Source organism: Gigantopelta aegis, chromosome 1 (genome assembly GCF_016097555.1).
Source record: "Gigantopelta aegis isolate Gae_Host chromosome 1, Gae_host_genome, whole genome shotgun sequence".
Classification (NCBI taxonomy): domain Eukaryota; kingdom Metazoa; phylum Mollusca; class Gastropoda; order Neomphalida; family Peltospiridae; genus Gigantopelta; species Gigantopelta aegis.
The window spans coordinates 9883094-9955182 of record NC_054699.1 but is presented as its reverse complement, the minus strand read 5'-3'; the positions used below and the strand labels follow the sequence as shown (position 1 = coordinate 9955182).

Here is a 72089-nt window from a genome sequence, read left to right as displayed (position 1 = left end):
CAGGTATACCGGTACGACTAGGTGTAAGGGACGGGTTGTAGCCCAGTGGTAAGGAGTAATACATTTGTGTGCCATGTAAACAGAGTGACATTCAGGTACCGGTACGACTAGGTGTAAGGGACGGGTTGTAGCCCAGTGGTAAGGAGTAATACATTTGTGTGCCATGTAAACAGAGTGACATTCAGGTACCAGTATGACTAGGTGTAAGGGACGGGTTGTAGCCCAGTGGTAAGGAGTAATACATTTGTGTGCCATGTAAACAGAGTGACATTCAGGTATACCGGTACGACTAGGTGTAAGGGACGGGTTGTAGCCCAGTGGTAAAGAGTAATACATTTGTGTGCCATGTAAACAGAGTGACATTCAGGTACCGGTATGACTAGGTGTAAGGGACGGGTTGTAGCCCAGTGGTAAAGAGTAATACATTTGTGTGCCATGTAAACAGAGTGACATTCAGGTATACCGGTACGACTAGGTGTAAGGGACGGGTTGTAGCCCAGCGGTAACGAGTAATACATTTGTGTGCCATGTAAACAGAGTGACATTCAGGTACCGGTACGACTAGGTGTAAGGGACGGGTTGTAGCCCAGTGGTAAAGAGTAATACATTTGTGTGCCATGTAAACAGAGTGACATTCAGGTATACCGGTATGACTAGGTGTAAGGGACGGGTTGTAGCCCAGTGGTAAAGAGTAATACATTTGTGTGCCATGTAAACAGAGTGACATTCAGGTACCGGTACGACTAGGTGTAAGGGACGGGTTGTAGCCCAGTGGTAAAGAGTAATACATTTGTGTGCCATGTAAACAGAGTGACATTCAGGTATACCGGTACGACTAGGTGTAAGGGACGGTTGTAGCCCAGTGGTAAAGAGTAATATATTTGTGTGCCATGTAAACAGAGTGACATTCAGGTATACCGGTACGACTAGGTGTAAGGGACGGGTTGTAGCCCAGTGGTAAAGAGTAATATATTTGTGTGCCATGTAAACAGAGTGACATTCAGGTACCGGTACGACTAGGTGTAAGGGACGGGTTGTAGCCCAGTGGTAAGGAGTAATACATTTGTGTGCCATGTAAACAGAGTGACATTCAGGTACCGGTATGACTAGGTGTAAGGGACGGGTTGTAGCCCAGTGGTAAAGAGTAATACATTTGTGTGCCATGTAAACAGTGACATTCAGGTATACCGGTATGACTAGGTGCAAGGGACAGATTGTAGCCCAGTGGTAAAGAGTAATACATTTGTGTGCCATGTAAACAGAGTGACATTCAGGTACCGGTACGACTAGGTGTAAGGGACGGGTTGTAGCCCAGTGGTAAGGAGTAATACATTTGTGTGCCATGTAAACATAGTGACATTCAGGTACCGGTATGACTAGGTGTAAGGGACGGGTTGTAGCCCAGTGGTAAGGAGTAATACATTTGTGTGCCATGTAAACAGAGTGACATTCAGGTATACCGGTACGACTAGGTGTAAGGGACGGGTTGTAGCCCAGTGGTAAAGAGTAATATATTTGTGTGCCATGTAAACAGAGTGACATTCAGGTACCGGTATGACTAGGTGTAAGGGACGGGTTGTAGCCCAGTGGTAAGGAGTAATACATTTGTGTGCCATGTAAACAGAGTGACATTCAGGTATACCGGTACGACTAGGTGTAAGGGACGGGTTGTAGCCCAGTGGTAAGGAGTAATACGTTTGTGTGCCATGTAAACAGAGTGACATTCAGGTACCGGTACGACTAGGTGTAAGGGACGGGTTGTAGCCCAGTGGTAAGGAGTAATACATTTGTGTGCCATGTAAACAGAGTGACATTCAGGTACCGGTATGACTAGGGTCCGGTCTTTAAATTAAACACCTTATAAGACTCATAATGCAAATCTTTTCACAAGTTTATGATTTTTATCATCACTATGAAAAATTTTTTAATTCTGGATATATCTGGATACACTGAAAAATAACTTGGAAAGCAAAACAGCTTGTAAAACTGATTATAATCTGGAAGCATGTTGTGCATTTTGAGCAACATTTTTTTTATGTAGTTAACATACACTTACCCATTCTTCCGAAGCCTAAAACTGCAATTCCTTGTTTGTGAGACATTCTGTTAATCTATTATTAAGTAAGCAAAAATCTTCCGTATCTGAAAATAAGATGATTTATTTCAGCTTTTAAAAATGACAAAGATTTATATTTTATTGAAAATTTAAAAAAAATGGTTGAAAATAACAAGAATCATTTCAGTCTGAAATTAAGAGATTCTTTCTGCAACTGAAAATAACAGTATTTAATATAGTAAATGTATTTAAATATAAAAAGATTGCAGTATGTAGGGGAAAAAAAATCATTATTTAAAAACAAGCATTCTGAGAGTATTGCTAAAAGCAAATTTTCCCCTGCCAGGCCCAACATACTTTTCATATCTTCTAAGTTCAAGGGCCATAACTCTGTCAAAAATGGGATAATCTTCATCAAGGAGGGCCCATCATTAAAGACCACACAGATACTGAGAGAGGAAACCCACGGTCGCCACTTCATGGGCTACTCTTTTCAATTAGCAGCAAGGGATCTTTTATATGCACCATCCCATAGACAGGATAGCACATACCACAGCCTTTGATATACCAGAAATAGCATAATGGGACAACTGACGGGGATCGATCCCAAACTGACTGTGCATCAAGCGAACACTTTACCACTGGGCTATGCCTCGCCATATGATAATACCAAAAACTAAATCAGCTCAACATCTTCTGGCATTAAAAAAACTAAATCAGCTCAACATCTTCCGGCATTACAAAAACTAAATCAGCTCAACATCTTCCGGCATTACAAAAACTAAATCAGCTCAACATCTTCTGGCATTACAAAAACTAAATCAGCTCAACATCTTCCGGCATTACAAAAACTAAATCAGCTCAACATCTTCTGGCAATACAAAAACTAAATCAGCTCAACATCTTCCGGCATTACAAAAACTAAATCAGCTCAACATCTTCTGGCATTACAAAAACTAAATCAGCTCAACATCTTCTGGCATTAAAAAAACTAAATCAGCTCAACATCTTCTGGCATTAAAAAAACTAAATCAGCTCAACATCTTCCGGCATTACAAAAACTAAATCAGCTCAACATCTTCTGGCATTAAAAAAACTAAATCAGCTCAACATCTTCTGGCATTACAAAAGGTCCAGAAAACAATAAGTGTCACAGACAGTTTTCAAAGCTTTTGTTTTGTTTAACGACACCACTAGAGCACACTGATTTATTAATCATCGGCTATTGGAATGTCAAACATTTGATAATTCTGACATAGTCTTAGAGAGGAAACCTGGTATATTTTTCCATTAGTAGCAAAGGATCTTTTATATGCGCCATCCCACAGACAGAATAGCACATACTACAGTCTTTGATATACCAGTCGTGGTGCACTGGCTGAAATGAGAAATAGCCCAATGGGTCCACCGAAGGGAATTGATCCTAGATCGACCGAACATCAAGCGTTTTACCACTGGGCTACATCCCGCCTGGGACTGACTGAGACAAAACCTATAGTTCTCTCTGGTTGGACCAGTAGGGAACTAAGAAGACTATCCATACAGAATTAGGGTCTCCACGAGTACTCGAGTACTCGGGCACGGGTTGAGTCTAGTAAGACTCAGTTCTGTTCACAGGACTCAAGTACTCATACAAGGTGCAATACAAAGATCAACTATAATACAATGGACAATGTAGACCAATCATTTCACCAGTAGATAATCAACAACATAAGTTACATAATAATTATATGATCATGTGCTAGTTTCTCTTTTAATTTGGCCGTCCATCTGTCACAACACTGAACATAATCCACTGGTTTCTGAATGCAATACGATGGCATGATTTGGCATCCATGTTCAGCACTGGAATTAGGATGCACAATACTATTTCACTTTATTCCTTAGTCTCATTATCATCTATCGGGTACTCGGGTCCGGTTTGACCCTTGAGTACTCGAGTCCAATATTTTAGACTCGTGGAGGCCCTATGTAGAATACTTATTGTGGCATCTGCAATCAAAGTTTACTTTATTTTTATTTTATACAAGGGTCCATTCAACATTTACAAAATACAAAATCTACCATATCTTACACTTGTAAAATCTGTCATTTATTCCAGTTTAGGTTGACATAAAAAAAGAAAGGAAATGGTTATATTTTTTTACACTCAATTTGATAAAAATATAAATAAATGAAACTAAGTAATACTCACACATTGTGAAGTGTTTGCTTTTTATCCAGGGGCAAAGACTGGGGAGGTACAGAGTTTAGACACACACACACACACCATGCACGCGCACACACACACACAACATAAAAGCACACACAAGTGCACACACATACAGCATAAAAGCACACACAAGTGCACACACACAGCATAAAAGCACACACATACAGACACACACAGCACAAAAGCACACACACAGCACAAAAGCACACACATTAAACCAATTCCAGGGGCACATCATATTCTGAACCTCGGAGGGGGGGGGGGGGGGGGGGGGGGAGAGAGACATATACCAAACCCTTCTGTCTACATTTTTTCTGGACACCTATATTGCACAAAAACATTTTAACGTCGGTGTGTGTGAATCACACCAGCCTATGCCCCTAATATCAAAGGCAATGATATGTGCTGCCCTACTTCGTTCCAACCAATGCACTACAACTGGTCAAATGCTGTGGTATGTGCTATCCTATCTGTGGGAACGTGCATACAAAAGATCCCTTGCTGCTAATGAGAAAATGTAGCAGGTTTCCTCTTAGACTATGTGTCACAATTATCAAATGTCCGACTTCCAACAGCCGATGATTAATAAATCAATGTGCTGTAGTGGTGTTGTTAAACAAAACAAACTAACTTTTAACCACTTTCATTAACCCATAACAATTAACCATTAACCTCCATCTTGGACAGACAGCCCAGACACATATAGCTCTGGGGCCTGTTCCACAAAACGATCTTAGTACTACGATCACCGTAAGTACATAAGGTAGTTATGCACTTAAGGTGATCTTAGGGCTAAGATCATTTCGTGGAACGGGGCTCTGGTGTGTGCCCAGGACATTGTCTTGGAATAGTAATAAGAATAAGAATCAAATAAAATAAAAATACTATTTCATGCATCAGTCTTTGAAAACAATTTTAAGACAATACAAAAAAACAAAACAGAAGAAAAAACAAAAGAAAAATCTTAAAATCTACTCCCACAATAAATAAATAAATGCATAGTACCTGTTTTACGAGAAATGTATCCCAACATACAACCTATATATTATTTTTTTGCCCAGTCAGCATTTACACATGCTTTAGAAAAAGAGGGTGAAAGTCAGAGTGACATACATGTACTTTAGCTGCTAACACATACATTAATAATGCAGCAGTCCGTGCCCGACTATAGGATCAATGTGGATGCACTCATGCAAAACAGGTATAACACATCATTGTATAGAAGTAGAAATATTTCCACTGGCCTTGGAGACTAGTAAAGAAAAATTTACTTTTCTCAATTAAAAAATAGTGGTCAGTCCAGGATTGATCTCCATCGGTGGGCCCATTGGGCTATTTCTCATCCTGTATGTGCTATCCTGTCTGTGGAATGGTGTATATACATGTAAAAGATCCAGGGCGGGACATAGCACAGTGGTAAAGCGCTCGCTCGATGCGTGGTCAGTCTGGGATCGATCCCCGTCGGTGGGCCCATTGGGCTATTTCTCATTCCAGCCAGTGCATCACGACCGGTACATCAAAGGCCAAGGTATGTACTATCCTGTCTGTGGGATGGTGCATATAAAACATCCCTTGCTGCTAATCGAAAAGAGTAGCCCATGAAGTGGCAACAGTGGGTTTCCTCTCAATGTGTGTGGTCCATAACCATATGTCCGACGCCATATAACCGTAAATAAAATGTGTTGAGTGCGTCGTTAAATAAACCATTTCCTTCTTTCTTTGTAAAAGATCCCTTGCTACTAATGGAAAAAAACAAACATTCGCTTCACAACTTACCATACTGCTATTCATGTTCATTCACTAATACTTTAAATTCAATTAAGGTTCAAGTACACTGTCCTGGGCACACCTCAACCATCTATCACTGGGCTACGTCCCGCGCCCCCCCCCCCCCCCCCACCTACCCATTGAGTCATTAAACTTTCTCTGTGTGTGGAAGGAGGTATTGGGGTGTGAACCCAGCATCTACCAGCCTATGTCCATGCTTAACCACTGCACCACTGAGGCCGGTAGGTTGCTCATGTGAAGCAGTTCATGCTACAAGTAGAGAATCAATGTGTGCACCGATGCATGTCAACCTTCTGTTCTGGATTGGAATATATGCCAATGCTGCATATAGATCTAAGATGTCGCTTCATATATACATATATACCACAAAAAAACCCACTACCACTAGATCACACTGATTTATGAATCATTGGCTACTGAATATGAAACATTTGATAATTCTGACATACAGTCTTAGAGGAAACCTGCTAAAAAATTTCCCATTAGTAGCATGTGGTCTCTTATATGCACCATCCCACAGACAGGATAACACATACCACGGCCTATGATATTCCAGTCATGGTGCACTGGCAAGGGACGAGAAATAGCCCAATGGGCCACCGACAGGGATTGATCCCAAACCGACCGTGCATCAGGCGAGCCTTTTACCACTGGGCTACGTCCCGCCCTACAAAATATACAGTGCAGGGATGGGAACTAGGCAAGTAAAAACTGCTGAGAATGAGCACATGTTAAAATATACAGTGCAGGGATGGGAACTAGGCAAGTAAAAACTGCTGAGAATGAGCACATGTTAAATATACAGTGCAGAGATGGGAACTAGACAAGTAAAAACTGCTGAGAATGAGCACATGTTAAATATACAGTGCAGAGATGGGAACTAGGCAAGTAAAAACTGCTGAGAATGAGCACATGTTAAATATACAGTGCAGAGATGGGAACTAGGCAAGTAAAAACTGCTGAGAATGAGCACACGTTAAAATATACAGTGCAGAGATGGGAACTAGGCAAGTAAAAACTGCTGAGAATGAGCACATGTTAAATATACAGTGCAGAGATGGGAACTAGGCAAGTAAAAACTGCTGAGAATGAGCACATGTTAAATATACAGTGCAGAGATGGGAACTAGACAAGTAAAAACTGCTGAGAATGAGCACATGTTGAAATATACAGTGCAGAGATGGGAACTAGGCAAGTAAAAACTGCTGAGAATGAGCACATGTTAACATATACAGTGCAGAGATGGGAACTAGGCAAGTAAAAACTGCTGAGAATGAGCACATGTTAAATATACAGTGCAGGGATGGGAACTAGGCAAGTAAAAACTGCTGAGAATGAGCACATGTTAAATATACAGTGCAGAGATGGGAACTAGGCAAGTAAAAACTGCTGAGAATGAGCACGTTAAAATATACAGTGCAGAGATGGGAACTAGGCAAGTAAAAACTGCTGAGAATGAGCACGTTAAAATATACAGTGCAGGGTTGGGAACTAGGCAAGTAAAAACTGCTGAGAATGAGCACATGTTAAATATACAGTGCAGAGATGGGAACTAGGCAAGTAAAAACTGCTGAGAATGAGCACATGTTAAATATACAGTGCAGAGATGGGAACTAGACAAGTAAAAACTGCTGAGAATGAGCACATGTTAAATATACAGTGCAGGGATGGGAAGGCAAGTAGGAGAATGAGCACAGTTAAAAACAGTGCTGAGAATAAAAACTGCTGAGAATGAGCACATGTTAAATATACAGTGCAGAGATGGGAACTAGACAAGTAAAAACTGCTGAGAATGAGCACATGTTAAATATACAGTGCAGAGATGGGAACTAGGCAAGTAAAAACTGCTGAGAATGAGCACGTTAAAATATACAGTGCAGGGTTGGGAACTAGGCAAGTAAAAACTGCTGAGAATGAGCACATGTTAAATATACAGTGCAGAGATGGGAACTAGGCAAGTAAAAACTGCTGAGAATGAGCACATGTTAAATATACAGTGCAGAGATGGGAACTAGGCAAGTAAAAACTGCTGAGAATGAGCACATGTTAACATATACAGTGCAGGGATGGGAACTAGGCAAGTAAAAACTGCTGAGAATGAGCACATGTTAAATATACAGTGCAGAGATGGGAACTAGACAAGTAAAAACTGCTGAGAATGAGCACATGTTGAAATATACAGTGCAGAGATGGGAACTAGGCAAGTAAAAACTGCTGAGAATGAGCACATGTTAACATATACAGTGCAGGGATGGGAACTAGGCAAGTAAAAACTGCTGAGAATGAGCACATGTTGAAATATACAGTGCAGGGATGGGAACTAGGCAAGTAAAAACTGCTGAGAATGAGCACATGTTAAATGCTGCTACAGTTCTAGTCCCACTGGGGTGATCATAGTTTAAACTCATTGTAGGATTTTTATGGTTGGCAGATCCATTATCCATGTCAATAAAGAAAGGCCTGCAATTTGTTTACTTGGATACGAACAAATTTTACATATCTGTCAGTTAAAGGGTTCCAGCCAATGGTGGCAAAGTGGGTGGGACTAATGTTTTCTTTTCATGGAGACTAGTAACTTTCCAAGGCTACTAGTCTACCAGGCCATTGGAAAATTTTCTCAAATTAGACCCCTACACAGTTGAATATTATCGTGACATTTGTTATCTTCTAAACCTAGGATACCTGGAGGCTGCAAAATAATCTCATTGCTAACATTTTATGAAAAACTATTAATGTCTTTATCTGAAAACAATAATCTCTCTATTTATCATTCCAACCTGTGCACCTCGACTGGTATATCAAAGGTTGTGGTATGTGCTATCCTGTCTGTGGGTTTCTTGCTACTAATGGAAAAATGTAGTAGGTTTCCAAAGACTAATTTGACATTCAATAGCAGATTAATAAATCAATGAGCTCTAGTGGTGTCGTTAAACAAAACATGGCTATTAAACGTTTGTTAACACCGAGGCCCACTTTCCATCGTGTGGGTGCTTTTCCATAACTGCATTTTCGCAATTAGATTATTAGGCCTGTACAAAATTTAAAGCTGAAATGTACTTTTCAGCTGAAAATAAATGCTTTATGTTACGTTTTTCAGTGCGCTGGGAATTCCGTATATGGAAAAGTCCTATATGAATACTGTATGTGCGGGAACATGTGTGCAGGCCTAACAGTAACATATAAGACATTTTGACAAACACTTTCTCACAGACAGGACAGCCAGGGTTTTTACCAGATGGTAAAACAGGTATGGCGCCATACCCAAATATTTTTGCAGAGTTTATATTTTTAAGTTAAACGTTTAACAAAATTAATGACTCTTATATCATTACTGTATGATTTTCCTAACCCTAACCCTAAACTTAACCCATTTCCTTTGACTGTTTTTGCATTCAATTCCAAAGTGCCATACCCAAAAATTGATACTTTGATACCATTGTGGCACTAATTAAGAAGGGGGAAAATCTAATGGGTCCCCTGACAGAGTTTGATCCTAATACCTACAAGCACCTGAGACGAGTGGTTAATCAACTGAGGTACATGTAGATGCAACCCCCTGTATCCCATCTGAAGATAAAAACGGACGCGGCTGGAAGAACACAATCACATGAGTCCCTTAAAAAATTTAATCTATATACAGTTAGTTGCATAATAAATTAATTTAAATTTCAATGAATGTAAAGAGCTCCGTTTATAAACTGTGGAAGACATTTTTCACAAACTGAAAGCTTTTCATCAACTTTTTCACACATAATACAATGTAAGCAGTACTACTTCTCTTCGATGAACTGCCCCGAACTGAGATGTAGTGCATGTTTATAAACTGTGGAAGACATTTTGTCCGAACTCTGAAAGCTTTTCATCAAGTTTGTCACACACAATACAATGTATGCAGTAATATTTCTCTTCAATGAACTGCCCCGAGGTGGTGCATGTGTCGAGGTGCGTCCAGTGAGGGCAACTCTCACAGTGCACCCAGTCCACGACCGCTACATCGCCGACGGCCGCACCATCCGCAGAATCTACCCTGTGACAAGCACAACACTTCTGTTCGTTTTCAATCCACACACTTCCGTCAATGTTTTCAATTTCCAGATCCACGTTTTCGTTCACTTCGATATTTGTCGTGAGCTCCACAGCATCACTTTCATCGGGAACAATGTTGAAGTTGCTGACATCATCGATGTACCCCGAGACAACCCGATTCTGACTGTCACTGTTATAATCAATGTCATCATCATCACCATGGTCATCATCATCATCATCGTCATCATCTTTTTCTTCATCTTCTTCTTCAGATGAAGAAAATTTCCTTTTCTTACGTTTTCGTTTAGATTTGCGCACACCCAACTGATCACTAATTCTAACTAATTCTCCATTAGAAGCGACACTCGCTTTTCGTTTTCTCTGTCGCATTTCATTCTCATAAATATCTGAATCAGACTCATCATTTTCCGATTCAGAATCGTCCATTTCTGGGCGTTTCTTCTTTTTCTTGGCTCGCTGAGACTCTGTCCATCTTGCCTGTTTGACTTTGGTGTTAACGATTGGCCGGTTCAAGGCAAAGGCATTGTACGGGATGATTCCCAGCCCAGAGAAGACCAATGGAAGACTTGACTTGTCTGTGACCTTGTTGTATACATTTAGCGAAACTTCGGACACAAAACTTGGTAGAGAGGTTCTTGACACGTCTCCTTTGACTACACTCATCTGCTTGTTGTATAGATCCTCAAATCCTGTGAGAACCGACAATGTTTTTGTATGCTGGTACAAGCTGATATGTGGAGGAAGGGGAAACAGAACAATATTTCTTTCCAGCAACCACTCAACAACCCCAGGGCATGTGATGAATTTGTGGGCGTCGTACAAGACCAAGAGGTGACGTTTACTTTTCCTAACTCTGTCTCGAGCACATGGAATAAATGTGTTGAAGAAGTAATGTTTCAAGACATCCCCACCCAACCAGCTCTTCTCGGTTACGGAGAAATGCACAGGAGCTGATTTGGAATCGAATGTTGTGTTGTCAGTGAAAACCAAGTACCCAGGGATCTGTACACCTTTGTAATTTCCTGCTCCGATGAATATCACAGAGGTTGATTTGGATCCCGTCACAGACGAGGAATCAACTGACCCTTGTTTAATTGTCACATTCAGTTTAGTATTGAACTCAAAGTCGACTTTGTCCATGATAAAAATTGTCTCTGGTCGTAACTGAAACCTGTGTTCCTCCATCAGTGCCTCAAGGTCATTGTAGTATTTCACTATCACCTCCCGCGTCACACACAAATGTTTACTAAATGGACGGACAGAAATGACATCGGGATATTTTTTCAGGAAATTGTAATACCATATTTTCCCAATCTTACCCTGACCTTTCAAATTATGTTTTCCAAGATGGAGAGCATACTCGGTGGCCATCTGTAAGAAATCTGCTTTTGCGAAGCCGTAGCCGATGCTGAAGAGATATTTGACGTGTTCGGCAAATTTTATCTCATTTTCCTCTGGCAAAAGTGATTTGCGACCCAGTTTTGTATAGAGAGGCCGTTTGCCGTGGATTTTATCGGATAGGGTCATGTACGGGATCTTAAATTCTTTGGCAGCCTGGTACACCGTCATCTTGTGCAAAACGACGGCATTGTAGGCATCTTCAACAGCCTGCCTAGAGTACTGCTGATACTTGCTGCTGCCATCTTTCCTGGGTTTCTGAAAAATTAATTTAAAAACACAAAAACTTCATTAATCTAGATGATTCAAAATTCTACTTGAAGAATAGACATTTGAGAGAGAGAGAGAGAGAGAGAGAGAGAGAGAGAGAGAGAGAGAGAGAGAGAGAGAGAGAGAGAGAGAGAGAGAGAGAGAGAGAGAGAGAGAGAGAGAGAGAGATTTTATGAATGAATGTTGAATGATTAACATAACTGTTACAACTCCTTAATAACAGAATATCTAATCCTAATTCTGTTCAATTTTCACAAACACCTTTCGTGATACATTTTATTCTTGGTATGAACGAAGTCCATGGTTCTTTTCAGTGCATTTCGGTTTTTTAGCAGAGCCGAGTTATTGAAAATAAACTAAGTAAAAATATGAATTTACCTTTCTCTTCCTCATATTGCCTGGTAAAAATAAGAACCACAGCTTCTGTTCAGGTTCCTCACGTGATGAAAACAGGTCAGGAGTCCGTATCACGAATTAAAATGCATCACGAAAAAATAAGACACACGAGCGTACATCGATACGAGGTCGCACTAAAAAAGTAAAAGGACCGCACAACACATTAATCATCGGCCAACATTTGGCAATTTACACATACATTCTAAGACCGGAAAACTGCTATATTTTTCCATTAGAAGCAAAGGATCTTTTATACGCATATCATCCCACAGACAGGATAGCACAAACCAAGGTATTTAATTGACCAGTCGTGATGCATTGGCTGAAATGACAAATAGCCCAATGGGCCCGCTAATGGCGATAGATCCTAAAACCGACCTCGCATCAAGCGAGCGCTCTACGACTGGACTATGTCGTGTCAACGGAACTAATGAGCTAAGTTTCGCTTATGTTCTCATTGCTAATATATTTGATGAGTTCGTAAAATGTCCCTACGTTGATAATTATTATGAAGTTGATATGAAGTGAGCGCTGCGTTATATCGTATCTAGCTAGGTTATTTCGGAACAACCCCGGATCGAACAAGCTCTCTAGCGTTCGCCGATGTTCAACAGAGCGAAACTTTGTTCAAGGTTTGACGCATTTCGGAATACTAGATGCATGCAAAGTGTATGACCTACATCTGTAATAATTTATACTGCTGTGCACATTGGCGTAGCCGGGATGTTATAGGGGGGGGGGGGGGACAGGGGGGAGACCACATGAGTCGTTATGGTGCGATGAGCAAATAAAAGAAAAACCAAAAATAAAAGGATGCCTCTCCAACCCTATTTACACCAGTCGCCGACTAAAGTTTTGCAATATACACACACACACACACACACACACACACACATATCATCCATTAAAGGCTTTTGTAAGAGGTATCGCTGGCACTATAATTTGCGATATCTCTTGATTGGTCAAATTTTAATCACAAGACAATGTTTTGTTATGTCAGTTTGTTTCAGCACTAAACCCAGGGACATAGCGTGAGCTGGACCTGGGGGTGGTGGTGGTAGTGGTGGTGGTGGTTGCATCACCAGAAACTCCATATGTTTTAGTTCTGAAAGCGGACCATTTGCTTCAGCGGGGGGTCGTCTGAACCCCCCAGCCTACGCCCTTGAAACCTACCATTAGTGACGTCACGCCACTACCGTTCTGCTAGTTAATGAAAGTAAAGAAAGAAATGTTTTATTTAACGACGCACTCAACACATTTTATTTACGGTTATACGGCGTCAGACATATGGTTAAGGACCACACAGATTTTGAGAGGAAACTCACAGACAGGACAGCAAACACCGCTGCCTTTGAAAGACCATTCGTGGTGCTCTGGCTGGAACAAAAACTTACCCAATGGGCCCACCGACAGGGATCGATCCCTGGACGACCACGTTTCAGGCGAACGCTTTACCTCTGTATGGGGGCCACGCTTCCCCAGTGACACCTGACCGGCCCTCTCCCTTTTTATATTGGTCTTGTCATCTCGCAAGACGAACCAGTGTGGGTGCGCCCCCCCCCCCCCCCCCCCCCCCCACACACACACAACTACCCAAGTATAAAATTTGGCCACTCCATGCAATGAGTTCAACTAGTCCAAAGAAATAGAATCATGCAATTTCTTTACCATCGACTTTTGATAGCAAACAGTTGCGCTGGGTGCATCAGGCCTACTAGAACCGCTTCGCCCGTTACATTTAGTTTTGGCGATTATCGCAGAACCATAATTTCATTCTAACAGCACGAAGTAAGAGAGATAATTTTCGCACCCTCGTGGGATTAATATCTGGCTGAGAAGCACCAAACAACCAGAAGAGTTTCAACACAATACCTGTCACAAAGATTCGTATAATATAGATAATTCTACACCAGTGACCGTTGGATACCATAATTTTTACTTTGCCAGTCAATTTTGATCGTTTTCTTCTTCTTCATTGGATGATATGGTTTATGCTTTGCTCATTTGCCGGGGAAGGGGGGGGGGGGGGGAGAGGGCGGGAGAGAGAGAGAGAGAGAGAGAGAGAGAGAGAAGCAGAGACGGGGACAGGAGATAAAACAGGCAGAGAAAGACGGAGAGAGAGAGAGAGAGAGAGAGAGAGAGAGAGAGAGAGAGAGAGAGAGAGAGAGCGTGCGCATAATTATTTTGTCTTATGTCACACAGTAGTGTTGTGAAAACCTATGTCTCCATGACCTACTTTTACAAATTACTGCACATTAAAGGAAATCTATGTCTGGGCTGTATCTTCCTTATCAATTGAATTTTGCATACAAGTACTACTTGGAATGGCCACAATGACCTACGTTTCATGGATTACTACTCCTTAACAGAAGTAATTACTGCACACCCCCCCCCCCCCCTACCCCAACCCCCACTGTTGGTGACATCTTACATTAAACATATGTCTATAACATAATAAATGCACTGGAGCATTTTTGTAACAAACATCAACTGCAGTTTATAAAAATATTATCACACCCACACCCACCACCCACAACAAGAACAAAAATTGCCTTGGTCATCTTTGAAATTGTTTATTTACAATGTATAGTCTGATGTAAAAACTATGAAGATGAATGACACGATACATATAAGAAATGGATAATGAATGACCTCGTATTTACAATGTAAAATACTCACTGATATATGATATATACAATATTTTACACTTCAGCATGTAATACAGAGATTATATTACAGGAACACATTGGATACAGGATCGGTACGATGACAATGGGTTAGTTACGGAAAAACAACAACACTAATGAATAGTTACAAAACCTAACAAAAAAAAAAAACAATGCTGCCATCATCTACTCTATAAATGTTACAGCAGTATGAAAAAACATACCCACCAATATATGGAGGTAAAGAAAACATTAATACACATGTAAATACATAAACCAGTTGACTTGATGTTTTCTACACATAAACACAATACTGGTACTTGGAGTGTCAATAAAGCACAAAATATAATTAACAATGATCCACTTTTAATACACGCGAAGAATAATTAAAGGGACTGTACAGAATTTACAGCCATTGTAAGATAATTCTGACTAACATGATGGTTTTGGGCGACTAAAATTACATAATTAAATAAATTTTCTTATTCAGAATACCAGCGTCTGTAAATCCAATGTGATTGTAGTGTGTGCTGTTTTTTAGCTATCATTTTTCATTTTAATTTGTAATATATATTTTTGAATATGTACGAAATTATTAGGAGGTAAAATCTAGTTTGGGATACTTAAACATTAGGATCAGTGCAAACACCTTTTTAAACAGACACTGATATTGCAAACAATTGCTCCGTTAGTCGAAAACATCTTACACTAGAAGAAAACTCAGGACTGTCCCTGTAACATTTTCCACATCAACCAAAGAAAAAAGAAGACCCTGGTTTTGTTTAACGACACCACTAGAGCACATTGATTTATTAATCATCCCAACCAATGAAACCTGGCTACATAATCGGACTAGTACATGTAGTACATGTGTTATCATTAGAGTTGGGAATTGAGTGACATTTTGTTAGCGATTCTCAGATTGTAAAGTTTGTTTTGTTTAACGACACTACTGGAGCACACTGATTAATTAAACGTTGGCTGTTGGATGTCAAACATTTGGTAATTCTGACTCGTAGTCATCAGAGGAAACCCGCTACATTTTTCCTAATGCAGCAAGGGATCTTTTATATGCATTTTCCCACAGACAGGAAAGCACATACCACAGCCTTTGTCCAGTTGTGGTGCACTGGTGGTTGGAACGAGAAAAACAATGGTGAGTGATAAATTATTAATGCAACTTCTTACTTTAGGGATACTAAGACCTCTACTTCACACCAAACAGGCTGGAGGTGTAAGTTTAATATTGACTTATTTCCAGTAGTATGTTTCAACTCTTTCTATATTAAGGTAACAAGGATTATGGATCTATTGGGGAAATAAACCAACATTGTACTTTGTGGAACTCCATCATCAAACTTGTTCTTAAATAACGGGTCAAATGTTTCAAGAAAGCAGCAATTATTGACAGAACCTGATTAATCAGAACATTGCTACTTTAAGTACTGTATATGATATTTTCAAAGATGTAGTTAAAATGCGTGACGTCAAACTAATTTTTGCTAATCGTGATAACGTCATCTTACCGATGGCGGTGACTTTAGTTAAATTAAAATGTTATTTTAGAAGTGTTATAGGATAAATAGAATTCGCTACTCATGTTTTTTAATATGTAAAATATCAACCTGGTCTAGTTAATAGCCATTTGTCTTGGTAGAGCCTCGACAAATACTGATTAATATAGACTCGGTTGATATTTTCCATATTAAAAAATATTCGTGACGAATCGTCTATATATATCACACTGGTTATTTTTCAAGTTTAGCAAAATTCATTGGCCAATAAAGGAATTTTGAAAAGAGTGGGATGAATGCAGAAAATAAATTGTCATATTAATGGATGCGGAGCATGCACACTGTTGTACTTGTTGGAAGAAAGCATTGAAATTATGATTCTGGGAAGGTGCTGATCAACAAAGAAAAATAATGGCACTGGTTTTGTTGGAAAACAATGTGAAATACTTACAAAACAAATTGGACAGGGGCGAGTCCGGAGCCCTTGACATGGCATGGTTAGTAATGTGGACACACCCATTCTTGTTATTTCTGAAGTCAAGCAATGCTCACTGGGTGTTGTTAGTACTTGGATGGGTGGCCTAAGGCTAATTGTTATTTATTATGAAACTTTAAAGATAACAAATCACTCGGTTAAAATGAAATAAACAAAATTTGAGTAATTTAATGATCTATTATCTTATTCAGTGGTTCTCATTTCATTCCATTTGAAGAAAAAAAAGTGAACTGAATATGTTCAACAAATATTAGCACAGATATAATCAACAGTCGACTAAAAAAAAAACTAAGAAAGAAAGAAAAAGAAAACCTTGGAAGTCATTAAAATTAAATCTTTCTTTGACATAACTTAACAATGAAGACAACAATCAATGAAAAATTAAATATGGGTCCCAGCTACATGTACACACATGTATATTTTACACATTACACACCAACTATAAGCCACCAATATAAGACATTTCCAAGTCTTAACTAATATTACCGAATAACATTACTCTGAAAACATACCCCCCCCCATCTCCTCCCAGTGCTTGGAAGGAGCTGATGCACTATACTGTAACAATTGAACATCACATGAATTTCATGCACTTTTAAAGTAACAAACAGTTAGGCTTTACTGTAAAGTCGTCCAATGACAGGACTGGAACTTAACGACAGCACCGACGGCAATCGACATAATATATCAACTGCCGTAGGTAGAGAGCATCACCGACGGCACAGTGTCATTAGTAAAGCTCCTCAACAATGGCAAAATGTATACACCTGGTGTACATTACCAGTATCTGACAAAATTTAACATTTGCACATCTGAAATATGTCTACATACGGCAAGATAAAAAAACAATTGCCACAGGCAGGATCAAAATTGCCATCGGTGGGCTGTTTCTTCCATGGTAATTCTTTTAAAAATTGCCGTGGGAGACAACAAATTGTTATGTTCGAGCCCTGCAAAGAAGCACGTCTCCCTGAAACAACAAACTGACACAAAATGCCCTGAGGTACAGCATCGTCTCAACAATCATAAAGACAACAGCAGCAGCACTCAAGTTACACCGACCTCTGTGGTGTAGTGGTTACGTCATTGACCTATAAGGCTGGTAGGTACTGGGTTCGAACGGCAGTACTGCCTCCCACCCAGAGCGAGTTTTTAAAAACCTAATTGGAAGGTGTAAGGCTACTACAACAATGTCTCTCTCACAAACAAATGACAATTTACCCACTGTCCTGGACAGCCGTGGTTTGTGTGCCCAGGACAGCATGCTTGAACCTTTAAATGAATACAAGCATGAAAATAAGTTAAAATGAATTAATGAATGAACACAAGTTACATAATACATGTAAATCATCAAACAAACAAAATATTCGTTTCACAACTAAGACTGTTTGGCAGTGGTGTCCCCATAGCTCAAAGTAATAAAAGAAATAAGTTTTTAAAATTTTCTGGTGAATGGTTAAAGTGCCCCTAAAAGTGTTTAGTCCACCATGCCTGCCCAATTTCTAAGGAGACACTAACATAGAAGGGTTAAACACAACCGTATATGGAGAGATCAACACCAAACATTTAGTTTTTGCACTAGATATGGTAGCCACAGTGCAATTATATATCAGGTACACATCTCCTGTGTGGTGGGGTTTTTTTTTTTGGTTTTGGTTAATTTGTAAAGGCAGAAATCTGGACAAATGTGTCCTCGGTGGCGTAATAGTTAAGATATCTGTCTTAAAGGGACATACCCTAGTTTTTAAACACTAAGACATATTTTGGACTATTAGAGTTGTTTTTGATAACAGAAATCATACTTTACTTAAGATTTTATGGTTTAGATTATTCATTTCCGTACATTCGAAGTGTTTTGGTCATTCTGTTGTTTCTAATATTACAAAATGCATTTCTCATATTTTTTAAAAACGCATGTGTGTCTGAGAGATAACAGTTATGGAGTCAAGTTTTAGTCTATTTTTAGAGGGTATTTCACCATTTCAAAAGTCACAGACTCTTGTTTCACTCAATTGTAACTTTATCCAAATGTGTTACAGGTTTGTAGATTAACTAAACATACATGTAGTGTTAATTTTCATGGGCTGAAACTAGGGTCTGTCCCTTTAAGACAGGTCAATACTGGGTGCACATTCCTGTACTGGCTGCAAGTCAGGGGCCTAATTCACTAAACTAGGGTCTGTCCCTTTAAGACAGGTCAATACTGGGTGCACATTCCTGTACTGGCTGCAAGTCAGGGGCCTAATTCACTAAACTAGGGTCTGTCCCTTTAAGATAGGTCAATACTGGGTGCACATTCCTGTACTGGCTGCAAGTCAGGGGCCTAATTCACTAAACTCTCGCAACTTTGCAATCTCGCAGTGCAGTGCTAAAAGACTTGCAAAGAGGATGCTTTGTTGTCTAGCAGAGCCTTAGAGATCTTTGTGAATTAGGTCTCAGATCAAGTTTTAATGGTGCAGACGGGAGGCAGGGCTAGCTCTAGCACTCGCCAAATTCACCAAATGCGAATTTTAAACACAACTGGTAAATTTTATTTTAATTTGGCAAATACATTTTATGCAATAAATGTTATTTTATTAGAAAATAACTGTGTTTTTGCAATTTTTGAAATTTAAGATGATGATTTGGCGAATTTGTCTGATCACCGAGAGCCAGCCCTGGGAGGTATACGGCCTTTACACCAACTGGGAGCCCAAAACCAGCAGTACAATTTGTATACACACACAGATTTTGTTTTATTATGAAATTTTAAAACAAATATTGCTGAGGTAGGCGCCCAGAACAGACAGTTCAGAGATAGCTGAAGCATACGCCCACAACAGCCTTCTTGAACTATAAGTGAATACAATCCCAAAATAAATTAAGACGAACAAAAAACATAATTTGTCTACAGTACAGTATTCTCAAGCAGTTGTTTACTGTTAAAAATATTCAAATCTGTCACACTAAGGCCACTCAAAAAGCACTAAAATATGGTCTTTATAAGCAGGTAGCCTTTATAATGTAGGTAGCAAAGACATACCCGAACTGCCCTGTATACACTGGTGGTTATTCCCACAAATTATTTTCTCTAGCATAAAATCCTCTGTCCCCCCCCCCCCCCCCCCCCCCCCCCCCCCCCCCAAAAAAAAAACCCCCACCCCAACAACAACAAACAAACAAAACCCCAATAGTCAGTCTCTGGTCAGACCAAAGTTCCAGAATTGATGCAGCGATGCAGCTTTTGTTTTCTTTCGTCTTTTTTTTTAAAAGCTTGGATTGCACAGAAAAGGTGGCTATATTTGATACCGAAATAAGGGTCATATTTAAATTGAAATCAGAATTCACGTCCTAGTTCATGTGCGATGACTTTTTGGCTCCAAATGTGGTTTTACATCATAGCATTTTTGATGTGCGAGGGTCAAAATCGCTGCACAAGCTGACCAGAGACCAGAATTCTTTTGGCCTTAGTGTTAACCAACCATGTGAGCAGGCCATTTTGAAAGTCACTGACATGGTTAATCAACACTAGCTGACCTGCTACACTTTAATGAACTATTTTCATAAACATCCAGGAGAAGACCGTATAAGTTAACTAATAATTAAGCCATCAGACTTAAAGGTGGTAGGTACTGGGTTCACATCCAGGTACTGGCTCCCACCCAGAGCACGTTTAACGGCTCATTGGGTTGGTGTAAGACCACTACACCGACTTCTCTCTCACTAACAACTAATCATTAACTCACTGTCCTGGACAGACAGCCCAGATAGCTGAGGTGTGTGCTCAGGACAGCGTGCTTGAACCTTAATTAGATATAAGCACGGAAATAAGTATAAAAGAAAAGACGAAATAAGTATAAAAGATAGGACATTTGCAAATTTATGCCTGATCCTTTTGGTTTTTTTGTGTGCAGAAAACACCCCAACATTAAAAAAAACAAAAACCATTAAAAAAAACCCAACAACACCCCAACATAAATGTCTAAGCTATTTGCCAGCATCATATATACTATACAATAATATTACGGTTTACCAACTTAAATGAAGAAAAACTAACTTTGGCTAGTATTTGGCTGAGTTGCACCACACCTCACCACCATGACAAAATGTAAACACTTGCGTAGTTCTTGGACCTTGGACAAGCCACGGACACTTTAAAAATAAATCTGCAAGGTTGTTGGAGTAGATAAACCGGTTTGTGGCTCTTTCAGGAGATTGGGGATTCTCAACCATGCTTATTGGATGACTGTTTTTTAAGGGACTGTCACTCAATGCCCATTTAGAAGAAAAAAACAACCCACCTAAAAACTGAAAGATCTTAAAAAGCTGAAAACCTGCAACACAGTTAAATAAAGGTATTTTTTTCTGGTTTTCAGATCAAATCCAGTCTTCTTATTAACATTAATTTATGCAAACAAAAAAACCACCACAAAAATATAAAATAAAATAAAAAAGAGAGGTTAAATAAGACAAAAACCTGAAAAATTACATCAACGAGTTGTTTTTTCAGTACTCTCAAAAAAGTCACTTTCACTTTCATTACTCAATAATTGTTTAACAATTATTGGGTAATGAAAGTGAATATGACTTTATGCACTTTTATAAACAGTTAAAATTGGGCAAGTGAATTTTTCACCATGGCCAGTGAATTTTCAAATCCACTGGCCCCATGGCAAGTGAATTTAAAAACAATTCTAGAACCCCTGATTATTGGAAGACCTAATATCAGCTTTTTCCTCTTGGATGAATAAAGTATTAAAATAATTTAGTATAGATATCAATCAGTTCAGCATTTCACAAATGAAACACAGTAACAGTTGGAGATACTCTTGAAAGTACAGCAGAAAATAAGGGTCCTTGTTGAGAGGTAAAGTGGCAAACAACAGTTAAGAAAGTGATCCACGTGGGTCATCCTTGAAATAGTTAAAGGGACAGACCCTAGTCTTTAAACACTAAGACATATATTTCACTATTAGAGCCGTTTATGATTACTGAAATCAAACATTACTTATATTTTATGGTTTAGATTATCCATTTCTGTACAAACGGTGTTTCTAGCCATCCAGGCCCTGTGCTTATAAACCTTGAAGTCTAGACTTTAATAAAGTCCAGCCTTTAACGTCATGGCAACGCCATTCATATAGCATTACGTTAAAGTCTGGACTTTATTAAAGTCTAGACTTTAAGTTTTATAAGCACGGGCCCTGGTGTTTTTAATACCACAAAATGTATTTTTCATATTTTTATAAACACGTGTCTGAGAAGTAACGGTTATGGAGTCGCGTTATAATCTATATTTAAGGGTATTCCAACGTCACAGACTCGTTTTACTCTGTTGTATCCAAATTTGTTACAGTTTTATAAATTAACCAAACTTAGTGTCCATTTTTAGGGGTTGAAACTAGACTAGGTAAAAAATATGCCTTAGTGTTTAAAAACTAGGGTCTGTCCCCTTAAGACTATTATAGAGATATGTACGACTCCTGAAGTAAAAGAAAATGTCCACAATCCAATTAAAATAAAGACCATGTGTGGACCTTGAAATAGTTAACAGCTAGTATAGACAAATGCATAATGCTTGAATTAACAAAAAACATTCCCCCCAAAATCACTATTTGATACAAAGACCCTTGTTTAGTCCTTAAAATAGTTAGCATCTAATGCAAAGACTTGTGTATGATTCTTGAAGACACCTCCTCCCCTTAAAACCCCCCAAAACCAAACAAACAAAAACCCAGTTAACTGAAAAACAGTTATTACAGACATATATATAATGCTTGAGTATAAAAAAAACCCCTCATTTAATACACAGTCCTTGAATTAATTAACTGACAATACAAAGACCTATATCATAATCATTAAAGTAGACACCATTCACAGTGAACATAATCATTTCCAGTTTTCAGCCCTTGGGGGGAGGGGGCACGGCGGAACTAAGAACTAACACACAGGACCTATGTGTGGTCCTTGAAGTAATCATCGTTCATGACATAGTTAACAATGTCCGATACATCCTCCAGATCATCATCCTCCCCCCCTGTGGCGGGCTCCTTCCTGCCCTGCCCCCCGCTGTCCTTCAGCAGATTGTCCATCATGAAGCCGCGACTCCCTGAAGACGAAGTGGCACCTGCAGCGTCGGTCATCGGGGTAAGCTGAGACCCCCGAGCCGACTCTGCAGCTCCTAGTGGTGGTGCTGTTGGCGGATGTCTTGGCATTTCTTGAGGAGGAACTGAAGGTGCATCAATCAGGGTCCTCGAGTCTTGCTTCACTGGTTGACTCTGCTGCTGCTGACTTTGACGAGGAACACTGGGCCTCTGCAAGGACTGGAAGCTGTGGCTCGGAGGTCCATTCAGATGAGGAGGCATCACGTGCCGCGATGGACCGTTCATCTGGGGATGCCTGGCCGGACCAGACTGGCTGTGGGGAAGCGACGGGGGCATGTGCTGACTTGTGGGGATCGACATCTGGCTCAGGGGTGGAGACATATGCGGTCGTGTGGGGTGCGGCATGCCAGGTCTCGGGCACCCGGGGCTTCCAGGGTAAGGTCCCGGAGGCGGCTGGCCGTACATGTTCGGGTAAGGCCCGTACTGATGCGGGTGCGATGGCGGTCCGTGTGGCATGGGACCGTGTGGGCTCACACCGGACTGCGGGTTAGAGTGGTGAGGTGGGGAAATGTGGGACTGACCTGCTCCCGCCTGCGGTGGCGTCCCATGTGGTGGGTGTTGCATTTGTTGTTGTTGAGGGGTGGGATGGGGACCGTGGGGTGGACTTCCACAGGGACTCATCATACCCTGAGGACCAGGAGCCCGCGGCTGCCCTCCCGGCATGTAGTAGCCCTGACCCATGTGTTGCTGACCCCCAGGGTAAGGAGCTGGCTGAGGACCATGGGGGCCCATAGAGGGATGTTGCATGCTGCCATGTGGTGGGGTCCCGTGAGGATGTGGCCCTTGCAGTTGCTGGGGGGATGCATGAGCATGGGGTGGGGAGCCCATGGCCTGTGGTGGTCTCTGTGGCATGGCGTGCTGTCCTTGTGGGTAAGGAGGTCCATGAGGTGGTCCGTACTGGGGGTGCATGTATGGACGAGGTGGTCCGTACGAATGAGGATAATCCGGTTTCCCCTGGAGACCGTACGACTCACCCATGGGTCTGTACACTTGGTGGCCATCTTGGACACCTGGAAAACCCTGGGGTTGACCGTCTTGTGATGGTGCATGAGCTTGAGGACTACCAAGCCCACCAGTAACCTTACTGTCCTTTTCCACTTCACCGCTTGCTGGTTTGTTTTCCTCGGTTTTCCCACTCACAGTTTCTGATGGCTTGTCTCCATCATCTTGCAACAGATCATCTTGTTTCACATCTACTACACCGGCCGAATCCTTCACATGTTCTTTTTTGGTATCCAGCTCGTCTGTATCCTCCTCAGTGTCACTATCTTTCGTTTCCTTTTCACCCTTTGCCTTAGAATCCATGTCCTCTTCATTGTTTTCACTCTCGGAATCACTCTTCAACACAGTCTTCTTCTTTTTCGCCGGTTCGGCCTCGCCCTCGGAGAGGTCTTCCGAAGACGATTCCTCGAATTTCTTAAAGTTCACTTTAGCCGCCGACTTCCTAACCGGTCTTTGTGGTGGGTTTTTTTCTTCAGCACTCGACTCCTCGTTCGTCTCCGAGTCCGAGTTCTCCAGGTTTGGGTTTGGTTTTGGTTTCTTGCGAAGGGGAACTTCCTTTGGTTTTGGACCATCTGCCTCTGCCTCATCCTCATCCTCACTGTCAGACCTGATCACTCTTCGGTTGGACTTCTTCGATTTCTGATCCGAATCCTCTGAGCACAGGTCCGACAGGTTCGCCGATTCTTCTGATTCCGACGATTCGACGGCTTCGGATTCGTCCGAATTGAGCTCCTGGTAATTCACCTGCCTCTTGGCCTTTGACCTTGTTGACCTCCGGTTTTTAGCGCTGTCGGAGCTTTCATAGTCATCATCGACAACTGAAAAAAAAAAAAAAACCCACAAACTAGAATGGCAAATCCACACAGCTTAGATGTCGAGTACAGGATTAATTTTTTATCTGATAATATAAAGATAAATCAACCCACTATGGGCTGGAAAGTAACTTTTTTTAAAGTGAGTAGGACCATACTCTCCATAACATTTTGTAATACATTCCATAACCTTACTGCCTCTAGATGATATTTTCCCCACAGTAATTGAAAATACTGTTATTAACAAACACATCCTTTGTATTTGTTACCAAATTTCTTACTTTGCCCTGGTGTCGTTTTCAGTCCAGTCTGTTTTAAATGACATTATCGGCAAACATAATTAAATTTGTAAAATGTCGGCCCTAACTATTAAAGTGTATGAGTGAATTTCACATTAATGTAGTTAAGATTACTGCTTCACACTAACTGGAAGTTGGAAAACAGAATTTACAAAAACTGAGCGAAAACCATCATTATTCCTGCTCATTTCAGCTACAACTACTTAGTAAGTGAACAGTTTTGTGACATATCTATGAAAAAGGAAATGTTTTATTTAAAGACGCACTCAACACATTTTATTTTACGGTTATATGTTGTCAGACATATGGTTAAGGACCACACAGATAATGAGAGAGGAAACCCGCTGACGCCACTTCATGGGCTACTCTTTTCGATTAGCAGCAAGGGATTTTTTATATGCACCATCCCACAGACAAGATAGTACATACCACAGCCTTTGTTATACCAGTTGTGGAGCGAGCATAGGATGGAACGAGAAATAGCCCAATGGGTTCCACTGACGGGGATCGATCCTAGACTGACCACGCTTTAAGCGAATGCTTTACCACTAGGCCCCTCATATCTATGGATGTGATGTATACATGTACATTATGTCACAAGCCATCATCTGCTAGTGTACGCTGATGACTTTGCTTTAATCAGTCATCGTAATTAGCCAATAGAAACTGTGCTTGCAGGATAAAATCTGTTTGTAAAATGTAGGGAGAGGTCTTCACATATGCTATGCCTGTTGATAATTCCCACCATAATGTGTAACGATTACAATTAATATTATTTAACATTCCGACTACTGCAGGTGAGATATATCGCCTGACGTCACGCCAGTCGTCATACTGTACACTGTATACAGTGCATTCCCCAATTCATATTTCCCGCTGTTTTGCACACAGCACTCACCGGATATAATAATAAAAAAGGAAACAGTTTAAGTCATGGTATGGCAGCTTTAGGTTTTTGTTTTCTAATGGAAAATACCTAGGAATTTTGAGTTGGAAAATGTGGTTTTCGGCAAGTATTTTTGCTTATCATCCATTAAACGCTTTTGTAGGAGATATCGCTGGCACTATAATTTGCGATATCCTATGATATTCTCTGCAGGAGATATCGCTTCTTATAATCTTGATTGGTCAAATTTTAATCACAAGACAATATTTTGTTACGTCACTGTGTTTGTTTCTGTGCTAAACCTATCATTAGTGACGTTATGGAACTGCCGTTCTGCTAGTTAACAAGTCTACCGCTACCTAATATAGTGACATTCAACCCACATTACTGACAACTGTCGCAAATGAAAAAAATGATAATGGATGATAAAAAGAATACCCCCCCCCCCCACTCGTGTCTTGTGATATTATAATTTATCAGCACTCGTTGATAAAAGTATAAAAATCCTCGGCAAGCCTCGGATTTTATACTTTTATCAACTCATGCTGATAAATTATGATATCACAAGACACTCGGCAGTATCCTCTATTAGACAACAATGGTGGAAAGTCGTAGTTATTTTGAGGAATCGATAGCTGATTGCGACAGCTAATTTGATAATAAATTTGATCGTTTTAACAACAATGAAAATCACCAAATATTGGGATATGAATCGTACATTAACTGATCTAAAATATAAAAATTAGAAAAACCCACGAAAATAATACTTATCGATTCAAATATGAACTTTATTTTATGTATTTATAGAACATTTAAAAGTGAATATATGTGAGTAAACATCATAAACTTGTACCCACTCAACGCGGCTTATGTCAAAAATTAATCCAGTAGTCTAAAAGGTTAAACCAATACTGTTGTTCCCATTCATTTAATAATAATAATAATATGTAATTTTTGTTCTAAACTGATGTGGGTCTAACCGCCGAGCCAATCTCACCGAAATCCTTGTTGTAGCACGACCACCTGCTGGACTGGCCGCGTGACGTCCGTTTTGACCTCCTGGTGGACGATCGTGCGGCCGACTGCCCCGGCCGCCAGTCCTCGCTGTCATCGCTCGCATCGTCCTCCACCTCCTCAGGGCTTGCCTCCGATACAGACTCCCTGAACACAACAACGTCATCTCGTCAGCTGACACAATCACCACTTAAAAATACTCAGTTTTCTCAAAGGGACATTCCTGAGTTTGCTGCATTGTAAGATTATCCCCACTAATAAAATATTTCTTCAATTAAAGTTACATATTAAATATAATTTCTTGTTTAGAATAACAGTGTCTGTATATTCAATGTGTTTCTGGTTGTCTTAATATTTGTAAGAAGCCCAAACTGGATTTTGTCTTCTACGAAAAAATTATATTTTAGGAAATAAAATAAATTTAGCCTAGTATAAATATTAAAATAATCAAAAACACGTTTAATATACAGCCACTAATATTTTATGCAGAAAAACATATTTGATATGTTATTACATCGTTAAAAAGTCTCAGTCTTAGTCGATAACATCTTAAAAATTGCAGCAAACTCAGGAATGTCCCTTTAAAGTTAAAGTTTGTTATGAGGGAAAAAAATGTCGCGTGTTTTCTCTAAATGTTTGAAATCCAATAGTTGAAGTTATTATATATATATTTTTTTAATAACACCACTAGAGCACATTGATTTATTAATCATCGTCTATTGGATGTCAAATATTTGGTAATTTTAACATATAGTATTAAGAGGAAACCCGCTACTTTTTTTATTAGCAGCAAGGGATCTTTTATATGCACTTTCCCACAGACAGGAAAGCATTTAACATGGCCTTTGATATACCAGTTGTGGTGCTCTGGCTAGAACGAGAAAAACCCCAATCAGTTGAATGGATCCACCGAGGTGGTTAGATCCTGCAATCTCAGGCGAGTGCTGAACCCACTGGGCTAAATCCCGCCCCTTTTACAGGGTTTCTGCCAGATGGTAAAACGGGTATAGCGCCATATCCAAATTTTATTTTTTTAAAGTTAACTTTTTCACAAAATTAATTACTCTTATCATTACTGTATGATTTTCTTAACCCTAACACTAAACTTAACCCATTAATCCATTTTCATTCTAGGGGATGCCCCCATACCCCCCTGTTGACCGTGGTTGCATTGAATTCTTAGTGCCACACCCAAATATTTCTTTCTGGCATAAACACGGTTTCACACAATTAACCACCATTTTAAAAGTACTATGTCCTCTTAAAGTTTGTTTTATTTAACGACACCACTAGAGCACATTGATTTATTCATCATTATATATCCAATAGCCGATGATCAATAAATCAAAGTGCTCTAGTAGTGTCTTTAAACAAAACAAAGTTTAACTTTAACTATTGGATGTCAAACATTTGGTAAATCTGACATATAGTCTTAGAGGAAACCTGCTACATTTTTTTTAGTTGTAGCAAGGGATCTTTTATTTGCACCATCCCACAGACAGGATAGCACATACCATGGCATTTGATATACCAGTCATGTTGCACTGCCTGCATCGAGAAAAAGCTCAATCGACAAACCGACAAGGATCGATCCCAGACTGACCACGCATCAAGTGAACATTTTACCATTGCACCTTGGTCCTTTTAAGCATGGTTAAAATGCATTTTTTATGCCACTAGAGCACATTGATTAATTAATCTTCAACTATTGGATATATGTGTGTATAAAAGCATATGCAAGTACATATAAAGCGTATTTAGAAGAAACAACTTGGGTCAGACTTATTTCATTTTTGGTAATTCCTAGAAAATACAGAAATTTATCAAGTTATCATATCTTGCCAATGAATACAGTGATTTCAGATAACTGATAACCATAAAAGAAACCCCAACATAGATCACTCAGACAACTAAAAACTAGCTCACTCATATAACTGAAAAATAGATTACTCAGATAACTGGAAATTTAAATTAGGTCACTCAGTTAATTGAAAAATAGCTCACTCAGATGCAGATAACTGAAAAAAAAAAGCTCTCAGATAACTGAAAAAAACTCACTAAGATGTAGATAACTGAAAAAGTAGCTCACTTAGATAACTGTAAAATAGCTAGCTCATATGCAGATAACTGAAAAATCCCCCACTGAGATAACTGAAAAAAATTGCTTACTGAGATAACTGAAAAAAATCGCTCACTCAGAAAACTGAAAAATAGCTCACTCTGATAACTGGAACTCTTCGCTGTCATCGTCATTATCGTCACTGTCGAGCTGCGTGAGACGTCGACCTTTGCGTTGTTTCTTCGCTCGACTGAGGACCGGTGGGGGTTTCCCATCCAGTTCTTCCTCATGTTTTTCTGCTTCTTCTGCTTCCTCAGCCTGCATTATGTTAAACATGTCTTTACCACGACCGATTCCTGTAAAATAACATTAGACATGTCTTTACCACAACCGATTCCTGTAAATTAATGTTAGACATGTCTTTACCATGACCGATTCCTGTAAAATAATGTTACACGTCTTTACCACAACCGATTCCTGTAAAATAATGTTACACGTCTTTACCACAACTGATTCCTGTAAAGTAATGTTACACATGTCTTTACCGCGACCAATTCCTGTAAACTAACGTTACACATGTCTTTACCACGACCGATTCCTGTAAAATAACATTAGATATGTCTTTACCATGACTGATTCCTGTAAAATAATGTTACACATCTTCACCACCACCGATTCCTGAAAAATAACATTAGATATGTCTTTACCATGACTGATTCCTGTAAAATACTGATGGACAAAAATAATATCAAATTAATTTTACTGCCTCTTAACATATTAGATATGTCTTTACCATGTCAAATACCTATAAATGACAATGGTAACAGGTATTAATTAAACAGCTCCATTGGAGGTTACGACAGATAAATGACAATGGCAACAGGTATTAACCCTCTCAACTAGAGGTTGTGACAGGTAAATGGCAATGGAAACAGGTATTAATTAAACCTCTCACCTGGAAATTACAACAGGTAAATGACAATGGTAACAGGCATTAATTAACCTCTCACCTGGCGGCTGTGACAGGTACTATTACCCGCTTACCTGGCGGCTGTGACAGGTACTATTACCCGCTCACCTGGCGGCTGTGACATGTACTAATTAACCTCTCACCTGGCGGCTGTGACAGGTACTAATTACCCTCTCTCACCTGGCGGCTGTGACAGGTACTAATTACCCTCTCACCTGGCGGCTGTGACAGGTACTAATTACCCTCTCTCACCTGGCGGCTGTGACAAGTGTTAATTAGTCTCTCTCACCTGGCGGCTGTGACAAGTGTTAATTAGTCTCTCTCACCTGGCGGCTGTGACATGTCGACGTCTCGGATGTCCTCCTGTATGGCGCTGTTGATGAGCTCGTCGTACTCGGTGAAGTTGTAATTCATCGTCTTCCTCATCCTGCATGATCTCTTGGCATACACCTCTTCCGGCAGGGGTTCAAAGTCAACCTCCCGCTCCCGATCTTTCCTCCTGTCCCGTCTCGACTTCGGCACAAACGACCGCGAGGTCTCGTCATCTTCGAAGTCTTCCCGCAATATGTTGCTCTTTCGTGTATCCTACAAAGCATGTACACATTTAATTACGGTCATTTACATTAATTTGTATAAGAATATTGTTTTTCATGATGCTCTTTCTAGTATCTTACAGCAAATGTATAATGGAGAGGTTTTGCAAACTATATGTACTGCGTACAATTGCAGGGCTCACCCTGTACATTGCCAAATTAGCAAATTGTTAATTTCTGTACAAAGTGGCTACAACATTTCGCTGGGTGAGTGCAGGAATGTTGTATATACAAAATTCCCATTTTGAGAAAACGAGCATTAAAAAATAATATCGCTGGGTCAGTGCAAAAATGTAGTATCTACAAAATGTTGATAAATAAGGTCTTAATTTTCACAATGTAATGGACCCTATATGTTCCTGAGCAAAAATGTTGTATGTTCATATACTCTTCAAAAGAAGAAACGCAAAACCACATTGTCGTAACATTTGGAGAATTGATTTAATTATTGAATGGTGAGTCCGATAATTACCAAATGTTGCAGGATTGTTCACAATTCACTCTAGTCCATTGTGAGTAAGTGATAGGACACACCACCAAGGTCAAGGTCATCTGGAGTCAATACCGGGTGTGGCCTCCGCGTGTGTTGACAACTGCCTGGCACCGCCTGCCCATTCAAGCAACCAGAGTACGGATGACATCCCGGGGGATGGTGGCCCACTCGGCCTGCAAGGCTGCTGCCAGCTCGGGCAGGGTCTGGGCTGTGGTTGTCGCTGTCGGAGGCGTCGGTCCAACTCGTCCCATAGATGCTCAATTGGGTTCAAATCCGGTGATATCGATGGCCAAGGAAGGACATTAATGTTGTTGTTCTGTAGGAAAGCCGTTGTGAGACGTGCTGTGTGAGGCCTGGTGGAACACTGCGTTGGCGTTGGCCATAACTGGAACGATGTGTGGCCGGAGGATCTGGTCAATGTAGCCCTGTGCATTCAGGTTGCCCTGCACGTGGACCAGGTCAGTTCTGCCAGTGTGTGAGATGGCTGCCCACACCATGACACTACCCCCGCCGAATCTGTCCACTTCCTGCACGCAGTTTGCCGCATAACGTTCACCACGACGCCTATACACGCGACATCTTCCATCACGACGTCGGAGCAGAAATCGGGACTCGTCACTGAACCACACCTGTCTCCATCGCAGTTGAGGCCATTGTCGATGAATCTGGCACCACTGCAGTCGGAGTCGACGGTGTTGTGGTGTTAAGATGACACCTCGAACTGGACGTCTGGCACGAATTCCTACCTCACGTAGGCGGTTCCGTACGGTCTGGTCGGATATCCTGCGCAAACCTGGTATTGCTGCGGCTGTGGAGGTGGCAGTAGTCAATCGTTCCCGAAGGTGGCGTACCCGGATGTAGCGGTCCTGCCCGGGGGTAGTGACCCGTGGTCGACCGGATCTAGGGAGGTCACGTGTTGATCCATGTTGCTGGTAACGGTCCCACAGTCTGGAGATGGTGCTTGGGGACACATGGAATGCCCTGGCAACGGCCGTTCTGGATTCGCCTGCGTCTAGTCGGCCGATGGCATTGTTTCTCTGCGGTTCACTGAGACGTGGCATGTCCTGGATTGTCAACTGTCGACCAGATACAGAGGCCAGGCAAGCGAACACCCTGCACTTTTATACTGTCGGTGTTCATGTTGCACGTGCAGACAACGCACGTGCAGTGGTGACATGGTTTGCACGTGGCTGCATTTTTGCGAATATTCACATTTTGGAACTTTATTGTACAGTAGCTGCGTTTTATCGAATGTAACCGTGGGAATGTGTTTGGGACATGCAATGACCTTATATTCACAAAGCATGAACCGGTAGGAAACATAAAATCGGAGTTATAACCCATTTGTACCCTTTTGCGTTTCTTTTTTTGAAGAGTATATAACAGGTCTGGTTGCTTAATTGGAAGTCAGCTAAACTGTTGTAAATGTATTGTAGTTGACTCGGAGCGAAAGTGTTGTAAGTGTTATATCAGTGTATGCTGCTTCAGATTTTGGAGGAAACTATCAAAAGAAGAATACAAAAAGTCATGGCTTCCGCGATTATTTTATTATTTTTTAATGCTCGTTTTCTCAAAATGGGAATTTTGTATATACGACATTCTTGCACTCACCCAGCGATTTAGTCTTTGGCTAATAAAATATTTGTTAACTCAACCACATTTTAATGATTTCCAAGAAAATACTGTACATATATGAACACTGGCAAAACCAAAATTGGTTCCAGTGTGAGCTGTGAATTGCATATGATTAATGATTTCAATACTTTTATCTACGCAAAGATATGTTGGTTCAAGTAAAACACAACAACATAATTAAAATATATTGCAATCTTGTTTATTTATTTCTTTTAATTTCTTGGCCACAGTGTCTGCATATTACTTAGTAAACTTCACTCTGACCACTAAATGTTAGCTATATTTATTAACCTTTTTATGTCTACGCTGGAACAATGTCATTGACTGTCGTCGTGATGTCAAACCAGTAGTGGTGCGCAGTGTGCTATCACATCCACAATGTAATAAAACTGACAGCACACTGCCACACTATGTACAGGTTAATTAAAAACATGCCATATGCAATCCGCAAGAATTTATATCTCTTCTTGTAAGATCTAAAATTTCATCTCACTTTTGTGATATGATTGCAGATTTTACATGATGATATATTAATCATATTTGACACACAAAAAAAACCCCTATAAAATGTGACCATCTATTGGAAAAAACCTCTCCAAGTATAAAATATTATTTGACTCATGTTGGAAATGTACAGGCTAAAGGATTTTGTTTTGCCTTTTACATCAAAAGAAATAATATCATTTCTACTTTTGTCTTTACAAAATGTGGATCACTAATTAATGATTAAAATTGAAAACAAACATGTTTTACATTTTAAAAGTATTCATAGCAAACTAATCTTTCAGTCATGTTTATTTGCTGAAAAAGACAAATTCTTAAGTTCGAGCCGTCCACAAGGGACAGAAAACTGCTCGCCTCGTCACACACCGATATTGCCATTTTATTTACTCAAAATCACTGTGAATTTGTACAGTGAGAGCAATTTTGAGGAGATTTTCAAACCATAAGCCCTGTTGGTAATTTTGGGCTGGTTTTCCCATAGCTGATCACAAATATCGTCTTATTTATTTATTTACCTCTTTGAGAATGTTATCCAGACTAATTCCAACAAAAGCAAGGCGCTCCTTCCTGCAATGAAAGAAGGGAATAAGTTTTTTTATTTGTTTATCTACTTATGGAGTGAAAATCACATATTTTAATAAAAGTCTGTTTTGTTTAACGACACCACTTGAGCACATTGATTAATCAGCGGCTATTGGATGTCAAACATTTGGTAATTCTGACACGTAGTCATCAGAGGAAACCCACTACATTTTTCCTAATGCAGCAAGGGATCTTTTATACAGACTTTCCTACATGCAGAAAAGCACACACCACAGCCTTTGGCCAATTGTGGTGCACTGGTTAGAACGGGGGAAAAAACCCCACCAGTTGAATGAATCCACCGAGGTGGCGTATCAGTTCTACAGACAATGAATAAATGAATGAACGAATGAATAAATGTTTAATGGTACCCCACATTGGCTATTGGGTGTCAAATGTCTGTAGACAAAGCACTTAAGAATGATTCATGGCTGTACAGTGTAAACTCTGTATTAACTTCTCTTGGACTCTGTCCTGTGCAATGATATGATACTGAAAAAGCATTCTGAGAATACTGCTAAAACAATACATGTTCCTTACAGGGCCCAACAAATTTTCATATCTCCTAATTTCAAGGTCCATAACTGTGAATTATTGAAATGGGATGGATGAACAGTTTGTTTTGGACCAACTACTGATGATACTGTATATACTACATTGGAGAAGGTGCTGTCTGATTAATGAAGTTATTGTTCTTTATTAGAAAGGGAAATTTTGTTTAGCATGGGTACTCTGGTGACACATTTATATTGGCAGAGAAACAGTTTATGTATGTAATGTTAACAATACAGAACCACCAAGAAATTAGCATTTGTATTGTTGGTGCTGAATTGCATACTGGAGACCTGCATGTGAGGTTTGATGGACCTGTATGCATCTGTATGCAAGATATGGTCCGGATGAGGATTTACTGTTATGTGCAGTAACCGTGAAAAGTAGGTCACAGTGACCTAGTAATAGTAAGCGACACACCGCCATCCCAAGTTGTTCCTAAATGTGAGGTTTGATGGTCCTGTATGCATCTGTATGCAAGATATGTTCCGGACAAGACAAAGTTAACAGAGGGACGGACGGACAACGCCATACCATAATACAACCCATCATAGATGGACATATAAAAATTAATAAACTTGATCTGTAACAGTACATGATAAAGCTCTACACAAACATCAGCTCTATATCTTGAGGTTTTATGAAGAAGAAAAAAGGTCTGGAAAACAAATTTTCCTATGTCCTAAGTTCAAGGGCAATAACTCTGTCAAAAAAGAATAAAAAGAATAAATCACCGTGGAAGTCAAACCTGATGAGCAACAATACATGATAAAAGCTATACACAAATGTCAGCTCAGTATCTTGAAGCATTGAGAAAAAAAGTCCAGAAAACTGTATGCGGGACAGACAGACAGACGGAGATGAAACCTATAGCCCTCTCAAGTTGAACTGGTAGGGGACTAATAAGTTAATGGGAGATTCGCAATCCATCATATAAAACTCATGAAATGGGGCTGTCAAATCTATGGAAAAGTACATATAAGAGATCTCCATTCATTAATCAATGTGCTTTAGTGGTGTTGTTAAGGAAATAAAACCTTTCTCCAGGAGTGAGCGGGGTGAAGGCAGTGTTCTATTTACCGTTTCACAAGCCGAGCCTTTTTCTTCAGAAATACATCAAGGCTAGCCAATTGCTCTTGAAGCTTTTCAATGAGAAATGTCTGAAATTAAAAAATAACATAACTTGACTATCTAATATAATTTGTAGATACACTATAATATATATTATAACCCAACTATACATTGTTATAACTTAACTATACAATATTTTACTCAAAAATCCACATAGTGATACATGTTAACATAAAATACACACATTAATATACAACACTCACATGTTCACATGGTGGATAATAATAATACTCAAGTAACAACTCACATTTTAACATGGTAGATATACAATGATACTCAAATGTTAAAATGGTGGATTTACAATGATACTCACATGTGAACATGTGGATATACAATGATATTTACACGTTCACATGGTGGATATACAATGATACTCACATGTTCACATGGTGTATATACAATGATACTCACATGTTCACAGTGTATATACAATGATACTCACATGATGTATATACAATGATACTCACATGGAGTATATACAATGATACTCACATGGTGGATATATAATAATACTCACATGTTCACATGATGGATATACAATGATACTCACATGGTGTATATACAATGATACTCACAGGATGTATATACAATGATACTCACAGGATGTATATACAATGATACTCACAGGGTGGATATACAATGATACTCACAGGGTGGATATATACAATGATACTCACATGGTGGATATACAATGATACTCACATGGTGGATATACAACGATACTCACATGTTCACAGGGAGGACAGAACCAGTCTCCATCTGGAATGATCATGAGCGGTGGCCGGAGACACGCCGTGTGATACCCCGCGTCACACTTGTCACACAGCAACATCTGTCAAAACACAGAGACATCAACTTTGAAAATAAAATACTAGAAAAAGTTTGTTTTGTTTAGTGACATCTCTAGAGTACATTGATTAATCCATCATCGGCTATTGGATATCAAACATTTGGTCATTCTGTCATTCAGAGGAAACCTGCTACATTTATCCTGATGCAGCAAGGGATCTTTTATATTCACTTTCCCACAGACAGGAACAGACAGAAAAGCACATACCACGGCCTTTGACCAGTTGTGATGCACTGATTGAAACGAGAAAAAAACAAACTAATTGAATGGATCCACAGAGGTGGTTCGATCCTGTGAAGCAAGCACCTCAAGTCAGCACTCAACCGACTGAGCTAAATCCCACCTTACATACCCAAAAGCACGTTATTCAAACAGAAACTGAAGGAAATGTTTTTATTTAATGACACACTCAACACATTTTACTTATGGTTATATGGCGTCAAACATATGGTTAAGGAACACACAGATACTGAGAGAGGAAAGCTGCTGTCGCCACTTCATGGGCTAATCTTTTCAATTAGCAGCAAGGGATCTTTTATATGCACCATCCCACATACCACGGTCTTTGATATACCAGTCGTAGTGCACTGGCTGGAACAAGAAATAGCCCAATGGGCCCACCGACGGGGATCAATCGCAGACCGACCGCACATCAAGTGAACGTTTTACCACTGGGCTACGTCCCACCGGTATTCAAACAGTTTCCTACTCAAAGATATGTTATCAAACCTATCATTACCTACCCATTCAGGGTGATCACACAGCTGACATCTACAGCAAGGTGTGTCATCGGGACCGGGCTGAAACGCTTTACTCTCTGAAACAACATTACAACAGTTAGAACATAAACAACAATTAAAACAACAATTTGGCAGAATTATATGTCTCGCCGACATCAACCAATTTGGTGAACAGAGAAATAATTTGCGATGAAATATACTTTAGAACTGTGTAGCTGTCTCTGAAACTTGTTTACAAATCGCGTCAAAATACGGAACAAGGGGAAGACACCTCTGATAGACTTCGCACACCATTATGAACATAACATCATTTTTATCGCCAAAGAGACGGGATACACAAAAGGTACATGGTCTTATAGCAAATGTTTTACAATAAATTGATAATATATACGAGATAAAACTGTTAAATAACAGTTACGGCTGTCACACAGTTAAGAATAACATTTTCTTACATCAAAAGCTAATAGCAGAATTCTTGTTTTAATTGAGATAACATTTTCTTTTACATCAAAAGCTAATAGAATTCTTGTTTAAATTAAGATAACATTTTCTTACATCAAAAGCTCATAGCAGAATTCTTGTTTTAATTGTTAACATAGCATTTTCTTACATCAAAAGCTAAAAAGCTGAATATATGAACGTTTCATGTCACCCTCAACACAAAAATACACACCGGCTCCTGGGTGTCTAGCACATCATTACCTATGCGAGCCGCTACTCTCTGTGCGTTTCTTCCCTTGGGACAGAAGAAGTCGTTGTCGTCCGAGTCGGTGGGGGATGGGGAGTTGAAGCTGGCCTCGGATGACGAGGTCTGTTCCTCCTCTGACAGACACTCCACCACGAGTTTACTCCTCGCCACACATGCCTGAAGACAAGGCAAAGAAAACAAATTCAGTGTAACGGCTTCAGTACATTTTGAAATAAAGACTACTTGGTGTCTAACCTAGGATACATGTTGTATTGGGCCCCATTTTTCGAAACAACCAGAATTTGATGTTTTGCTCTAGCACTAGGGGGGCAAGTTGCCCCACCCCCACCCCCGTCTAGTACGCTTATGCCTGTTCAATGGATATAGATGATGTTTTGATAAAAACTTTATTTTTCATCAACAGCGCAAGATCTTTTGTATGTAGCATTCCACAGGCAGAATAGTACATACCATGGCTTTTGCTACACTAGTTGCAGAGCACTGGCTGGAACAACAAATAGCCCAGTTGGCTCACCAACGGCGATCGATCCTAGACTGACCATCAATCAAGCGAGCACTTTACCACTGGGCTAAGTCCAATGGTTAAGGATCACAGAGATCATTAGAGAGGAAACCTGCTGACAACATTCCATGAGCTACTCATGTTCATTAACAACAAATTACTGTTTAAATTGTTTGGCTAAAACAAGAAACAGCCCAATTAGCCCACCAACGGGGGTTGATTTTAGTAGTGCTGCAACGATAAACCGGTATACCGCGATAATTGATCAGCTCGATACGAACCGCGGTACAGTTTTGTGTATCGCGATTTTTATACGCTATTTTTTTTCCTTGTATCTTATTTGACTTGAAATAGGCAAACAAACAAACAAACAAAAACCACATCATTTTATTAATTAATGATGACAGGAAATGTAACAATCACATCAAGCGTAGTCGGCATACTTGTTGGCATACGAAGTGATAGGTCAGTTATACTTGGTTCTAACTTTTAAACAAAACGTGTTAAAAGTCCCATGAAAATAACCAGTTGACGATAATTACAAATAAATGTTTTGTTACTTACACATTATCATTCATTGTTCATTTACGTTGGAATACGGCTAAGGCTATCATCTTCAAAGAAATAAACCCAACAAATGAGAATCACACTTCGCTGTTTTTCACTGAACTCGGAATACTTCGGCCGATCGTTCAATATACCTCGGCTAATAACCTCGGCTCTGGTTCGATCGATCTGCTGAAACATTGCGACTCAATATGTACATTTCCATGTCAAGCGAGCAGCAACGGAAAAGCCCGATAGTAAGGATTTCCAAATGTGACAATTTATAAAAACATTTAGCCTGACAGCTGAAACTAATAAAGATCATTAAAAAGTTATGCCTTCTGTTTTCATTAAAAAAACCCACCCCATAAATATTAAATTTAAATAATATCAAATATATTGCAATACAGTTTCTTATATCGCAATACGGTTTTGACCGTATCATTGCACCCCTAGATTTTAGACTGATCACACTTCAGGCAAAGGAAGGCAGGAAATGTTTCATTTAACAACGCACCCAACACATTTTATTTACGGTTATATGGCGTCAGCCATATGGTTACGGACCACACAGATATTGAGAGGAAACCCACTGTTGCCACTTCATGGGCTACTCTTTTCGATTAGCAGTAAGGGATCTTACACCAGTTGTGGAGCACTGGCTGGAACGAAAAATAGCCCAATGGGTCCACCGACGGAGATCGATCCTAGACCAACCGTTTACCACTGGGCTACACCCCGCCCCCACACACTTCGGGTGAGTGCTATACCACTGGGCTATGTTGAAACCCCTACACAACAGACAGATCTGTAGCTATAACTACCCTCAGACTATGCCCCGCCCCCACACACTTCGGGTGAGTGCTATACCACTGGGCTATGTTGAACCCCCCTACACAACAGACAGATCTGTAGCTATAACTACCCTCAGACTATGCCCCGCCCCCACACACTTCGGGTGAGTGCTATACCACTGGGCTATGTTGAACCCCCCTACACAACAGACAGATCTGTAGCTATAACTACCCTCAGACTATGCCCCGCCCCCACACACTTCAGGTGAGTGCTATACCACTGGGCTATGTTGAACCCCCCTACACAACAGACAGATCTGTAGCTATAACTACCCTCAGACTATGCCCCGCCCCCACACACTTCATACGAGCACTATACCACTGGGCTATGTTGAACCCCCCTACACAACAGACAGATCTGTAGCTATAACTACCCTCAGACTATGCCCCGCCCCCACACACTTCAGGTGAGTGCTATACCACTGGGCTATGTTGAACCCCCCTACACAACAGACAGATCTGTAGCTATAACTACCCTCAGACTATGCCCCGCCCCCACACACTTCAGGTGAGTGCTATACCACTGGGCTATGTTGAACCCCCCTACACAACAGACAGATCTGTAGCTATAACTACCCTCAGACTATGCCCCGCCCCCACACACTTCATACGAGCACTATACCACTGGGCTATGTTGAACCCCCCTACACAACAGACAGATCTGTAGCTATAACTACCCTCAGACTATGCCCCGCCCCCACACACTTCGGGTGAGTGCTATACCACTGGGCTATGTTGAACCCCCCTACACAACAGACAGATCTGTAGCTATAACTACCCTCAGACTATGCCCCGCCCCCACACACTTCAGGTGAGTGCTATACCACTGGGCTATGTTGAACCCCCCTACACAACAGACAGATCTGTAGCTATAACTACCCTCAGACTATGCCCCGCCCCCACACACTTCAGGTGAGTGCTATACCACTGGGCTATGTTGAACCCCCCTACACAACAGACAGATCTGTAGCTATAACTACCCTCAGACTATGCCCCGCCCCCACACACTTCGGGTGAGTGCTATACCACTGGGCTATGTTGAACCCCCCTACACAACAGACAGATCTGTAGCTATAACTACCCTCAGACTATGCCCCGCCCCCACACACTTCAGGTGAGTGCTATACCACTGGGCTATGTTGAACCCCCCTACACAACAGACAGATCTGTAGCTATAACTACCCTCAGACTATGCCCCGCCCCCACACACTTCAGGTGAGTGCTATACCACTGGGCTATGTTGAACCCCCCTACACAACAGACAGATCTGTAGTTATAATTACCCTCAGACTACGCCCTACCTCCACACACTTCAGACTTCATACGAGCACTATACCACTGGGCTATGTTGAACCCCCCTACACAACAGACAGATCTGTAGCTATAATTACCCTCAGACTATGCCCCGCCCCCACACACTTCATACGAGCACTATACCACTGGGCTATGTTGAACCCCCCTACACAACAGACAGATCTGTAGCTATAATTACCCTCAGACTACGCCCCACCCCCACACACTTCACACGAGCACTATACCACTGGGCTATGTTGAACCTCTATACAACAGACAGATCTGTAGCTATAATTACCCTCAGACTACGCCCCGACCCCACACACTTCATACGAGCACTATACCACTGGGCTATGTTGAACCCCCTACACAACAGACATATCTGTAGCTATAATTATCCTCAGACTACGCCCCGCCCCCACACACTTCACACGAGCACTATACCACTGGGCTATGTTGAACCCCTCTACACAACAGACAGATCTGTAGCTATAATTACCCTCAGACTACGCCCCGCCACCACACACTTCACACGAGCACTATACCACTGGGCTATGTTGAACCCCCCTACACAACAGACAGATCTGTAGCTATAATTACCCTCAGACTACGCCCCGCCCCCACACACTTCACACGAGCACTATACCACTGGGCTATGTTGAACCCCCCAACACAACAGACAGATCTGTAACTATAATTACCCTCAGACTACGCCCCGCCCCCACACACTTCACACGAGCACTATACCACCGGGCTATGTTGAACCCCCCTACACAACAGACAGATCTGTAGCTATAATTACCCTCAGACTACGTCTCGGCTGATCGGCTAAGTTACATTCTTTCTCTGCGGGAGCTTTTCTTTTCGTGGCCGAACCTCGGCCTCGCTTCCGATTCTTCTGTACGGGTTTATCACCTTCGTCGCTGGTGTTGCTGTCGCACGATTTCGTTTTCTAAACAACATGGAGAGGAAATAGAATGGATGTGTAAAACGAATAAAAGAAATGAATAAATGAAAAAGAAAGAAAGAAGACATCCGCCTGGGTCAAACGTTTTATCCCACAGTTGAAGCCACCTGTCCTGCCATTGGTGATAAATGTGACAGTGTTTGTTGTGATAAAATATTGGTTGATCTGGCCAGTAAATTCCTGTGATTTAATTTGAACTAGTGTCAGTGTACCAACTATAATTGTCCTTGAAACATGAGAGGGATCCTACTAAAAATAGCATGACAATTTTTGTGCGGAACTACATGTAGGGTAGTCATAGATGCTACATGTACCTGTACCACTGAAACGGGCAGCTTAACCTCAGATTTGTTCTGATTCACATTAAGAGTGAGGGATGGTAGTATTTATATCTGCAGTGTATATGTCAATTGATACACTGCATGTAGGAGTTTTAGTCACATACGTTACTACTGTAGTCTACAGGATTTGAGTTGGTGATAAACAACCTGTACAGAAACCAGTCTAGTAAGCAACCATACCTTCCTGAATATGCCTCAGGCATTCTTTAGCATTGTCATTTGTATTTTAGAATTAACAGCTGTGGTCAATCAAAAACCTTCAGTGAAATTTCAAATGATAATAAAATTTAGTTTTGGTACAACAGTTATCTTCATTATGAAGTTAGTGTTTTCACTAGCTTGTTTTAGCATGTCTCAACAGTCTAGCACCATCTTGCCGTAATCAGCACTATAGTATACTGCCCTGAGATTAAACAAGCCTTTTTCACTAATTAATTCTAATATTGCCTTTATAAAACACCCAAAAAGGTATTATTAATTAATAAAATATGCCGTTTATATATCTTTTGCCATTCATTTATTAAAGCAAGCACATAAATTATATTAATGTTTATTTCAATTAATTTTTGTGTATTTTTAATGAAATACATGTGCCCCGAAAATGGTGAAATTGCCCAAAAGTGTTTGGTCTACCATGCCTTGCCAATTTCTAGGGAAATCACTATGAAGTTGACAATTTCAACAGTTACTATTCAATTTCAAAACTGATTAGCACCAACTATTCAACACTTTAGAACCACATAGCGATATCTGAACTCGTATAGCAAATAATGATGTATTTCTAATAAATAACATATTCCCAGTATTTGTTGAAAACCCAAACACCAACCTTGGACTTGACCGACTTCTTGGCTGCTGAAACTTGATCGCTGAAGTCCTTCTTGATGGGTTTTCTGATCTGAATCTTACAGACCCTGCCGCCCCTCACAGGCTTGTCCTTGCCCTTGATCACACTGAGGGGCACGTCGTCGCTGTCGCTCGAATCAGATGATTCCTCCGACGCGGCCACCTTCCTCTTCGCCCTCGCCCTCGTGGCGCCCACTCGTTTCGCCCCCCTCCCCCTCTTCGCCCTCTTCTCGGCAGGTTCTCTGTACTCTACTTCGGCCGCCGACCGCTTCGAACCCGGTTTCTTAACCTTCTGTTGCTTGGCAACGTCTTTCGGCTTCACCGATTCCTCCTCCGATTCCTCGTCGTCTGAATCGTCTTTACCATTCATGTCTATGGCCACCGCCTTTCTTTTGACATTGTTCCGCTCTTTCCCACCGTCCTTTGCTGCATCATCCACCAGGGCACCGGACGACTGGTTTTCGTTAACTCCGTTCATGTCAATCTTTTCCTTCTGCGACGAACTCCGCCGTGTGGACCTTCTCGTCCTCGTTTCAGGGACCTCACCTGTCATGTGTTCCTCTGATGGCAATGTCGTCTTTGCAGACCTCTTCCTAGCCGGCCTCGTCCTAGAATTAGCCGCTCCAGATGTCTCCATAACATCCTGCTTGTCGTCCATTTTGCTTTCTGGTTTACCATCATCGTAAAGGTTATTGGCGTCTGCTTGATGTTTTTCAGATGTTCCTTCTTTGTTTACACTGTTGGCCATTGCTTCATTCTGTCCATCTACTGCTTCATTCTGTCCATCCACAGCATCAACGTTGGTCGAATCTGGCTCTTCAGTACCGCCTCGGCTTTCTTTAACATCATTTTTCTCACTGGCATCGCCACAAGAGCGGTCTTTTGGTTCAGTATTCCTATCTGGTTTTGAAAGCGATTTTTTCTTTGGCTTATCACCTGAAACACACTCCTTTTTGTTCACAGATTCCTTCACACAAGTGGAATCATTATCTGAGGTTTTGGTTTCCTTTGATAAAGAGTTACTTACAACAGCTTCTCCATGTTTAGCACCATTCTCTTGAACACCATCTTCAGGGCTTTTCTGTGTTGATTCGCTATCACCACAATCGGCATTACGGCAGTTTTCTTTTGTCTCGGTGTCTGTAGTTCCTGTCCTATCAACAGAGTCTTTATTGCTGGTTTTGTCGACATCTTCTGCCAGCGATTCTCCCTGGCCACCTTCATCTTTCAACACTTCGACCTCGCTCTTTGGTTCATCACTTTTATCAGGGTCAACTGATACACAACTACTGTCGTCATCTTGATTTGACGCCGACACTTTGATGGTTTCTTTTTCGGATTTCTGATCCACAGACATACTATCTGATATACATGTACTGGAATTTGTACCATTTTGGTCACAGGATTCTGGAGATTTTCCATCAACTTCTTGAGTCTTTGAGGTATCGCTGCACTTACTGGCAGCATCAGATTCGGTTGTTTCAGTTTGTTTTCCTTCACTGGTAACGGACTCGGGGTCTTTCACACCACTGTCATTAAGTTTGGTATCGTCCGCCACCAGCTTTTCTTTGGCAGGACTACTTTCACTTTCACTTTCTTTGGATTCACGTTTATCAGGAGCAACCTTGTCCTTTTTGTTCTCACCGTCCACTTTTTCTTCTTTCACTACACCATCAGTCTTGGTTTTTACATCACACTCCTCAACACCTTCATCTGGTTTTAAATCATCTCTTGCACTTTCAGTTTTGATCTCAACGCTTGCTTTGATGTCTTCACTTGGTTCTGTTTTGACAGCAGAATCATCCTGGTTCGAATCTTTCTTCTGTTCCATTGTTTCTCCGGTCTTATTTTCTACTGTCGATTCCTCTTTCGCTCCCGGCTCTTGTTTCACTACTATACTTTTAGAATTGTTTTCATTTTCAGGTTCAACTTTCAGTTCTTTTACAGTCTTTATATCTCTGTCACTGAGGCGTTCCAGCTTTATCGTCATTTTCAGTTCCGATTCACACTTGACTTCGTGGAAAGAACCGCACTCCTCGGTTTTAACGGTCACTGGATGACCTTCTGCTTCGGGGGTTCCCTCTTTACTGCTTTTGTTGGATGCTGAAATTGTGAATACAATAAATAAATGAATTAGTAGCAAGTGATCACTTATATACACCATCCCACAGACAGGACAGCACATACCACAGCCTTTGAAATACCGGTTGTAGTGCACTGGCTAGAGCGAGAAATACCCCTAATGTGTCCACCAAAGGGGATCGATCCTAGAACGACCGTGCATCAGGCAAGTGTTTTATCACTGTCCTTCAGGGGTTCCCTCTTTACAGCTTTTGTAGAAATTGTAAATCCAACAAATTAAGGAATGAATGTTAGAGACATCCCTGAATGAAGTTAATGAATGCATGGATAAAATGAATATTTATTTATTTGACACCTAAGCATATTTTAAAATGCTACTATTTGGGGTCTAACATCATGTGATTCCGGCATGCATGACTTGTATAATATGAAACCGCAGACATCACGTGGTGAGATGGCCATTGAAAATGTTTTAACAAAAGGCTGTTTAATTCCTAGATTTGCAATGCTTTCCTACCAAATGTTACCCAGGGATTGAAAATGACATCTGAAAAACTTTGCAGGCTTATTAAATAGTAGTCTTAAGATGAGTTTAATTTTTTTTATAAAATAACAATGACAAGGAGTCAAGAGTTTTCTGACAGCACTAGATTTCAGAACATTCTCATCTCTCGTTGCAGTGATCTAAGTTCATTTCAGTACTCACAGCTGTTTTCCTCTGATTTGTTTGTCAGTTCCTTATTCTGCGATAAGTTCGATATCAGCGTTGCTAAATCGTCACGGTCTCTGGAAGTAAATTACAAGGTCAAAAACAACTGATGTTTAAGATTAATTAAAATAAGTCCAATATTATGCACGTATTTACTGTAAAGTATGAGATTTTGATCTGTGTTTTAAAGCAGACCTCGCTGTTTAAGGGGAGCTATGACTCCTGCTCCCCATTGCTCCCCTCACACTAGTCCAAGAGAAGTAAAGTTTAGCTCCCCTTATCATGTGAATTTATATGGTATCAATATGGTAATGTCTAACTAAATGACTTCCAACAATCTAAGTTAGTTGAGCTTTCTTCTTCTTTTTTTCGCAGGGAGGTCTAGCAATCATTAAAGAAAATGGATAATAAAATAAAATGTGGTTTTGTATGTGAGTATGTATACATTTTATCTTCTTTAAACTACAAGCACGATACATCTTGATGGCATAAACCACTGAGCTATGTCCCACCCCTATATTGGACAGACAAACCCCAATACAGAATACATACCCCTACACAGGAAAGACATGCCAATATACAAACCAGACACACCCCAATACAGGACACATACCCCTACACAGGAGAGACATGCCCATATACAAACCAGACACACCCCAATAGAGGTCAGACACACCCCAATACAGGACTGACACATCCCTACACAAGACAGACACCCCCTATACAGGACAGAAACACCCCTATGCAGGAGAGACACACTCCTATACAGGACAGACACACCCCTATACAGGAAAGACACACCCCTATACAGGACAGACACCCCCCTATGTAGGAGAGACATACTCCTATACAGAACAGATAAACCCCCTATACAGGACAGACACACCCCTATACAGGACAGACACACCCATATACAGGACACACACCCCTATACAGAACAGACACACCCCAATACAGGACAGACACACCCCAATACTGGATAGACACAAACACATCCCTATTTACAGGACACACACCCCTATTTACAAGACAAACACACACTCCTATTTACAGGACACACACCCCTATTTACAGGACAGACACACACCCCTATTTACACACACACCTATTTACCGTACAGACACACACCCCTATTTACAGGACACACACCCCTATTTACAGGACAGACACACACCCCTATTTACATACACACCTATTTACCGTACAGACACACACCCCTATTTACAGGACAGACACACACCCATATACAAGACAGACACACCCCTATACAGGACATACACACCCCTATACAGGACAGACATATCCCTATATAGACACACCCTTATTTATAGGATAGACACACCCTTATTTATAGGATAGACACACCCCTATACAGAGGACAAACACACCCCTATACAGGACAGACACACCCCTATACAGAACACACACACCCACATACAGAACAGACACAACCCTATACAGAACAGACACACCCCTATACAGAACAGACACACCCCTATACAGGACAGACACACCCTTATACAGGACAGACACACGTACTTGCAGACAAGCTCCCAGGTCTCATCGTCCACATCATCCTGTTCGTCGCGGTACACCAACACGTTGTAGTCTTGATCCTGTGAAATTAGAGTAAGAGATACAAACACATTTTACATCCTATATAAAAGAAAAGAAGAGTGATGTGTTTTCTGATAATTTCACAGACAGCTTTTGCTTTCCATCTTAAAGCATTGCACAACTATTCAGATTAAGAAATTAGTATCAACTATGTCGACATTAGAAAAAACACTATTTAATCTAATACTGTAAATCATGAAATTAATGTGTGCAAGTAATTAATGCGAAAAATGCATCGATGCAATAATAACTTGACGCATTTTGTTTAGTCTCATTCCCAATACAAACAAATTTGCAGGATTTTACTATAATACTTCTAAATAAAATAAAACTTTATAATATAAAGATGAAACAAAATACAATTTTTTTTTTGTTAAACGTCTTTTTGTGAATACTTCAAGAATCTTTCTTTTATTTCGATGTTGCCATTCTATTTTCACTTTCCTGGAATATCATAGCGGTTATATAATACAGTGATGTTCCAAATGTTTTGTTTTTAAAAAGCTCATTTTGCGATGTGAGTATTTTTCAAATTTTCTTAAACTTCTGGATTACTGTATACATTTAAACTGTTTTGAACATTTGTAAAATTATAATCAACAAATTTTATTACTAAATATATTCCTTTAAAAATTAAACAGTAGAAAATTATATAACCGTAACCAACATTCCGTGCGTATTTAACTTCAAACCATTTGGCTCGACTCTATACATGGCATTCAATTTAGACTGGTCGCAGGTTGTCTCTGTTGCAATATATTGCATTTGTTAACGTCTATTCGTGTGCTGCGCATCAAGTGTATAAAATCAGTCTAAAACATTTGTTAGAATAATACGTCTGTGTTCGCGTGAAATATTGTGCCCTGTAATAGCGACCAATTTACCTTTTATTCCTACTGGCGGATTAATTAGAAGCAATCACCACACAAAAATGCGAGCCATACCCTTAACACTAAGGTGTAGTTATACTAATTACACTACTTTAAGTAATTAGGGCTTCCTGGTCGACCCACTATGTGATTAGCTTCAGGTTATGTAGTAGCTGTGAAAACAACACCTGACTTCTTTTAACATGAAAGATGAAGCCCAAACAATATAATAACAACACAACTGTGGTTGTTTATGTGATGTGGACTTTTGCCCGACGCATTAATAAAAATATGCATTTTTGTTCACTCATGTACGGACACAATAATATCATGACGTATTAATTACATGATTTACAGTACATTAAATACAATATAAAAAAAATTAATAAGAAAAGGATTAGTTTAAATTTACATAAAATGAGAATAAAGGTTGTATCAGTACAAGTGTTCTAGAATTAATTCTCAATTTCTATTATTTCCTTCAAGATTAAAATGTCACAAGCAGAAACTGCTTCCTATTCCACAAAATGAATTTTTAGAATTGGATTTTTAACCAACTACAATTAAAACTAGCTTACCAAGAGATACCAATACGCCATTCCATTCTTGTCTCTGCCAATGGGATGGAATCGCATCTTTTCCGGCTCCAGTTCATTGATCTTGTCTTTAAACTTGACATTGCTATCAAATTGATTTTCCAACAAGTTCTAAAATATATATATATATTTCACAAGAACGAACATGCATGGTTGATCTTACCTACAGCCAATTTAGCAATTTGTTATTATTTACAAATGGTGGCTAACAAGTAGGACCAATAAAAATTTGACTAAAAGAAAGTGTACACAAATTATAAACATCTTAATCAGTTAATGTTTCAAGAAACTATTCCATATTTCCATGATGAGCTCAAAAAAAAATCTTGTTAGTGATCATGACACCTCTATCACCCTCCATATAAAAAGATACGGACATCAAAATTTCAAAGAACATGAAAATATATATATTATATATGTAGGAGCTGCCACATCGCGAAAAGTGAGGTGGAAAGCAGAGTAACAGAATCTATCACCGTTGTGAAGTATAGATAAGGCAATTCAAACCTAAAAGACAAAAATATTTTGTCCCGAGGGTTGGAATTGCCGTATCTATATCTCACAACGGTGGTTGATTCTTTTTCTTGCCCATTTGAGTACAGTAACAAAACATTAATTTTGTAAGCTACAGTCTGTTTATTGTAGAACGATTCATAAACATTTCACCTACAAACTCATTTAATCATACATGGAAAAATATAGTCTGGACACATTATGTAACGACATAAAAATATAAAGTTGAAAAATTAATTTGTTTAATTATTTTTAAAACAATCATACGACGTGAAATAGCAAACATAATTCTGAAAAAAAACGAGGTATGACGTCAATCGTTGTAAAACATGAGTTATAAAGTCACTAGTATGTAGAAATGGTCCAGTAGCGGGGTGCTAGACAGATTTATCACTGTGCAATAGCTGGCAAATTCTGTCCAGTGGTCAAGAAAATGGGATCTTCAATTTAAAAAACAAGACAAACTCCTCAACTTAACAACAACCAAGAACCTACCTTCAGAATGCGCAGTTTTGTGCTGAGCTTTGAGTGCTTGTATCCAAATCTTTCCACTTCCCACGCATCCACATCAGAGAACCAGTGGCAAAACTAAACAAACGATATAACACATAATACTTGATACTCGTGAATACTTTTAACATGGAGACTCCAGCAATGTTAAATTGTCCGAACGAGTAACCAACATTGGCTAGCAAATGTAATCTTTTTTTAATTTAATGTTCTGAATTAAGGCTTCATGTATTTGTGTTTATCATCCATTAAAGGCTTTTGTAGGAGATGTCGCTGGCACTATAATTTGCAATATTCTCCTAGGAGATATCTCTTCTTTTGTTACGTCACTGTGCATGTTTCAGCGCTAAACCTATCATTAGTGATGTCACGCCACTGGCGTTCTGCTAGTTAACGAGTCTACCACTGCAAAATCAGTGCTCTACAAAGCAAGTTCAAATTTACTCTTCCCTGACCAGTAAAGTATAATATTTTAGTCACCAGCCACTTATATTTCGTAGCCAGCTAATATATACTTGTAATTAAATCGATTCATCTGCCATTTCACGGCACATTACTAATGCCGTAATTGTTATTAGGACTGCATTTGAATGAACTCGTGAAGAGGTGATTCCTAGTTGTTAAATAGTAATTACAAGTTACTGTTTGTGTCCGGTTCCACTAAAACAGTGAACGACTATTAACTATCATTATCAAATTCCGTACCCAATAATTGTATTAAACGAATTTAAGAGAATTACTATTTTAATGGCACTGCTAAAATATGCATTTAAATTGCAGTACTCATTAAAAGTTAAATAAAAGCATTGTGATAATATCTACCAGGCTTCAATGGTTACTAGTAGTTATCAATCACCTACCTTACTTTTGTTTTAAATAATATTTATTTTCGTCACATACTGCCTTGTAAATCCATAAATACTGTTTTGTAAATAGTTGTGTCTTTAAAACTGTCGAGTCATGAAAATAGAAACATGTTTTCATCCTCCACTGGTGAACATAACTTCTGACGTGATTAAAACGACATTCACGATTGGAGATGTCGTTATCGAGGAGGGACCCGTTATCACAATAAGCACGAGACAACTGGAGCACAGCATAACACATATACAAGTTGACATTTAAAATAATTAACTTTTGAGTTTCAAATTGACAAGTAAAGACACAGTGGCTCAACAATGTCATTTTAATACATAAATAAAACCTGGCTCTAAATGGGACAGGACCGACTTGATGCAAAACTGAACTGGGGTCGAATTATTTCCAAATGCTTGATATTCAAGTTAAGGGAGATAACATCATAACGAAGTATCACCTCCCACTTAACGTCACCGTGTTTACTCTTGAATACTGGAAAATCGTTATTCATAGTCCGATTAACATGTCTCAAACTTTTATTTTTCAAACAAATTACCAATAGAAAACACGTTTTATGGAAGATAAATTGCTACTGGTCCACAGTGTTTTCCGATGTCCACTTTTGTGATTAGATTAGAGTAAAATTATTGGACAGTCGCCAACTGGCGAATGTGATTTTATTTTTTAGACGCCAGGGAATGTTTTTAGTCGCCATGGCGAGTATTTTACTCGCTTTGTAGAGCACTGCAAATATAGCGACATTCAACCCACATTACTGACACTGTTTACAATTGTCACAAATGAAAAGAATGATAACGGATGATAAAAAGAATAGCCCCTTGTGTCTTGTGATATAATGTAACAGCCTCAGATTTCATACTTTTTATTAACTTGTGCTGATAAATTATGATATCACAAGACACGAGGGGAGTATCCTCTATATATCATGTATATTAAAAATACAGTCTAATGACATTATTAGCTTTGTGGGTGTTATTGTCTATTTGATGACGAGAAAATAATGTAATTAACTAATCAAATTACAGAACATGCTTATTATCAGTATACAATGCAGCATAATGGGTTTGGTCTTTCAGCTTGCAGTGGATGATCCGGCATAGATTCACCAGGCATTTTGTGCCTGTCCCAAGAAACATTCTCAATCTACTCCTGAAAATTGTACACGCAATACTGACCTTGATGAGACTTCTGTCCAAACGTTCGGCAGTGACGCTGTGTCGACCAATTCTCCGTAACAACCAGACATGAAGATCAATCAGCACTTTGGACACTGAAAACAATACAATAAAACACATGTTGTTTAGAAGTTAACTTTATATAGAGAATAAACTAGTTAATGATGTAGGATATATCGGCTTTATCCTGTGATGGTAAGAATGGGAAATTCTGCGAGGTTTGCTGCGTGCAATTCCTCATTCAGCCTGTTATTAGTTATTATCGTTATCCTGCAGACCATAAAAAGTAAGGGGGGAAGCTATTATTTCTGTTATTTTAGCTGTATTGTATGATGACCTAAAGGTCAAATGAGCAATGTTTGTAATGTAGCTATGCGTGTAACATCAAAAGCCATAATATGCTAGTGTACTGTACAGGGTTTTATTTCTAACATTTCACTGAATTTTAGCGTTGTTTTACAAAATTTGTGGAATTTTCAGTTTCATTTCAAAAACATCTTAGTAAGCCTTGTTAAAATTGAAAAGACTAATACTATATTAGTGTTTTCCCTAGCTTATTTTAGCATGGTGCAGCACCATGCCTTGGTAGTCTAGCGCCATCTTGCCTTAATCAGCACTATGCTGTCCTGATATTAAACAAGCCTTTTTCAGTAATTAATTCTAAAATTGCTTTTATAAAACACCAAAACAGGTATTATTAATTAATAAAATATGCCTTTTATATCTTTTGCCATTCATTTATTAAAGCAAGCACATAAATTACATTAATGTTTATTTTAATTAATTTTTGTGTATTTTTAATGAAAAACAAGTGACCCGAAAATGGTAAAAATGCCCCAAGTGTTTGGTCTACCATGCCTTGCCTAATTTCTTGAGAAATCACTATATATACATATATACTTGTATTTATTCAAATTAATATCTAGTCTTATGTATTGTTTTCAAAATATGCCTTAAAGGTGCTCTGTCACGGATGGTTGACCTAATTAATGACCAAACAAAATATTACCTGAAAATATATACTTTTGATTTCTCGCTAAAAGTACTTTATTTAACCATCTATATAATTATCATAACTCACTTAATGCTGATATTTTGTAAAACTAATTGAATTATGTCAACGGTCCATAATTCGGAGAAAAATAACGGCTATTTGGAGAGTAGAGATGTGACATATTATTTTGAATCACGTGACGGGCATCCCCCGAATAACTGCAGTGTCAAAACGATTTACCAAGCTCGTGTAACGAGAACGCTTTACCAACCTCTGCGACGTAGGGTAAATAGAAGAAGAAAAAAACAATGAAAATAAGTTATTACAAATTAATAAAAACATGTACTGAATGATAAGCGTATATATTAATTTATTTTAGTAACAGAAGCATGTTAAACGTCGACAATCCCGACTGGTTAGGCCTTTGCATCTATAGGTAAATTTATCGTTAGTTGTACGCAAAAAACTCTAAACATCATAATCATAAACATCTTCATTTTCCACTGTGTCAAATATATTTTATGCAAAATGGGTCATTCCATGTCAGATCACCCAATAGGTTAAATACCCTCTCCAATTTCAATGAAATTTGGTATATAAGGTTATTTTGTAAAAAAACCCCTGAAATTCCAAGTTTCAGCTTAATCGGACCAACAGTTTCTGAGTTATGGCCTTTTTTTCTCCCTTTTTTTTTTGTAAAAAAAGGGCATGGCCGCCCTTTTTTCAATTGCCATAACTCAGTAACCAATGGTCCAATTTTGACAAATGAGGTATCATTGGAAAGGGGGAATTACAAGGAATCGAAATCTGGCATTATTCCTGACATTTGGGTTACTTTTGGGCTGATGACCTTTTGACCTATATTTTGACCTTGAAATTGACCTTGTTGGACACGTGACTTTGAGATGACCTTTGATTAAAATTATAGCCCAACATGTTATCTACAACATATAAAAAAATTGGAGGTGGAAAATGTTTCATTAGTCAGCAATTTCAGATTTAAATATGTTTAACTGCTGTTGTTCTATGCTCTCTGTACAGACTGCATGCATTTCACTATTAAATGTATATGCGTCAACACTGTAAATGTCATGAATGTTAATGATACAATATAGTGTGGCAACCAGGCAACCAATTGATTAAGAAAAATAGAATCTATAAATCACTACTGGTAGTTTCCTTCATCTTTTGTTAATTTTATATATTATTGTATTTCTGTTTATTTGAGGAGTCTGACTACTTGACTGAAGTCACAAGCTTTCTAGTCTTTAACTATCCATGTTGAACAGACTTTGGAAATTCTGACGAGATCATTTTGGCAGATACTGTATGAAGATGATGTCAAGGATGGGGTGTTTATAACGCAAAGTATATCCCTTTCTGGAATCCAACACCTGTCTGCTTTTGACGGCCAGTGGAACTGCCTTGAAGGTCCATGAGGGTGCATGAACTTGACGCTAGTCTCCAAATTCCTCCGAAACTTCATCCACCAAACCAATCCAAGGAAGACCATCATAGAGGCTGCAGATAAAGTTCTGTGCCTTTATTTCTAGTGGAATTTGTGAATCGTCATTACTATCATCGAAATTGCTAGTATTTTGAATTTGTACCAATTCGGGTGGATTGGATTGTAAACTCAGTTTGAAAACCTGCATTGTAGACTGATACTGGGACAAAACGATGGTACTGCAGGGTTTTGTTTAACGACACCACTAGAGCTCATTGATTTATTAATCATTGGCTATTGGACGTCAAACATTTTGTAATTTTGACATATTAGTCTTAGAGGAAACCCGTTACGTTTTTCAATTAGTAGCAATTGACCTTTTATATGCACCATCCCAGAGACAGGATAGCACATACCATGGCCTTTGATATACCAGTTGTAGTGCATTGGATGGAGCAAAAGATAGCCCACTGACAGGGATCATTCCCAAAACTGTCAGCGCACCAAGCGAGTGCTTTACCACAGGGCTACATACCGCCCCTGCCCTCTATTTAACTATGTACAATGAAATAGCATTTGTTTGGCATTTTAAAAAAGTTCCATATATATGACTATTTTTCTGCCATTTATTGCTGAATTGTGACAATTCTATTTTTTAAAATTCTTTATCCATTAAAAAAATTAGTTTTACCCTTCATTATTTATACATGTACTACATTGTAGGCCTATCACTAAGTGCTATAAGTAACTTTTTTAGTTGGATTCTCTGCTGCTTACGGTACAGGCCTATGCTTGAAACCTTAGAAAATAAGTGTCAAATTGTGATGCAGTACCTATGGTGAATAAACAAATTATTATTTAGCAATCTTACCATAATGACTTGCTCAATGACATGATGTAGACTCAAAATTTTAAAGTACAAACATTCTTCACTTCATCAATAAGGATGTAAATGTACACACATAAGTGTGCCAGTAGGCCTACAGACCACAGACAGTAATTAATCTTAAAAATAATTATCAATACTAATTACATATATAAGTAATAAGGATCAATTAGTTCTTTTGTTTGTCAGTTACCTACTGGAGATTTTCTGATACTTACATCTTAATGGATCTTGGAAATGGAGGGAAATCCGAAATCTAATGGTAAAAAGTAAAGTTTGTTTTATTTAACGACGCCACTAGAGCACATTGATTTTTTTATCTTACATCGGCTATTGGACGTCAAACATATGGTCATTCTGACACTGTTTTTCAGAGGAAACCCGCTGTCGCCACATAGGCTACTCTTTTATGACAGGCAGCAAGGGATCTTTTATTTGCGCTTCCCACAGGCAGGATAGCACAAACCATGGCCTTTGTTGAACCAGTAATGGATCAATGGTCGGTGCAAGTGGTTTACACCTACCCATTAAGCTTTGCGAAGCACTCACTCAGGGTTTGGAGTCGGTATCTGGATTAAAAATCCCATGCCTCGACTGGGATCCGAACCCAGTACCTACCAGCCTGTAGACCGATGGCCTGCCACGACGCCACTGAGGCCGGTGAGATCTAATGGATAAACATAAATTTCTTCGATTTTAGATATATTCATGCAGCATGCTCTGAATTGGGGTTGGGGGGCTGCAGTTTCCTCCACATGGGGTCCAAAGTCCATTCAAGGGGCCATAACTTCCTTTCAATGTAGTCCCCATGGTAATATAGTTTAGCCTGTTCTAAACAATATGAGATGTTGACACAAGATGTTTTTGATAATTAGGCAATATTTCAAAAAATTAATCTTAAATCTGTTGGATGCTGGACTATATTGTTAGAACATTCATGACATTTACAGTGTTGATGCATGTACATTTAATAGTGCTTAAATACATGTGCAGTCTATACAGAGAGCATAGAACAGCAGCAGGTAAACACATTTCAATTTGAAATTGCCGACTAATGAAACATTTTCCACCTCCAATTTTTTTTATGTTGTAGATAACATGTTGGGCTATAATTTTAATCAAAGGTCATCTCACGGTCACGTCCCACAAGGTCAATTTCAAGGTCAAAATGTCATCAGCCCAAAAGTAACCCAAATGTCAGGAATAATGCCAGATTTCGATTCCTTGTAATTCCCCCTTTCCAATGATACCTCATTTGTCAAAATTGGACCATTGGTTGCCGAGTTATGGCAATTTAAAAATGGGCGGCCACGCCCTTTTTGACAAAATTTCAGGTTTTTTGGCCACAATAACTCTATATACCAAATTTCATTGAAATTGGAGAGGGTAGGGTTTAAATTTCCTTTTTTGGGGGGTGATTTGACATGGAATGACCCAAATATGCAATAACAGCTGACTTGGGATAGGAATTGATACATTTTTAAAAAATACTCTGAACTAGACGGTGTTTATATACGATGTGACTATATATACGACGGTCGTGTATATAACCTCCGCTAACGAGGGCTGGCTATATTCACAGCAAAAATGTATATAGGCGATAAATAAGTATTTGATTGATCCATAATACCGAACCATCTGGAACAGGCAGAATACATACCAAGTACTGTACGGACAGTGTGTTTTCTGAACAGCGGAGACAGGGGTGTGTGTGTGTGTGTGTGTGTGTATATGAATCTATGAATAGCGTATTATTGCCCCTACAGTACTAACAAAAAATTAATAATAATAAATAAATAAATAAATAAAAATAAAAATTACAAATTATCAGCTGCTGAGGTAGATTATTTGAAAGAGAAACTAACTTCGGACAGTACACAAACTAAAAACAGGGCTTGAACTTAATAATTTTTCTCTGATTGCAATTTTGAGGCTCCATACGTAAAAAAAAAAAAAAAAGTTAATTTTACTGCAAATAAATATGACTAAAAAGTTATTTTGCTGTAGTTAGTCATATTTCAAAAGCGCAAAATTGCAAGGGGCAATAAATATCAAAATACATATTTTTATACCAGTAACGCTGAGACCACTCCCAGGTCCCCCTCTAAATTTACGTAATGTTTCTGTAACAACTGCCCCCACCCAACCCACCACGACGTGATTTTTCCAACATTATAATACATGTTGTAATAATTGTCATTAGTCTACTACCTTTTTGGGGTGGATGGGGCGGTGTTTTATTGAATGGGGGGGGGGGGGGGGGGGGGTGTCTATAAAAAATGCACGCACAAACGACAGGCTGAACTTGTCCAGCTGCATGTAGAACTGGATTCAACTGGGTTAAGTAATAATTAAGCCAACCTTTGGACGGCAAAACATGCGACAGTAGGCCAAAATATTGTTTTGTTATGTTGTTTGTTTTTGGGTTTTTTTTTTTTTTTTTACACTGAACATTAAACCGAATGACCACTTTGCAAATCAGTCAAAATAATTTGCAAATGTTTAACGAAAAACGACTGGCTGGTCGTATGCCACATTTGTGACACTGGAAAACATGTTATCCATTTTCGAACCAAGCACTATAGCAATGTAACCGTTTAGACTCTCCCCTGCTAAATTCCATGCACATGTGCCTGATAATAATAATAATAATAATAATAAATGGTGAGTTCTAACTTCATGTTCCGACTGTTTATTATTTTATCTCAGCGTATTCGCAGTTATTTTTGTCATGCAATAGTATATTTTTTTTAATTATCTTATTAAATAGCTGGCCCTCATTTGCCATGTCTCAGCGGTCGTTTATATAAAATTCTAAAATATATTATATGGTTGTCGTATATACAGCCTCATCACTACGAGTCTGTTTTGCTGTATTTTTACGACTTTTTACAAGAAGACTTCCAAATTTTAAAAAATGAAGCGTGTCGTGAAATTCCCTCAATCGTAGTTCAATTAAAATGTTTTGGATCATACAATAACTAGGTTTGGTATTCCAAATGAATGTAATTTCCATTTATAATCCATATTTAGAGAAATAAGGCCCACTAAATCCGTGATTGAGCGCCTTTAACATAATAATAAAAACTGAGAACTATTTACATTGATTGGGAATTGTTTACTCCAAAATTGGGAATAAAAAACGACATAGCTTGTGGGGAATGGTGGGGAATGGAGACATAGGTGATAAAACCCTGCTGTATGACTTTGCTTTAATCAGTCACCATAATCGGCCAATAAAAAAGAGTGGTTTAAAGATAAAATATTGTTAACAATGATCTATACAGTTTAAATTTATTTTACTCAGTGTTCGAAATAAGAACTTATCCGTTTGTCCTGACAAGTGCAAATCTGCTGAGACAAGCAAAATGTACCTCAGTGGTTGTCCAGTGGACAAGTAGAAATTAGAAATGATGTTTCATTTTGAGACATCAAAAACATTGTCCTTGCTCTTGAATAAAAAAGTTTGTTCATTTTGTTTAACGACACCACTAGAGCACATTGATTTATTAATTATCAGCTATTGGATGTCAAACATTTGCTAATTTGATTAAAACCAACAACTTATTGGACAAGTAAAAATATTGATGGACAAATAGATTTTTAGAGGTACTTGTCTGGTGTACTCCGGGCTCACACTGTACATTGCTAAATTAGCCAATTGCTAACTTTTATACAAAATGGCTACAAAATATGGACTTTGGCTAATAAAATATTCCTTTAAATTGACCACATTTTAAAGATTTTCAAAGCCGCAGGTCTTCTAGATTATGGTAAAGTAAAGTAAAGTTTGTTTTATTTAACGACGCCGCTAGAGCACATTGATTTTTTATCTTATCATCGGCTATTGGACGTCAAACATATGGTCATTCTGACACTGTTTTTAGAGGAAACCCGCTGTCGCCACATAGGCTACTCTTTTTACGACAGGCAGCAAGGGATCTTTTATTTGCGCTTCCCACAGGCAGGATAGCACAAACCATGGCCTTTGTTGAACCAGTTATGGATCACTGGTCGGTGCAAGTGGTTTACACCTACCCATTGAGCCTTGCGGAGCACTCACTCAGGGTTTGGAGTCGGTATCTCGATTAAAAATCCCATGCCTCGACTGGGATCCGAACCCAGTACCTACCAGCCTGTAGACCGATGGCCTGCCACGACGCCACCGAGGCTGGTCTAGATTATGGTAGCCCCACTCCTGTGGCTAGTGATATTCAATGATGGTCTAGTAAATAACTAGAATTGCCATGCCTGACAGCTCAGTGTTCTTGCTGCTCCATTTAAGGGGGCGGCCCGCCCTGCTATTGCATTTTGCCGCCCTCCTTTCACGTTACCCGCCCTCCTTTATTTTTCTGCGCCTCTTTATTTTCCAGCACCCTACTATATTTTCTAGCACCTATTTCCGCTATTTCCAAATGCACACTCTTTTTCCACACATAAAAAAACAACAACGATCAGAATGCACACTGGACATCAAAGGAAACAAGCTGCGTTGTGTACGAAAAAGCTGACAAAACATTTATGAGTTACCGTAACATAATTTAATAGTATTTTTAACAGCCTCTATTTTGTCCCATACCTGTATCCATTCGTATGTTTAATACAAACAATAAAAGTTATATTTTATTTGAGCAATGAAAACATTTTCATTTTTTATGGATTCGGCAATCTCCGACTAAAAAACCCCCACTTATTTGGCACCAAATTTGTCACGTGATCAGAACGGTCACTCTATCTTTTGTTTCCACTAACTGTCGTCTGATATTTTGTCCTCAGTTACAGTTATAATTGATTTTTACTTTCTGTCATTTCTGTCATTCTGTTTATTCAGCAGTTCTTATAACATATTGTAAACTTTTCATTTTGGGGGGATATCACCACTTATAAAATCAACGGAAGTGGTAGTGTTTGACCTTAAAATCATTCATCTTGGGTGCCAAATAATATATACCCCGCCACTACAAAAACGAAACTACTTTTTATCAGTTGGCGATAATATTTTATCACAGCGATCGATTCATGGGAATAACAAAACAAAAATTCGACATTAGGGGATCACAAAAATGTCTTTTTTGTTTTTCGTGTATCTTGAAACCTTTATTAAAATAATATTAAAACTTTGATCGGTCCAGCAGAACCGGAACTGCCAATGAATATCGGACTGATAACATCTTCGGTTCAATTAAAAGACGAGATTCCTTGTAATTCGTATAAACTTTATGTAATAAAAATAAGGAGTATGTCTTTCCACAAAGTCTATCAACACACAACAACATGGTAACCACCAAGCCCCCCCCCCCCCCCCCCCCCCCCCATTTTTAAATTTTTTTTTTTTAGCTTTTCGTTGTTTTTTGAAGGGTGTGGTGCTGCACGGCCGCCCTCCTTTAATTTTCATCCAGCGAGAACACTGCGGCTAGTGAAAATCAAATTGTCAAATGTTGCAATTAAGTCTAGTTTATAAATATGAATATAATAACCCCACTCCAACCCCTAATGTTAGTCTTTTTAAGCTCTATCTCACTCTTTAGTATAGTCCCTCTGACATATCTGATTATTACTATTATTTAGTAAAATTGTATTAACTTATAGTAAAGTAGGGTGGGAAAATATCTACCTGGTCCCCTCCCCCCTCTCATCAGTGTAAAGAGCGATTTTTTGATGGGGCTTATAAAATTAAATGAATGGGAAAGACTTCCGAATGTTCTAGCATACATGCTAATACTATCACTAACCCTAAACCCGAATTCTTGCCAATGAATGAAAGGAGAGGAGGGGCTGGGGGGGGGGGGGGGGGGGGGATATTTTGTCAAAGTAAATTAATGTTTATAATTTGTAATGCAATATTGCTATGTTTTGCTGTTTAAAAATTAGACATTTTGGATATTCTGTGTAAAATTTCCTCTACAAGGGTACTTTTGAGGAAATTTAGCACAGAAGACAGAATATGGCATTATGGGATTAATGCTACTTTTATTGCATAAGGCCTCAGATTACAGTTATCTTCCCATTTGGTTGTCCAAAATCTGGAAATTTGACTGCGCAAGTAGTCTGTTGTTTGACTGTGATTATTTCATGGCAGACAGCTATGAAGTGGCAACTGTTTGACTGAAGTGACAGGGGATAGCATGTGTAACTTGTTGACATTGAAGACTTGTTGTGGTAATTCCGGCCCATGCAAAAGTAGTGCTTTTTGTGTAAAATGGGTGTACTCCGGCCTGGTTTAGAGGGTGTGTCTGTTTAAACCAATATGCTGGGAGAAACAGAGCTGGACAACTGGGGTTGTCCTTTTCAGGGTATGTGTCCCCCATGCAGGCAAAGGTACATACAAAACTTCACGGGCCTGCTGATATTAATAAAAATGTTATAGCCACTAAGGCTATATAGAAACATATAGTGAAATTAATTGTGGTCTGAGGCCATAAACATTCAGTTCATTCCATCACAATACACATTTGTAAGTATTAAAATGTGGTGTTACTTGCTGATCCACTATGACCGAGTGGTTAGAATGGTCCGCTATGTACAATACTGATGGTTTGGAGTTCAAATCCAGACCTTAATACTACATTGTTTGTATTGCTTAATGCAATATATTCAGTTGATATTGCTAATTAAATATCCCAAAGGATGATAAAATATGGAAGTCTTTCCTAATAATATAATATACATGTATGTATATATTCAAAACTGCTCTATCAGGTGATGCAACTTGTGTTTTAAACAATATTTCTATTGCTGTTAAAAAATTAACGGTATGTGGATTGGCCAACTTTAAAAAATATATATGTTACCCGTAAATCAAATGACAATTATTATTTGAATTATCGCCAATTTATGAAGTTATTAGAAGTATGCGCAAAACAATAATCTGTCAAATAGTGCAGGTCAGTCGAAATCGACAAAACACCAGTTTTTGTATCAAAATGTGCACTTTGAGGCATCCATTCTCTTACCATCCTTTGTATCTTCTAAGTATCGTTGCAGATCCTGAAACGATATTGGAGGTAAACCCAGTAATTCGCTGTATTTGTCAAGAAATGAGCAAATTACAGAAAAATTAGGATCATTGTGACAAACGCTTTCTCCAACGTTCGCCATGTTGATTATGCTAATGAAAATTTAGAAAACTGATTTAGAGTTGTCGTTCTTGAATATTTTATTACAAATTAATTTGCATGTTATTCTTCAATAAATTATCCACGTAAATGTATTTTTACAAATATATAGTCATATAAACTAGAAAATTGTAATAACTGTTAAAAAATAACGCAAAGATTAAATATTATTATTGTTATAAAGAACAAAGACCACTAGAGTGCGCTTATTGCGACAGGCGTTCTCTCAGGTATACAGCAGTATACCATAAATATTTCCATCTCTTAAACAGCAACAATGTACCGACAGTACAATCTGTATTTATTTGAAATACATTAAACCTACCCCATTCGTTTGGGTGGACTAAATGTGCACGTTCTTCATACAAATGTCAAATGGTGGCAAAATAAAAACAACTATAAATTGGAGGTGTACTCCCCCACCCCCACCCACCCCCACCTTCTTCGACACTACGAATAGATCACCGCTTCAGTGCTTTCTTTTACCCCCAGACAATGGAATCTAGAGATGTTCCAATGATCGATTATAATCGAAAATTGAACTGTACCTATGTGATGATCGATTTAATTGTAAAATTAAAAATCGATTATTGCGAGAAATGTTAACGTTAACTAATTGTTCTATAATGTAGGTGATGGAATTGCTATAAATATTCTGGGGGTAATGTTTATTTTGTACATAAGGAAACAAAGATACTGCAAATGAGAGATTTGTATGGTCTATACCGGTTAACCTATACCTAGGTTCATGATTCTATATATAGGCCTATAATTCAAATCCTATACTTGAGTTCATATAATTCTGGTTATATATATCAAAAGTTGATCGGTTGGTGCATACTGATTATAACAGGTGATTGATGATAAAATTCCAACCGATACCCAGCACTAATGGGTCCTCAGCATCCGTCCCTGATAACCTTTCTTAGCTGAACAGACTGTCCGTGCAGGTAGGCCTAATCGATTTATATGTGTGTCAAGGACAACATGTTTCTGGTAACATGGTCGAGGCCGGGTGTGTCCAGAGCTAAACATCTGCGATTGTGTCCCTATAAAAAAAACAATTTGAAGTCTACCTCGATCTGGGGACGGGATCTAGTTCAGTCTTTACAAAGGCGCACGGGCTCCAATTTTTACATAGGGGGCAGACTGCATTTTGCCCGAATTAAACGAAAAGGCCCGAATCTGGATAACATTTATTAATATTAACATTACTACCAAACACCTATATAGGGAGGCAACTACCCCCTCCCATGTGCTGGAGCAAATCCTAAAATTCAAGCAAACATGATGGAGATATCCGGGCAAAATATGCTGACCTGAGACCTTTTTACCATGTCCATCATTCTACCTTCAAAATTAGTTGTCATCCATGTAAAAATCGGTAGCGATTCGTTTGCAACCCCATATTTATATATAGCTGTTTGGCAGTAATACTAACATTAAAGTATGTTGTTGTCCAGATTCGGGCACTTTTGTTTAATTCGGGTAAAAATCAACTAGCCCCCCCCCCCCCCCCCCCCCCCATAATTAAAAAAAAAAAAAAGGGAGCCCGATCGCCTATATACAGACTGAGCTAGATCGCGTCCTCCGATCGAGGGAGACTTTAGAACACAATCGCAGAGGTTTGGCGTTAGACACATCTGTTGACGTCATCTGCGACCATGCAACATTTTGTTTGGTCTGCGTCGGTCGCAGACTGGCCTGCGTCAGATTTTTGTGGAAACCAAACTTTATAGGACTAATCTAATTAAAATTAGCTCCACTATTACATGTGGATCTAACAGCAGCCCGTTGGAGCTCATGTCCAGATGATCTTTCATTCGACCAATCAAAACCTTACTTGCAAAATCATGCTAGTGATTTGATTTTTTTTTTTTTTAACATTCAATACAATACAATACAATACAATACAATACAATTCAATACAATACAATACAATAACTTTATTTCCATGTTCATATATGTATAATAAAAACATAGTCTGGTTGACCAGCAAAAATAAAGTACATAAAATTAAACGCCAACATAAAAAAAAACTAAACTACAACTCTTGTTTAATAAAGTACATGTAGTGTAACAGGTTCTATTGTCTTTTGTCTGTTCTTCGATATTTGGTTAATTAAAATAAATAAATATTATTAAGTGGCAGGGGGTCTAGTTAGAAGGCTAGTTCGTGCCGTGTCCAAATCTGAGCAGAGTTGTGCGACTGTAATGAGTTGTGTTTTAGGGCAGTTGATGATATAATAACATTTTTCGTATTTATTTAGTGTTTGGAATATTGGGAATTCTTGTGCGAGTGTAATAAAATATTTTCTTCTGTTCGTTTCTAGCTGTTTGCAGTCCACGAGAAAATGTGCCTCATCTTCCACTTCCTCTTTGCAAAGCTTGCAGAGTCGGTCTTTTCTGAGAATATTGTGATACCTGCCTCTTTCGATTTCGAGGCGGTGTGCACATATTCTAAGTTTAGTTACATGTCTTCTTAGGTTACAATTATTTAATGTTTCGAGGTATAGGGCAAGTTGATATGGTCGTACTATGTGTTTATAATATAACAGTTTTTCGGAGTCTTTTAATTTTTGTTTAAAGTATTGCCTGTAGTTGTGTTGTAGTTTTTCAGTTACTAGTTTGTTGAGAGTTTTCTTGTTTTTTGGTGTAGTGACAATAGCTGTTATGTCGATGCAGTTTTTCTTAAGCATGTTTGTTGTGTAGTTGTGAAAGCTGTTTTTGTTATTGTTATCAAGTAGCTTGCTGTATTGAGCTGCATCAAGTAGAAGTGTGCGTTCTTGAGGTAGATTTTGTAGATCTGCCTAGTTCACTTTTACATGCAATATTGGTTGTGTTTCTTCCTACCTGTAAGTTGAATTTGCAAAATTTTATATGTACTTTTTCGAATGGTTCCGATTCTAAAATGTCTAGTAGTTTATTAGGGTCATGTATTTTCATCTTATTATTTAGTTCAATGCCCCAGATTTCACAGTTATAGAGAAGGATCGGTTTGATTAGGGTGTCGAATACTTTGTTATATATCTGAGGAGGTGGAGGTGATCCAGAAAAGGATTTTTGGAGTCTGAATAGGGTTTTACGTCCTTTAGTTGCAAGATCTGTTTTGGTTGTACTCAAGTTTCCATTGGTGTTAATGGTACAGCCCAAATAGATATATGTGTGTGTCTGTTCGATTTGCTCCATGCCGTACTGAAATGCTACATGTTTTGGTTTTCCTTTCTGTATAACCATGGAGTTTGTCTTTTTTAAGTTGACTGATAAGTGCCATTGTTGGCTATATGTGTGGAGTTCGTCTAACGCTTTTTGTAGACCTTGTTGAGTTTCTGATAAAAGTACTAGGTCATCTGCCCATAATAAATGCGACACTCTTTCATTTAGTAGATGGGGCGAGTGACAGTCACTGGAGAATGTCATATCGGCTAAATATATGTTAAACATAGTGGGACTTAAATTATCTCCCTGTTTCACTCCTACTGTAGATGGGAACATGTCAGTTATTTGATTGTTAATTTTGACGGCTAGTTTGGTTTTGCTGTACATAGCTTTTAAGATCTGAAAGAATTTCCCGCCAATACCCAGTCTAAGTAATTTAAGGAGTAAGCCGGTTCTCCAAACAGTGTCGAATGCTTTGTGGAAATCAATGAAACAGAGATAAAGCTTGCTTTTTTTTCTGTTCAATGTATTTGTTAATCAGCCGTTTTTATGATAAAAATGTTATCTGTAGTTCTTCTATTCTCTCTAAAGCCAGCTTGGTTGTCTGCTATTAGGTTTTCTGATTCAATGTGACGTATTAATCGTTTATTTAATATGGAGGAGAATATTTTCCCTAGACAGCTTGTAATGGTAATTCCCCTATAGTTGTTTGGGTCTTGTTTAGATCCCTTTTTGTATATTGGTGTGATATAACCAACTGTCCAAGAGGACGGTAGTATCCCATACTGGAATACTGTGTTGAATAATTTTGCTATGGGTGATATGATTTCATTTCCATATTTTAACATTTCGTTTGTAACTTGGTCTAAGCCACACGCCTTATTGTTTTTCAGTGATTGTAGGGCTGTTTTAATCTCTTTGACCGTGATACTTTGGTCTAGTACTGTCACAAGTGATTAGATAACTAAAAGAAACAACACATAAAACCAATATAAGTTTGCTACATTTATTTACATTAGCAAATAATAATCATATACACTCACACATTTCAATCATTACTCAAACCATAGGCCTATTCATCATACATCAATGCACACTAACACAACCCCTCACACCCAAACCTTTCTCTCCATCACACAATTAACTAATTTCACCAGTCACCATCTTAGTACAGATGATCACCACACTACTCAATATTAATTACACACAAATACTACTCAATGTATTAAGTATATATCACATCACACATATAGCACCACGTAATATTTAAAATAATACGTATTCAAAATAAGATATCAGTGTCCACTTATGACTTCATATATCTTCATTAAAACAGTTCTTTTATAACACCCAAAGTCACTTATTTATATTAAGCAGTATTGCACATACCACTTTCTTCCATTATCAACTATCACTGCTAATGTTTCAACACATACATGAGCACGTTGTTAACTAATACAATTATGAACTAATTGCACAACTCGTCCTTCTCTTCACCTTCCGAATTCATACCTCCATTATTATACTTGCACAGTATAACAATAATATTACAAAAACAATCCGGTTTTTTTTTTATGTTACCCGAATATGGCTAATAAATAGCCCACACATGGAACTTCATTTCCACATTATCACCACACTGCACTCTCTCGTGTACCACTCCTCCACGAATCACCACACCTCCACAAGCTCAACTCTCAGCCACATCTTCATCCAGGCAAGCCATCTCTATAACTCTGGATACATCTCCACACAAGCAAGCCATCTCTACATCTCTCAGTAGACACTACTGCTGTACCAGCTATAACAGATACCTCTTACAGTGCTGTAACCAAGATACACTTAATTACTATGATGTAACACCTTATTATTCCATACACTTTATATACCAATCAACTTCATCTCTTTACTCAATGTCCACATTATACAAGTTATACTAAATATTCATTATCCACATCTTTATAAAATTAATATGTCATTACCATACTACTACACTTTAACATAATACAATTATGTTTTATATCCATCACAAAATAACAATACATACTAAATATCAAGTATTTAATTACTTACGGTTAAGCATTAACCCGAACTATAAACACCAAAGTCTTTCACAAACTTCTGTCCAACTTGCACAACTCTTGTTCACTATTCTCTCTCAAAAATAAATCACACTGCCCCAAACAATAACTAAGTCATCTCTTTTATTCACACAGTCAGCTTTTCAGTTACCATCCAATCACTCCTGCTACAAGCTATAACAATACAAATTCCTACCTTGCCTAATTAATCCCATACCAAGAAACCTTTAGTTTCACGATCCAAGCTATGACTAATCTATTCCATTTCTCTCAACTGTACAACCTGTATTACCGTATACTTGATAATAAGTATTATACTATAAACTTCATATGTACAACTAAAAATACCACATGTGTACTAATAAACATAGTATAGTAAATCTACAAATAATTACTTTCAAGTCACATTCTGCTCTGATTACCCTTGACTTGTGACAAGTACATTGTTATTAGTTTGGGTGGATTCCGTTATCAAAAGTTCATCGAGCAATCTAGCATCAGATTCTATATTCACGGTTGTGTGTTGGGTAGGTTCAGCATTTATATCTCTAAAATGTTCGTGTATTTTCTTTGCCATATTTTCTGGCAGGTTGATACTTTTGCTGGTTCTTTCTGTTAGGTTATTTATTATTTTCCAATAGGCCTGTGGGTTACTGTTGTGTAGGTTTTGGAGTTTGTCATACAACATGTTTTTTTCCGATTGTTTGTGTGCTTTCTTTGCTTTCTTTAGTTGTTTTTTATATTGGATGTATTTTCCCCTAATTCTAGTGTTATTAGGTTCCTTAGATAGTGATTTAACAACTTCGGTAAATTTACTCTTGAGGTTTTGGATGTCTATTGGCATTTTTTTAATTTTTAGCTTTTTTGTTTTGTTATTGCAGATGCGAGTTTTGGGACATGATCTAGATGCTGCTCCAATGATTATGTTGTTGAACTTGTTTACTGCTGTTTCTATATTTGTGTAGGAGTTATTGATGGGGTCATTCATAAAAGTTTGTATTTTGTATTGTGCTTCATCTCCTAGGAGACTGTTTATATATGCCATCTTGTTTTTTTCAGACAGTTGATATTTTGTATGTATTGGATGAAGTGGAATAGTGTCACTACTGGTATGGGTTATGTTACATTTCAGTATGACAGATAAGGAGCAGTGGATAGATTCTTCTGTTAAGTAAGTAATGTAAAGACCGACTACATGTTTCATAGTTCTGTCATCGGTTAAAACATAGTCAACTGCGCTGTTTCCCTGGTAGTTGAAGCATGTGAGTTTTCCTAGATAATCCCCAGGTGTTCGTCCGTTGAGTATTCTGACACCACTTGTTTTACATAGTTCAATTAACCTTTTTCCGTGATTATTGTAAGTTATGTCCTGCGAGTGTCGTTGTCGGTATATGCTATCGGAAATGTAATCAGATGGAAAAGATATGTGATTTGTGGGATCATGTTCTATGTAGTCTACTATAGGTAGGCGAGTATCCCCAGTCCTAGCGTTAAAATCACCCATTATCAAGACCGAGCCCTTTTCGCTGAATGTTGACAGTTCATTTTCGAGTGTTTGGAATTGGTCCTGAAAATATGGGGAGTCTGCTGGTGGTATATATAGACAACATATATACAGATCACGTGACCACCCAAAGTATGTTTTTGAAAGTCTGAGCCAAAGGCTGTATGCGCTGCTTGTTTGGACTGTGTGTACCTGTTTATGGTATTTTGTTTTGTAGTAGATGGCTATGCCACCCGACCCCTGCCACTTTGAGTTCTTGAGTCCTTTATGGCAAGCTTTGTTGTGTTCGAGTAACCTTCAATATTGCTTTCTGCATATTCCTTATCTCGTATATGGGTTTCTTGAACTGCAATAAAATCATGTTTTGTAAATAATTCTCTAATTTCAGGTATATCTAGTTTTTTTTTTAAGTCCATCTATATTCCATGACATAAATGATAGCATGCTGTTTTGGTTCATACTTAAAATAAGAAATATTGATTTAGTTGTCCCGGGAATCATACACTTACTCATACACGAAGATTACAGTAATAGTGTGTGAGAAATATATATGTATGTACATGTATATATATATATATATATATATACTCTTCAAAAAAAGAAACGCAAAAGGGTACAAATGGGTTATAACTCCGATTTTATGTTTCCTACCGGTTCATGCTTTGTGAATATAAGGTCATTGCATGTCCCAAACACATTCCCACGGTTACATTCGATAAAACGCAGCTACTGTACAATAAAGTTCCAAAATGTGAATATTCGCAAAAACGCAGCCACGTGCAAACCATGTCACCACTGCAAGTGCGTTGTCTGCACGTGCAACATGAACACCGACAGTATAAAAATGTAGGGTGTTCGCTTGCCTGGCCTCTGTATCTGGCCGACAGTTGACAATCCAGGACATGCCACGTCTCAGTGAACCGCAGAGAAACAATGCCATCGGCCGACTAGACGCAGGCGAATCCAGAACGGCCGTTGCCAGGGCATTCCATGTGTCCCCAAGCACCATCTCCAGACTGTGGGACCGTTACCAGCAACATGGATCAACACGTGACCTCCCTAGATCCGGTCGACCACGAGTCACTACCCCCGGGCAGGACCGCTACATCCGGGTACGCCACCTTCGGGAACGATTGACTACTGCCACCTCCACAGCCGCAGCAATACCAGGTTTGCGCAGGATATCCGACCAGACCGTACGGAACCGCCTACGTGAGGTAGGAATTCGTGCCAGACGTCCAGTTCGAGGTGTCATCTTAACACCACAACACCGTCGACTCCGACTGCAGTGGTGCCAGATTCATCGACAATGGCCTCAACTGCGATGGAGACAGGTGTGGTTCAGTGACGAGTCCCGATTTCTGCTCCGACGTCATGATGGAAGATGTCGCGTGTATAGGCGTCGTGGTGAACGTTATGCGGCAAACTGCGTGCAGGAAGTGGACAAATTCGGCGGGGGTAGTGTCATGGTGTGGGCAGCCATCTCACACACTGGCAGAACTGACCTGGTCCACGTGCAGGGCAACCTGAATGCACAGGGCTACATTGACCAGATCCTCCGGCCACACATCGTTCCAGTTATGGCCAACGCCAACGCAGTGTTCCAACATGACAACGCCAGACCTCACACAGCACGTCTTACAACGGCTTTCCTACAGAACAACAACATTAATGTCCTTCCTTGGCCATCGATATCACCGGATTTGAACCCAATTGAGCATCTATGGGACGAGTTGGACCGACGCCTCCGAAAGCGACAACCACAGCCCCAGACCCTGCCCGAGCTGGCAGCAGCCTTGCAGGCCGAGTGGGCCACCATCCCCCGGGACGTCATCCGTACTCTGGTTGCTTCAATGGGCAGGCGGTGCCAGGCAGTTGTCAACACACGCGGAGGCCACACCCGGTATTGACTCCAGATGACCTTGACCTTGGTGGTGTGTCCTATCACTTACTCACAATGGACTAGAGTGAATTGTGAACAATCCTGCAACATTTGGTAATTATCGGACTCACCATTCAATAATTAAATCAATTCTCCAAATGTTACGACAATGTGGTTTTGCGTTTCTTCTTTTGAAGAGTATATATATATTTAAAAAAAAGAAAAAAAAAGAAGATAATTGTTCATTTAGATGTGTTAAGTTGAGTTTGGTTTATAGAAGACTAAGGTTTTGTTCTATTTTGTTCCTCCATGATGTAGATGTCTGTTAATACATAGTAATGGAACTATGAAATATAGGTTATACATTGTTAAGTAACTATACTTTGCTAGTATTCGCTAGTATACTAAGAGAAAATGTACTCCAATAAATATTTCCATAAACATGTCTATTACTAGTGTTAGCTAGTCCATAATAATGATGTACAGGGCCAGCTCTGGGTTAACACAAGGTTTCGCCAGCTCTGGGTTAACACAAGGTTTCGCCAAACTATCAATTAAACTTCAAAAATGACAGAAAGCCAGTTATTTTTGATAGAATTATTTCGCCAACTTAAAATAAGATTTGCCAGTTGTTTTTAAATTTCGCAATTGGCGAATTTGGCAACTGCCAGAGCTAGTCCTGTGTGTATCTATATATACTAAAAGGTGTACTCAGATAAACATGTCTTTAGACATACATAAAAATGGCTCTATAAATATGCTCTATATACCAGGTTTGTATCTATTATGTGCTGTCATGAACCTGTATGATCAAACACAACTACTTCGAAACTTCTCTCTTTTCATACACACTATGGTACATAATATTCAAGTACCAGCGGTACTATGAAATGCATATATGTTGT

General features: G+C 39.2%; 3 protein-coding genes across 5 annotated transcripts in view; all 3 read right to left on the bottom strand.

The window, feature by feature from the left end:
* LOC121370495 (uncharacterized oxidoreductase YrbE-like) overlaps positions 1-12788 on the bottom strand; it is a 28756-nt gene extending 15968 nt beyond the window's left edge. Inside the window, exons 1-2 of one of the 3 annotated variants that reach the window (XM_041495778.1) lie at positions 12663-12788; positions 2057-2142 (exon numbers count right to left, since the gene is read on the bottom strand). In XM_041495778.1, coding sequence (XP_041351712.1) covers positions 2057-2102 — 46 coding nt within the window. In that variant the 5' untranslated portion in view covers positions 2103-2142; positions 12663-12788. Of the gene's footprint in view, positions 1-2056; positions 2143-5273; positions 5676-12662 lie in introns of those variants that run through there. The other 2 variants (XM_041495770.1, XM_041495787.1) reach the window with 2 other exon arrangements.
* On the bottom strand, positions 9669-12440 carry LOC121370490. The gene is made up of 2 exons (XM_041495756.1): positions 12150-12440; positions 9669-11759 (listed from the first exon to the last, which is right to left on the bottom strand). The coding sequence occupies exons 1-2, from the start codon at positions 12162-12164 to the stop codon at positions 9873-9875; spliced, it is 1902 nt and encodes a 633-aa protein (XP_041351690.1). The 5' UTR covers positions 12165-12440; the 3' UTR covers positions 9669-9872.
* Positions 12789-20046: 7258 nt separating the features above from the next.
* Positions 20047-62541, bottom strand: LOC121370482 (remodeling and spacing factor 1-like). Its single transcript, XM_041495743.1, has 17 exons — positions 62397-62541; positions 52117-52211; positions 50048-50140; positions 49022-49150; positions 47497-47573; positions 45955-46034; positions 43150-45269; positions 41815-41964; positions 37811-37973; positions 37112-37185; positions 36246-36350; positions 35468-35547; positions 33769-33820; positions 30355-30613; positions 29219-29414; positions 26983-27146; positions 20047-24806 (listed from the first exon to the last, which is right to left on the bottom strand). Exons 1-17 carry the CDS (start codon positions 62539-62541, stop codon positions 22777-22779), a joined length of 6012 nt encoding a protein of 2003 aa, XP_041351677.1. The 3' UTR covers positions 20047-22776.
* Between the last annotated feature and the right edge of the window lie 9548 nt (positions 62542-72089).

Coding starts and splice junctions, on each gene's coding strand:
- LOC121370482 (XM_041495743.1), bottom strand. CDS start 62,541: ATGGCGAACGTTGGAGAAAGCGTTTGTCACAATGATCCTAATTTTTCT. Junction 37,974..41,814: donor AGCCGAGACGTAGTCTGAGG/GTAATTATAGCT, acceptor CCTTGTCTTCAG/GCATGTGTGGCGAGGAGTAA. Junction 24,807..26,982: donor GTGCTACAACAAGGATTTCG/GTGAGATTGGCT, acceptor TTTTTTTTTCAG/TTGTCGATGATGACTATGAA.